General features: G+C 36.6%; 2 non-coding genes across 2 annotated transcripts; both read left to right on the top strand.

Moving 5' to 3' along the window:
* The first annotated feature begins 19,106 nt into the window (after window positions 1-19,106).
* Window positions 19,107-19,178, top strand: TRNAP-AGG (transfer RNA proline (anticodon AGG)). The gene has a single exon. It is a non-coding gene; the product is annotated as a tRNA-Pro (tRNA).
* Window positions 19,179-52,993: 33,815 nt separating this feature from the next.
* Window positions 52,994-53,065, top strand: TRNAP-AGG (transfer RNA proline (anticodon AGG)). The gene has a single exon. It is a non-coding gene; the product is annotated as a tRNA-Pro (tRNA).
* Window positions 53,066-72,089: the final 19,024 nt, after the last annotated feature.

Below are 72,089 nucleotides of genomic sequence, written 5' to 3'. Positions count from 1 at the left end.
TGCCCCAACACTTGATTACGCGGTTGTACATACAGCACGCCAAGCTAAACACTCTAAGCTCTTAATTACTTGTTATAGGGTTGAATTTGCAACAAAAATGTGTAGTCCCATGTGCTTCGAGCTCGTTTTAAGTGTACACTCATACACAGAAGTTGTTCCTCTGTAATTAGCTACAGTATTTCATGCCTCATGGCTATCCCATAATAGGTATGACATTCGCCGCGGTTACGTCCTTCCCATGAAGGAAAACAAGGTAATTTTGCTAACGGCAACCTCTCTTCGGGCTTTTACCTTAAAACAGCTCGCAATGCCAATTATATTGTGTGGTCTGTTTTATTAAACTGTTATGGTGTGAGATACACATTTTTATATACAATCATTATATTTTATGTTATCATCGTATTTCATAAGGTACGGCACAAAAATCTGTAGCTTTGGTCTCGCTATAGCAACGCACAACACTGCGATATTGCGGCCTGCGATGGCGGACACAATATAGGTAAACGTATGAAAATCGTCTAGAATCATAAATCTTCTCTTGTTCTGTCGTAGTAAGCAGCCGCACCACAACGTTAAAACGCGTAGGTATTGAATCTCTCCCGTGATTCGTCTTTTGAACCAGATAATTATGATTTTAAAGCAACTCTATTTCTAACTTTTAGATACCTCAATGAACCACAAACATTCTTATATTAAAATATTACTTTACAAGTACAATATTGCCTCATAAAAAGCCAAAGTAACTAGGTTTCTTACACTACGTGTTGATATTCAAGAACGTTACCAGGAATTTCCTGAAAGGGGAAAGTTCCCGGAATCAGCACATCTCTAAATATACGAGTAGGTACATAATATAAGGAAGCTGTATGCCAAAAACGTCCCCTACTCGACTATAATAGAGTTAGAGTGTGCCATGACGTTTTACATTGGTTTATTCCAACAAAGCCTATTGAATTCTGATCAATTAAAATTGTAACAAAAAATAATGCAGGTAAGAAACACATCAACGCTAGATACGAAACAAGTAGTTAAGACAATTATTTTTCTTTTTATTAACGTCATCATCGCCTATCGCCATTTAACCGCCTCTGTGGTCTAATGGACCACCTGCTTCAGACGCAGAGGTTCCGGGTTCGAGTCCCAGTGGGGGAAGATTTTTCTGTTCGGTTTGGTTGGCGGTAGGGCTAGTTCTAAGTCCGCCTGGCTAGCTACCACCATCTTACCTAAGTCTGTCGCCATAACAACAATGTTAACAGCGTTGTTGTGTTCCGGCAGTTAGAGGTAAGATAGTCAGTTCCTCCGTGGTTGAGGATTCCGGGTGAAGCTCGCTTCCACCTTCGGTCTGATCATCACTTACCATCGGGTGAGATACAGGCCAAGAGCTTCCTCGTTGTGGATAAAAAAAAACCATCATCATTCAGTCATTTAGTATCCATTTTAGAAAGACAAGCCTGAGTTTACGAGATGTAAATGGAAGGATTTGGCCAGACAGGTTGGTTAGGACTTATTCTCTTGCTTATTTTAGAGAAAGGAGAATATGACCACCCTCACTCTTCCCGTGTGTAAGAGGCGTCTTTATTTACGCGACAATCCGTATTACATCGCTTCTTTTCCACAAAATTGTTTGTTATATTTTACCTTTTACCTCCCCCGAGATTTTAAGTAATCGCTCTATACACAACTAAGATAAGTATCAAGGCATCGCCCCGTTTAATAGTATTTTCTTCATCCCGAAATAGAGCCCGCCTCGGTTTTCCTGGTAAAATCAGGGAGGTGAAGTTAATGAGGGAAAATCAACTTAATTTGAGAAAAGTAAAGACGTTTTTGCTCTCGTAAAAGGTTTAATATTTCGTTGTTTTTTCTACCAAAACGAGTTAAGTCGGACGTTTCGTGTTGGTTCTGGAACACGAAAATATGACGAATGGAAGTGGAAAAGGATGACTCGGAGTTTTTTGGAGATTTGCTGTTATATTTTTAAGCGGGAACAATCACATATCAAGTCGAGGAAATTAGTTAAAGGCTGGGATAAGCCAAGTGAATTAAACTCAATACAAAAACAAATACCTAGTTATAGTTACGGTTAAAGTGATGCATCTGCAAATGACGATTTGTAAGAACTATTTATTAGTCTAAACAAATAAAGAAATTTTGACTTTGACTTTGACTCTGAGGCTAAGTAAGTATTTCGGCATTGATAAAGTACCGCACACAGCCGAGTGACCTAGCCGAGCGACGTAGCTCATTAAAAAGCCAGCTGTGATTTGAATCGCACTTGGGGTACTTATATGTGATTGATGTGTGATGAGCCCTAAAATTAACTCATGAAGGTTAAAATGGAAAGTAATTAATGTCATTAGTCTATTGGTTAGTTGAAACAACTCATTCGCTCAAAAATAATGTTTAATGTTGATCAATTTCTGCTAGTATTCGCATCAATCGACCTAGTTGAGTGTCAATTAAACAGAATCCAGTGCATTTCGATAGCATCTCATTTCCGGTTACTTAAAAGTGAATAAAAAATACATTCCATTAGGTAATTCCGAGCGTTGAAAACGGGTTTTAAAGTGTAAAATGTCAAGTGCGAAAGCAATTTAACAATTTTTATTTGCGCTCTCTGCGATCTTTCTCTGTTTAATTTGCTATCGATACTTCGTTCGAACGCTTCAGAGCGTAGACGAAATATAAATGCAGACACAAAACGTGTTCTCTTTTCAAAATCTGGAATTCTGGAACCTAACCGTCTAATTTAGGAAAATAACGTGACGTCACGTCAATCCTTGTTTTAGAACTTCCATTGTAAGCCCACCTATTTTTGTCTTCAGTAATTTTCCTTTGATTTCACGAATATTGTGATACTGTTAAGTTTGTTTGATGTTATTAAGGATTTCTGAATTAGATTTAGTAGATTAAGGTTGGATATTGGAGATATTTCGTTAATATCGGCGGTGGGATCGAGAGGTTTATAATATTATTATCTTACTTTAGAGCTTTGACATAGTAAAATAATTATTAATATTGTCTCTGTAATACTGTAATAGACATACATTTATGGAACCATATAATTTTATGTTAGTATTTGTTTTTTGTTCCACTAATGATATTTTGACATTGACTTATTCATACTTTATTTTATCAATAGCAGTTTGTGGGTATATGAATTTTTTCGATATTATAGTTTTGGTAATGCCTATTGGCTATTCGTACTCTAATCGTACCTATATCTTTCAAAAAATCAAAATCAAAATCAAACTTAATGATAGTTATGGAACGAATAAACTACCTATAACACGTTTTTAAACTCAAACTACGTCGACCAACTACGGAACCCTAATGCGTAGCAACGCAACACGCACTCGCTCCATTTTTTGCTCTTCAGTGAACACTCACACACATTTTATTTATCCAAGTGAAGTGTCTGTGCCAGAGTTGCTCTATAAGTGATATTTCACTTGCCGCGTCGGCAGGTGGGCGGGGTTATAAATCGCCAACTTTCAGCTTTATTTAAAATCCTATTAAATACTGCCCCACGTTCCAGGTATAGCTGATTTTTATTTATTAACGTTCGGAAAATTTAATTGCTTATTGTTTATTGCTTAGAAACTCGTGATTAATCGCAGATCGTTGGAACTTTTAATTGGAATCAATGCAGTAGCTCCTCATTACGAAAGTGAAATGTTTTCAGTGAAAGATTTTATTTGTGATTTTTGTCATCATTATTTTGGTTCATTGAAAGTTAAAAATATTCGATAAGTTCGTGAGAATAATGATTCAGCGAATCATATTATCTTGATCCAATAGATTGGTTGAGTCTAATTAATAAGTTTTGATGTTTGTTTGTAGTTATTAATACCTTTTCCAGATTAGCAACATACCTACTTACCACAAAATTAGGTATGATATAGGTACCTTAGTGGCATTTAAATTGCTTTTGCTAAGCATAATGAGGTTCAAATAGTTAATAGTAAGCATTCGTGATTGTACCTTTGTGTAAATAATTATGGCACCTTAAGATTAAAGTTACCCTATAATTTTGATTTTAGATTTAGAATGTTAATAACCTGTCTCTAATTCACCTTCGTCTGTGCATTAAATATTAAATTCAATTTCGAAAACCAAGTACAGCCTACAACCACAAACCATGACAAACCCTTACTAAACTCTTGGAAACTGCCATAATACAACCCAAACTATCGCTCGGCGCCCTAAACTTGCCATAAGCGTTCCATTATAACTGCTCAATATTAAGGTGGCACGTGGTCCCGCAAATTGATTCAGGCCTTGGAACAAAGTTGACATGTTCCTTCATGTTTAACCTTTTAGACATCCCTAATTTTACTTAATTAGTGAGGGAAATTGAGCAAGATGGGATAGTGGTTAATTGTATGAAGTTCTGTTAATTCTCTTATTAGTAACTTTACTAACTTTGATGTATAATTAATTTAATTATAGTAAGTGCTATTTAGAGCGCGGTTTCACAACTTTCCATTGTATTATTCAAATAATTCAAACAAAATCATAAGCAACCCTGATAAGAAGACGGCCTAAAAAGTGTTTTCAAATTAAGGAAAAAATCGATTTATTAAAAAATGTGTGTAACAAAATAAATATTTGTTTTCTTCAAAACAGTTGTTACTCTTTGTCTGTACGTACACATTAATACTTACTTTATTACTCCACGTTAAGCTTCCTTAATCCGTTCTGTAGTCAACAGTAAAACATTTTCCAAGTCCTGACTTTCCATCCCGATCCTTTTCAAATACTAGCGATCCGCCCCTGGTACTTCACGCAGGTACAATGTATCTGGGGGCACGGCAGTGCCCCCGCCAAGTCGAGCGCGAAGCAAACACTGCCGTACCATCCTTTACTGGAACCATTTCGCCGCATTTTCAGGCCCCTATTTGAGAACCTCTGGATAAGACCAGAACGCAGAAATTTTCGTTATCTAGTAAGCTATAATCACATACTTTAAATCCAAAATTTCAAGTCTGTAGGTCATTTAGTTCCGAAGTTAAGCGAAAGCAAAGTTTCGCATTTACGACACTCACTCACTCACTCACTCACTGATGATCATCAAAATAGAACTAGTACTTCCCATTAACTCAGAGGGCTGAAATTTGGTACAGAGTTAGAGTTTAAAGGCCACATAAAGGGAAAACTATAAAAACTAGGAAAATCGAAGATCTGGAGTAACCACATTCATAATCAATACTACTCCGGCCCCGTGGTATTCGCCTGTATCGCTCACCGCTAGATGGCGCTAGCACTAGCAAGCGGTGTCCAGATTTTTTTTTCACAATCGTTTCACAATGTCTATGATGAGGCGACCGCAGGAACGTCACTATTCGTGCAATCCTATCAATGAAGTACGACATTTTCTGGTGCAGATTTTATCGCCATAAATTATGAAACTTGATAGTCATGGATTTGACTGACAGCTGTCCGTCAAATTCCCGCCCCGCACCCCGCACTGTACATATTTTGTTCGCGATGTCTGTTCTATACGTAGTAATATTACTTCAATGCCTGAATCATTGAGTTATAATGATTACTTCAATNAATGGTTGCTTCAATGATTGGTTTCGTGTATGGAAAAATGTGTCAAATTTCGCGGAGAATACTTTAAAAAGCAATAAATACATTTTTAAATAGTAATGTTGTTTCACTTCCTTGATTCCCGAAATTTTCAGTGCCGCCCTCGTAAATCACTGTATCTAATAAAAAAACTGCATCTAAATCCGTTGCGTAGTTTTAAACATAATCCCATCAAAACAATACTTGTCAAAAAAACCAAGTCTCGCAACTCAGTTGTTCTACGGTAAAAAGTTGTGAGATCCATGTAATACCAAGTCCAGGCCAGGAAATCTTTAACGTTTTACATAAATTATTGACTTGGCCATCGCACTAAATAATTTAATTTACACGTCCCAAGTAGCAATTGGTATTAATGGCAAAATCTTACATGTCTTAACTCTATCTAAATTTACACTTAAGCTAAAACCAAATTAACTTAGAATAGAGATTTTTTTCTTTAAGACTTTATATTCTTCATCGAGAGCTACTTAAGCAAATTAAGAATACCCAAAACCAAGTTAAGTAGCCTATTCTTTAGATAATTTGGTCTTAAGTTATTCTAAGCTTAAGTTAAAAAAATCTTATTTTACTAAATTAATTTTTTTTGTATGCTCACTTAATACTAAATAGTATAGATAAAGTATTATTTAAGTGTTGCAAAGTAAATAAAGTATTCGTAGATTTACTTAGGACTTTTTAAAGACCATTGTCTTAGAAATAGTTTTGTGAAGATTAAGTTAATTACTTTTTTACTATAATTAGTACATTTTGAGAAAAAATACACTTAACGGGACGATTTCGATAAAACAGGATCACGCCTATTAATTCAAGGTAATGCACGAGCACCTGCGTGCGTATTAATTATTGATACAAAATGCGTGCGGTCGCCCGCAAACTAAATTATGCTATTATAAATAAACTCAAAATATGATTTACTAATTAAGTATTGTCTAAATTATTTTCGAAATTGTATGGTAAAGTTGGGTACAACATGATATTATACAATTTAACTAACTAGGTGACAGTAGGCCTGTGACCTTTAAAAAATCTTAACATAATAACTACCGAAAAATGTTTCTAATAATTGTAATCCACACTTAGTCAGTGAGTGACAAAATTAAGTAACTTTGACCCGTTATAATTCTTAAACTACTGGTTCAAATTAAATGAAATTTTAAATATACCGTGTCTTTACAATGCCTGCATAGCTAATGAAAATTCAGCCTTCTAGTTTTATCCACAACGAAGTTACAGGCGGTCGAAAATGGCCTGAATTGCTTCGAGAAAAGGATGGTACGGCCGTGCCGCTTTTTTGCTCGACTTGGTGGGGGCACTGCCGTGCCCCCAGATAAGCATACATAGGGAAGGACAGACAGGGGAAAGCGACTTTGTTTTATACTATGTAATGAAGAGACATGCTCCTACCATGATTATATTCAAAACAGATTTTCATTTTTTTTCCAATCCTCTATTCACCCTGTGTAGAGTTTGCAAGAAATCTCATTAACGCGGGCTTACCGTGATTAACGCTCAGCGCAGTAGACAGGTATTCTTAGGGCTGCATACGAGAAGGCAAACAACGTTCCCACCTTACATAGGTAACTTATAGGTCGCGCAATGAAAGTTGAGGCAAACATACTCAGTGTGCTTACCATGAGTTTACGTTAGGTGTGCTCGCTAGCGACTGCGTAAAAAAATGACATTCATTGTATGACATATTGTGCAGCGCCCCTAGCGGCTACTTTCAAGAAACAAAATCTCCATAGAGATTTTTGACATACTCGCTAGCGAGCACATCTAACGTAAACTCATGGTAGGTACACAGATATAATATTTGAATACAGAACACACACAATATGTAGCACACTAGCGGCCGCCCGCGATTTCATACGCGTGGATCCCGTTTTACCCCCTTACGGGTAGAGTTTCGTAAAATCCTGTCTTATTGAGCACTTACGTTTTAAAAGGAGACTCCTAGCACTTGTAGTTTCCGAGATTTCGTGATGAGAGAGTCATGCCCGTTTTCGCCATCAATCCCTAATTTTTAAGTGACCCCTATGAAAACAAAATTCCTGTTATGTTAACACATACCCCATTTAAGGGTCATTTAAAAATTACGGATTGATGGTGAAAACGGGCGTCACCTTTCGCTTTTAAAGATATATGTAGATTCAAGTTCAAATATCTAATTCTTTCTTTTTTTTTCTTTCACACTTAGATCTAGCGCTTAACTTAGTGCTTGAGATAATTATGGGAGCGATCCGATACGGGAAGGTGTTTTTGTGACGTCAATAATGTCAGCGAGACTTCAGATTTCCTTCAGATTTATATGCTCTGTCACGTCATAATATGTCACCCCTCCTGTGCCGTTCCCATATCTCAAGCACTAGTTAACTGAGTTGAGCCAGAGTAAATACAAATGAGTAGGTCATCTTCATAGAAACGCACCGAGCGTGGTTTGTATGTGAGCGCGCCAATACGTATGTGGCGCGCATGCACACACTGACAAAATTTAGCGTGAATTAGCGGGGTGTTGTTTGTATTTACTCTGGTTGAGCGCTAGACCTAGAGACAAGCACTTGTCAGTCTGACTACGCATAAAAAAATAAAACCGACTTCAAATGCGTGAACACAAAAAAAAATAAAAATTAAAAATATTGAGTATAAAAAAGTTCATCCCCAATTTTCCGCCCTTGGGGGTGAAATATTTTCTTCAAATTCGCATGAAACCACCCTTTTGATAATACCTATTCAACAAAAAAATAATCGTTCAAATTGATTTATAATCGGCGGAAATATTGCGTATAAAAAAGTTCATCCCCAATTTTCCACCCTTGGGGGTTGTTTTTTCTATTATTAAATTTAAATGGGACCACCCTTGAGGTATTACCTATACGCCGAAAAAAGATTTGTTCAAATCGGTTCATAATTGGCGGAGTTATCGCCTAACAAACATAGAAAAAAAAAACATACGGGTCGAATTGAGAACCTCCTCCTTTTTTGAAGTCGGTTGAAAATGTCAGCGCGACAAGCGTATACAGATACAAATCTTCACTTGTGTTTATCGCCTCAACCATCACTGTACGACTTAAACTAGATTTTACGATTATTTAGTTACTTAAGTTGTGTAGCACTTTTGAAAAGGGGACTGGCCCGTGATAAAATCTTTCTGTAACTTCGAACAACAATACCAACTGTTGGTATCGTTGATCGAAGTTCTGTAACAAAAACTCACGCGGCGCGGGTGAAGCCGCGGGCAAAGGCTATCTATCAACAAATACTTAAATGGCTTACTATTTAGAAACGTTATTCAAGCCCAAACGTAACAGCTTCAATGCTTCGAGGTAGTTTGAGCAATTTCGCACTAAGCGGCTTAACGGATTTGAAGTGAGGTGTATCTACGAGTAAACCATATTCGTACGTATAGTCCGCGCCAGTAGAAGCCGGCATTTTGTAAACAAATAAAGCCATCAATGAACTGTCACTGTGACAGTGTGAAATTAAACAGTCATATGTCATCTTTTGCTGTATAGGCACTTACTTACAGAGCCAGTACTAATAATACTATCCTACCTAGACTGCATCTCACATTCCTCCCTTAGGCTGGGTTGCACCATCTTACTTTGACTGTAACGTACGTCAAAAATCTGTCAAATTCCATACAAAAATCACCGGCTATCGTTATAGTTACGGTCAAAGTTTGGTGGTGCAACTCAGCCTTAATCTGCATAAAATAAAAAAAAGTAAAGTTATGGGACACTGAAGTACATAACCTCTGTTTGAGTCTATTTTTGTCTTGTCATACTTACAACCTGCCAATATCTATTGGCGCGCATACTCACACGAAATCTAAAATAAAGTGAATTGGCCAAATACGGAACCCCAAAAATGGCATACACATAAATCAGTCCATTTCCCGCTTAAGTCGACGGCCGCCGTAATTCTGTTTTGGCATCGTTTCAAACTTTGTTGACAAAGTTCTTCGATTTATTTATCCAAGACTACGGAGACTGTCCGAAAAGTATCCGGCCGACGGTTTTTGATGCTCATTTGTCTTTTGTACCGACGACAACGCTGACAATACATTAAAATTTACAATTTCGTTGGACAATCACCTCTATTAGAAGTACCTAAGATCTCAAAGTATTTACTATTTAGCTTTACCTGTAGTCTGTACCTACATTCTCAAAATAGGTTTCACAGGCGTTTACTTCACCTGTTGGTGACATTGTTGGTGAAAAGTGGATAACTGATGATTTAACCCAGATACTCCTGAAACATTTTACTATCTCCAAACTTAATGATATTTGTGTATGAGGCTTAAAAACTGACAAATAACATGGGAAAAATAAGAAAAAAAATATTTCCCTCGTGGAAATTCGGAAAAGCCGTGTGTTTATAAACAACAGTAGTAAAATGCACTACTATGAGGTATACATTGCATAAAGAAACCCGTTCTATATTTTATTTGGCTTTTGTAACAAAACTGAGTAATTTTACTTTTGGTATAATCTTTTGTTTCTTTAATTGTAAAAATGCATATCGTAAGATAGGTAGGACCACCGTATTTCCCTGCATTGCGCTCCCTTTTGAGGGATAGCGAACTCGAGTCGATGTCTCTTCGAAAAGATGTGCGATGCCAAAAGTAAGAGCGTCCAAGGAAGACCAGCTTCTTGACATGCCCTTACGAGAATATCAGGATAAATGCTGAGTGGGGGGCTTATTGTAGGGGGGGGGGGGGCATCATTCTATTTCACCTGGGTGAAGAAAGTGAAATAGAAATAATTTATTTGTCCTTTTAGTGTCCTCACCTCATCCCGGAACCATTTCACCTAGTTTCATTTCTAGGTGGATTGCGTCGACTAAAATGTTCTAAAGGCGAACATTTCACCTATGACTTAATTCACCCTGGTAAACAAATGCGAAAACCTGGGTGAATTAATTCCTAGATGAACAAAAGCGTGGTCGCCACTCAAGAACTTTCCTGCCCCAGCGGCCATCAGCTGTTCGAGCTATGTGCCCCGCCCTCTGATTTTAGCGATTCTGCAGGCTATGTCAGTCACTCTGGTTCTCCTACGGATCTCCTCATTTCTGATTCGATCACCTTGAGTGGCGACCACGAGCTGGAAGACGTAGCGTGGGCAGGCCTCCCACTAGGTGGACCGACGATCTGGTGAAGGTCGCGGGAAGTACCTGGATGCAAGCGGCGCAGGACCGGTCTTTGTGGAAATCCTTGGGGGAGGCCTTTGTCCAGCAGTGGACGTCTTTCGGCTGAAACGAACGAACGAACGAACAAAAGCGACTGCTTTAGTCAAATCACATGGATTATCATCTGGGTGAAATGGTTCTGAGGTTCTGAGGTGATATGAGGACACGAAAAATAACACTTTCTTCATCCAGGTGATATCACCAAGGGGAACATAGTGGAGTAATTANGTTGAAAATGTCAGCGCGACAAGCGTATACAGATACAAATCTTCACTTGTGTTTATCGCCTCAACCATCACTGTACGACTTAAACTAGATTTTACGATTATTTAGTTACTTAAGTTGTGTAGCACTTTTGAAAAGGGGACTGGCCCGTGATAAAATCTTTCTGTAACTTCGAACAACAATACCAACTGTTGGTATCGTTGATCGAAGTTCTGTAACAAAAACTCACGCGGCGCGGGTGAAGCCGCGGGCAAAGGCTATCTATCAACAAATACTTAAATGGCTTACTATTTAGAAACGTTATTCAAGCCCAAACGTAACAGCTTCAATGCTTCGAGGTAGTTTGAGCAATTTCGCACTAAGCGGCTTAACGGATTTGAAGTGAGGTGTATCTACGAGTAAACCATATTCGTACGTATAGTCCGCGCCAGTAGAAGCCGGCATTTTGTAAACAAATAAAGCCATCAATGAACTGTCACTGTGACAGTGTGAAATTAAACAGTCATATGTCATCTTTTGCTGTATAGGCACTTACTTACAGAGCCAGTACTAATAATACTATCCTACCTAGACTGCATCTCACATTCCTCCCTTAGGCTGGGTTGCACCATCTTACTTTGACTGTAACGTACGTCAAAAATCTGTCAAATTCCATACAAAAATCACCGGCTATCGTTATAGTTACGGTCAAAGTTTGGTGGTGCAACTCAGCCTTAATCTGCATAAAATAAAAAAAAGTAAAGTTATGGGACACTGAAGTACATAACCTCTGTTTGAGTCTATTTTTGTCTTGTCATACTTACAACCTGCCAATATCTATTGGCGCGCATACTCACACGAAATCTAAAATAAAGTGAATTGGCCAAATACGGAACCCCAAAAATGGCATACACATAAATCAGTCCATTTCCCGCTTAAGTCGACGGCCGCCGTAATTCTGTTTTGGCATCGTTTCAAACTTTGTTGACAAAGTTCTTCGATTTATTTATCCAAGACTACGGAGACTGTCCGAAAAGTATCCGGCCGACGGTTTTTGATGCTCATTTGTCTTTTGTACCGACGACAACGCTGACAATACATTAAAATTTACAATTTCGTTGGACAATCACCTCTATTAGAAGTACCTAAGATCTCAAAGTATTTACTATTTAGCTTTACCTGTAGTCTGTACCTACATTCTCAAAATAGGTTTCACAGGCGTTTACTTCACCTGTTGGTGACATTGTTGGTGAAAAGTGGATAACTGATGATTTAACCCAGATACTCCTGAAACATTTTACTATCTCCAAACTTAATGATATTTGTGTATGAGGCTTAAAAACTGACAAATAACATGGGAAAAATAAGAAAAAAAATATTTCCCTCGTGGAAATTCGGAAAAGCCGTGTGTTTATAAACAACAGTAGTAAAATGCACTACTATGAGGTATACATTGCATAAAGAAACCCGTTCTATATTTTATTTGGCTTTTGTAACAAAACTGAGTAATTTTACTTTTGGTATAATCTTTTGTTTCTTTAATTGTAAAAATGCATATCGTAAGATAGGTAGGACCACCGTATTTCCCTGCATTGCGCTCCCTTTTGAGGGATAGCGAACTCGAGTCGATGTCTCTTCGAAAAGATGTGCGATGCCAAAAGTAAGAGCGTCCAAGGAAGACCAGCTTCTTGACATGCCCTTACGAGAATATCAGGATAAATGCTGAGTGGGGGGCCTATTGTGGGGGGGGGGGTCATCATTCTATTTCACCTGGGTGAAGAAAGTGAAATAGAAATAATTTATTTGTCCTTTTAGTGTCCTCACCTCATCTCGGAACCATTTCACCTAGTTTCATTTCTAGGTGGATTGCGTCGACTAAAATGTTCTAAAGGCGAACATTTCACCTATGACTTAATTCACCCTGGTAAACAAATGCGAAAACCTGGGTGAATTAATTCCTAGATGAACAAAAGCGACTGCTTTAGTCAAATCACATGGATTATCATCTGGGTGAAATGGTTCTGAGGTTCTGAGGTGATATGAGGACACGAAAAATAACACTTTCTTCATCCAGGTGATATCACCAAGGGGAACATAGTGGAGTAATTATATTCGAGCACTGGGCAGTGGCTCAGTAATTGTTTTTATTCTAGTTGTGTTGTTATTGTTTATATCTATGTTATAACTACTGTATCAATAATGATCAGACAATCTAGCACTGGAAAATTATCGTCATTTTCCAGCTCCTCGACCATTTCATGAAGCTTCAGAGCCCGATAATGTGTCCTACAATAAAAAATAAAATAATAATTGCTTGAAAGATAAAGTAGTACATTTTACTACTGGCGTTTATAAACAACACCAGTTATTTTTCGTTATAACTTCTTACCAAAGGTTCTGAATCAGTGTGATTTGATGTGTATTTGTAGTTTATGATACTAACATCACGATTTATATAAACTATCTCAATAAATTTTGCAACTTATTATTATTACTTATCTTGAAAAACTCATCGTTAAAAATGGCTAAATAAACTTGTAAAAATTAAAGAGAACCTAATGAATTATGAAGATTTGCCATAAAGACTAAGTAGACAAAGCCTTCACCTGTCAAGTAACATAAATAAATAAAAACAAAAGTACCTACATATTCTCCAATATTTTTTGTTTCTATGTGTTGTTTTAAAACGACGGTAGTATAAAGTGGGTTAAGATTCCTTTTCAATGTTCTACTAACTAAACTATGCGATATTGAGTTGTCATAGAACCTTTCCGATGACAACACCATAAAGTGTAATAGGTAGGGAAAAGCTTGATTTTATTGGGCTAAATATTGACCGTAAGCGGCCGGATACTTTCTGGACAGAGTTAATATTTATGTATATTTCATTGAATTAACTGCGACAACGCTAATCGTTATCGTTAACATGAGCATCGAGTCTCCTCTGTAATGCTGTTTCGTATCTTCCTATTCCTCGATATCCACCTATCCCTTTCTCTCTTACCGAGTTGCTTTCAGAGTGACAGTGATAGATACTGACTGAGTACTTCCATAGGCTTAGGCATGGCAAGATAACATTTTCTTTGTAAACTACAACTTAAGACAATAACCGGAAGTGAAATTACTTACAATCTGATTAAAAATACCTTACAATTTTAATTTTAATGATAATAAAAATATAGTCAAAGAACAACTACTACTTCGTCTAAGACTACTCTAAACATTTAGTAAAACTGCTAGGTAGTTTTACTTTAACAAAACTTTTATTACATTTTTAGATTCATTCTCTAGATTTCACTAGATTTCACTACAAAATTAACAAATAGTACACTTATGATAAATACAGTGTGAGTCACGTTAAAGTGTACATATGAAAATAGATGATACTAGACCCATTTTTATCGACAAAAAAGAGGTCAAAAAATTTTTAAGATTTTTTTTTAAATTTTTTACAGAATTTTTTTTCTTCCAATTACTTCTCGTTAAGAAAACGTAATAACTTTTAAACCAGGGGGTATATCCTGATAAAATAAATGGTATGGTGAAGTTAGAAAATTGATATCTTCATTTTAATTATTTTAATTTTCATACAAAACGGATTTTATAAAAAAATATTTTGTTAGAAAATTTAAAAAAATTAAATGATGATATCAAATTTCTGACTTCACCATACCATTTATATGCCCATGTTAACATGGGCTAGTGTCGGCTCATATACCCATTTACCTAACACCCTGTATAGCTATGCAAGCAATGCCAAGAACCAAGTTCAATCTAAGTTGCAAATCATAGCAATCAGTGTATTGCTTTGCAAATAGCAATATGTGGCGAGGGGATTAGGAAACGCTTTGGTTGGAAGCTATTTTAAAGCAACTAAATATGATTCCATTCCATGTGATAATTTATCAATTAAACAAATTTCAAAAACATTTTCAAGTCGACGGTGAAGAAGCACTTAGATTATCATTCTAGACAGAATCTCACTTAACATCAAGTGCGATTGGCAATAAAAAAAATAGCATAAAAAAAAGTTGTTGTCAATTGCTTAAACATGACCTTTTTATAGGTACAAATACTTAAATTGGAATCTTGACAAGAAAATTAGCTTTTGCCATGAGAAATGATTGGTTTTCATACTTTCATTATAAAATTGTCAACAAGACAAAGGGCAACCTTTATTATTTTTTTAAATCGGTCTATTTTTATATCAAAATTAATTGAAATTGTTTCGGTGGTTTAGGCGTAATAGACAGAAAAACAGAGTTAATTTCCCATTTATATTATAAGCTGTAGATTTTCCTGTAATAAAATTTTTATTCACCAAGTTTCCTCGTTGTGCCCTTGTCTTTACCCAAACGCAGTTCATGTCAACTAACTGGGTCAACTCGCATTGTAAACAAACCTAGTAGATACTCCCGGAATGTCCCGTGACTGGCGTAAGCATTTGTTTTGTTTGGTGCTCTGATGTTTCGCGAATGGTCAATGAACTAATTATGTTATGTTGTTGCTAGGTGAAGTAGAAACGTTTAGCGAGTCTTAATGCTCTGGTAATGTCCTCATTAGAGATGTGGTGCTGTAGCAAGATGCTCGGGATATCATGGACAGAATTCCGTACCAATGTGTCCATACTCCAGGAGCTCGGTGTCACTCAGCGTTTATCAACCGTAGTACAGTCGCGCATACTGCAATACTTCGGACATGTCTCGAGGCGGGATGACAACTCCATAGAACGACTGGTCGTCCAGGGAAAAGTCGAAGGAACCCGATCGCATGGCAGGTCAACAATGCGCTGGACCGACCAAGTGAAAGCAGCAGTGGGAGACGGCTTATGTGACTGCACCAGACAGTGTGCCAATAGAGAGAGATGGAGGGAGATCGTGCGGAGAGTTGTATCCGCCTCTATAACCGATGTGAACAACGCCTCAACGTGACCACGACTGCTCTGCCAAGAGCGTAACAAATAAGAAGAAGAATGTCCTCATAAATACTTTCCTCTCCTTAAATGTTACTCATCTTCAGAATCTTCTTTTAGTACTAGAATATTGCTTGTAAGGCCCGGCTTATACCAAGGCGGGGCAGAGCGGAGCGGAGCATATAAGTGTTTTGAATAATCAATCAGATTTCATTATCTCTACTTCTCCTCTCCGCTCTGCACCGCGCCGCGCCGCCGCCGCTGTCAAATTCTATAGAAAAAATTGACGGCCCAACTCTTCTCCGCTCCGCTTTGGTGAAAACCCAGCCTAAAACTTGTCTTAACTTTGTATTTTAATAATATTCTGATTCAAAGCAATTTATAATACGAGTATACATAGCTTTTCCAAGTCAACTGTCACAAACACACAACCGTTTACGGCAATTTTAAAGCGTCTGTCTCGAACCTTGACTCTTTACGCCCGTATTCACAAACATTACTATGAGGTTTCACAGTGCTCGTGGACGCACAGGGTGACACACGAACCAATCACAGAGCTCTAGTCAACGCTGTGCGTTCGATTTGCTGCTTCACTTGCAAGCATCGTATGAGAATATGGGTGTTAACCTATTATTGTTTCAAAGGAACATTCTGGAGCAGATACAAAGGCAATGGCAGAAACACGTTCGAGTGTGTGATGTATGGACCTAAGCCACTCCACTCGAGTATTATAGGGAAGCCCCGACCCACATCAGAGAACAACCATTTATAAAACAAATCTTGACGCAACTGTCGAGCTTATTTTCTTAGCAGTAAAGGCTAGAGTGATAAGTCAGAGGCCCGTGTAACGTTGACGTGGAGCTACGTGTCGCGATATGATTTGTGCCTGTCACGTCGTGACGTCAACGTCTTAATCCGACGGGCTAATATTATAATAGGGTCCAGGGGTTGGTGCACCCACTTGAATGTTTGAAAGTCTGAAAAATACGGTACAATTTGCTCTAAAGTCCCTTGAGTATGACGCTGTATGAGCTAAGCTGAATTATGATGTTTAGGAGTTGGCATGGCGTTTCTAATCTAACAAAAATCTATTAATCATGAAGATTTTATAAGAACCTGACAGTCTATCGTGAGGGTAGTTCGACTATCTTGATGAAGATGTCCTAGGTTTAATCCATTACCAAATTAGATACAAAAATCAAAGAATTTCTTAATTGTATAGGCCTGAGAACCAATTTGATGCCTTTCTTCGGAAGAAAGACTGTCGGAAGTAAAGTCAGTCTGAATCTTGTCAGCCATTTATGGCGGCTTATGAAGTTAAAACATAAACTGGTAGAGTACGAATCTAAGTTTTTCCGCAAATAAAAGACGAACGTTTAAAATTGGGTAAATATTGAAGTCCGGAAAAAAATATATTAAACTAAGATACCATTTCAACCAGTCCAATATACTGTATTACCAACATTCAGCTTGCAAAATATTTCAGGCTCCCTTTGCGTAGGGCCTATAATATTTCCATTATCCTCCCCAAACACTAAAATAGCGGGTTACCAAAGAACAACGAAACTTATTTGGTATTCTCGCGGCGGCCTAGGCTAGTAAATCTTGAAGGAAGCCAATCGCTTCGCATTCACAGTGAACTCTGTTCTGTAGAGCCTGTTTTCCACTGGAGAGACGCAATAAAAAGTGACAATAGCCCAATGTCGGTGTAAAACTGGCCGATTATTTGACACCCAAAGAACGCAGGTTCGCAATTTACTCGTAACACAAGCATTAAGCTTACCGAGGGGTTAACGGGACTAAAAAGTTGATCAGTGTGACTTTTGACAGATTCAAGAGCGTGCATCGCTACACGCTTATCTACAAAACGGTAGATATATCATACTAATTTCGTAGCAAATTAGCGCTTATCACTTCGTGGGTCGAATCACGACAAGGCGTAACTGATTTTTATCAATTTTACAGGAGCGACGTTTAAATAGATACATTTAATTTGAAGTATGGAAAAATGCATTTCGGGCCTTTTTTACCTGTCAATACTTACTGGCTTCCTGAAAAATAATTAAGTTACGATCTATGGTGAGGTTATACAATGCATGTTATTTGGTGTGTTTAACTCAATATCGCCATTTTGTACGCCTTTTCGTGATTCGACCGCCGACTTGTAAATAAGATGCTATAGTGTTCAAGGTTTGTAAGGTTGGTTTTACTTTTTTTTAATTTTGTGGTCAAGCGTATCTATATTACTATTCTACTCTACTATTCTAGACTCGGGAGAGTATTCAAAGCACGCGAAACAGTCGTCATATCACATGAGTACTTCCAAAACTAAGTTATAGCAAAGCATAGTTTTATCGCTTCACTTTTTGACCTTACTGGATACCGAACCCAACAATTACAATCATAATGTCGCTAGACTTTGAAGCTGGGAACTCTGGGGAAATCTACTCGTTCAACAACGTTCTCGAACAGATTTCACGTTGGGGCAGTGGGGGTCTGTAAATGAATAGTTTCGTCGAGGTAGAGCCAACAAAGCACACGATGCGTTGCGGCGGCGATGCGACGTCGGAGCGGTGTCGCTGCGTCGTCAATATCCGACACACGAGCGAGCGGTGCGATGCCGCGTCGCGCGATACAGCGAAATTTTTGCGGTGCCGCAACGCATCTTGTGCTTTCGCTCTTAATATGAATAGTTTGGTCAGGTTACTTCATATCTTCTTTCTTGAAACGGTGAGACTAGAAATGAGTTTTCACACCCCTGATGAGAATGGTGTAATCTGAATATACCTTATTAAAACAAACGACCGTCTAGTCTAGGTCCATAAAAGTAAAAATAAAACAGGTACTTATGTTTTGCATACAATTTTATGCCTAAATAAAAAATACAGAAAACTTAAACCGACACAACATTTCTTTTGTTTAAAATAACATTTATTTTGTTCTTATTCTGTGTGTGGTGTACAATAAAGTGTTCTATTGTTATAATTATTTTCATTAAGTTGTTTTTATTATGATTAGTTTATAAATAACCTACATTAACATTACATATTTTATATCCGTAAGCGCGATATTATTGCGGTCATTACGTTAATCTCTTGGGTGTAGCCGCAAATCTTGCTCACCATAAATTTTGATACACATACCGATAAAAGTGAAAGGCACGCGTATGCCAGTAGTGTCGTGATGCCGTATTTCGTCAGTCACACCAACCGGCTCGTTGGTCTAGGGGTATGATTTTCGCTTAGGGTGCGAGAGGTCCCGGGTTCAAATCCCGGACGAGCCCGATCTACTTTTTACTGTTTCATGAAAAGAAGTTAATAAAAAAAATATAAAAAAACTCGTGTATGTTTATCTTATCTTTAATGTAGCAAATATATTATTTCATTGCCTCTTCTTTTTTTAGAAAAAGTTAAGAGATTGTTTTATACAATAACAAAAAGCTAACAAAATTAATTCATTTTAACTGCAAATCACACGCCAGCTAATTTTCAAAATGGAGGTCATTTTTTACCTACAGCATCCTCTCATTGGTAGCGAACGAGATAACAAAATAGAATTAAACTGGAGGACTGTTTTTATATGGGCCATGTTGCGTGCGTGTATGTAGCTGGTACTTGTACCTTGTTATATTAACCTAATAAGCCTAACATAGTTCTGCTGCCCAATAAAATTACTGTTGCTGTGTTCAATCCGATTACTGTTGGAGAATGTAGGTACTCAGTTTCAAAATGTGGATATGTTGTGTAGAAAATTAAATAAATATCACATGGAACTTTCGAAAATGCTCCTAATCATTCTTTCATACACTATCATTAACAATAAACATCGTGGCAAGTTATCAAAATAATAAATATGTGAATGAAAAAATTACGATATTTTTTATTCACTAATTAATTTTGTCATAATATTGTGATATTAATATTCTGTGACGTGAACTTTGCGATCAGAATGCGCCAGATAAAAAGCAGCTGACGACTTAATTATCAGTACAAATAGTCGTTTTTTTTATTTTACGAATATAATTATTCCGGGTTATAGGTATACCGTCCCAGAATCATACAACACGGCAACCGAATTGTGTGCGAATTGAATTGTTTTGTGTAATGTTACCCTTCAGGCATGCTCACTAAGTGATCGTTATTTAGAACACATGCCTCCACTTAAAAAGGTAGGTGAGGTATTTGACATCCTTATGGATGACATCCTTAACAGTGAAATTGGTAACCAATAGTGGTTAATATCCGGTACTGGTAAGCCACTTCTTAAAATTAATTAAAAATCAAGCTTTAGTAAGTAGATCTAATTTTGACAAAACGTGCCCTCGACCTGCGTCTTCGCTAAATGGAAAGTGATGATCAGGCTGAAGGTGGAAGCGCGCTTCCCCGAAACCCTCAACCACAGAGGAAGTACCTAGTTCTATAAAGATCGTTTCATCCACGAAGACGCGCCCCACCATTTTTTTGGAAGCGCGGCGTGCGGGGAATTTAATCCGAGCAATCCGAGCGTCATTATTGTAGTGCGCGTGTGCACTCATGGATGATTTAGCGTGTGCCGATAACACTCAAACATTAGCGGAAGAATGGTGGGGCGCGTCTTCGTGGATGAAACGATCTATAAAAAAATCTATACCTCCAACTGTCGTGACACACAACGCTGTTTATATTGCTGTTATTATGGCAGCAGATTAGGTAAGAAGCTCTTTTTTGTGTAGTGATATCGTTCCTATAATCTTTTAAGATTACGTAAAACTAATATCTCTTTAGACCTTGCCGAAGGTCACTAACTAAGCACATTGACAAAGTCAAAACTAACGACTTGACTTCACGAAAACACGTTATTCTTGTGAATAATTGACAATTATTAAAGTTGACACAAACAAAAGTTTTATTGATTATGCAATAACCTCTGTTAGACGACTTTCTGTTTATGTTTTTATCTTGACGGCCCTGTTTTAACTGTGGACTTCAAAAAGTCTAAACTCTACACTTATTTGTGTTTAACAAATAACGAAAGTCGAAAGTCAAAGTGAACTGACGGTTTCGACTTCGTGTTCACCGTGAATTTGATTTTCCCATCAATAAACGCATTAATGGGATTTCAGTTAGTTGATATTTGATTTTGGTAAACGTCGGCACTTTGGCCCGTGGTGCTCTCATGGGGCTCCCGATATGGATTGCGCATTTGATACTTGCTGATGATAACGGAGTTGAGAAACCAATTACAGATGTATAATACGGAATAACTTTAACTGGGTGTGGACAGCTGAAAGTTATTTACAACTAGCTTTCCGCCTGCGGCTTCGCCCGCGTGGAATTTCGTTTGTTAAATTTTCCTGAATTTTCTTTGCTATAAACCTCACGGAGCCTGAGACCTTTCCAACGAATGCAAAACCGTGGAAATCGGTTCGTGCGTTCTGGAGTTATAGTTTGAGGAAGGAAAACCCGACTTATTTCTAAATAGTACTCGTAGATTACAAATCCGTTTATAAAGTTGCGATTTAATGTCCTCTAAATTAAAGGGACAACGTGACATATGCTGGTGTTCGCTAGGGTAATTATGCCTGAATTTTAAATTCATGAGCACTTTCCCACATAAACGTACTGCGATTGTGCGATTGTATCATCCGAAACGTCCGCATTCACACGGCTCACGTGGCTCAACTGTGGCTCAACTCACCACGCAATTCAGATGAGCGACGATTTTAAATTCCGTATACATAGTGTTCAATCCCGCGTCGTCAATACGAGTACTCCAATGTTTCCAATTTGCTAGATTGTTCCGAATTTGAACGTCGGCGGTACGAAGATAAATAGAACAAATTGTTTTGCAATTTCCATACGTATTCCTTGGTTAGGACGCCGAGTACGCGTTCGAATTTAAACCTTAAGTCGAGGCATTAAAGTCCAGGGGTTTTCGAGATTATTTCGTTAAGAGACAGAAAGGCGTCGCTTCAAGTTGACTGCCAAAGAATATTAATGTTAATATCAGCTATTTGTTTTAGCGATTATTTGTTTGCGAGACGTCTTCGGTTTAAAGGAGCCACTTTAATCCTTTGACAATTTTGAAAGTAATCTTTGTTTATTTGTTTTGTCTTGTTAAGCTGCTCTTTATACCGGCGAGAAATGGTTTTAAGTTGGAAAATTATTGAGATATATTTTATGTACCCATGCCTCTCATAAATGATTTGATTGCCAATTAGAGAAACAAAGAACAATAAGTATTACTTTTGGAGAGCTCTTACAAGATTTTGCTCAAAAAGCTTATTTATAAACCGTTACTAAGCGTTTCTAAGGGCGTTAAGTTATTCCTGTAGCGTTTGTTTATTGATTCATGTATCTACAAATTATTCTACTTTTAATTCTGACCTAGATACACCACAGCGTAATGCTGTCACACAAGAATAATGTAATTAAAATAAATAAGACTTTAAATTTATTTTCCTTGAATATTGATCATGTAATTCGAATCGCTCCATTTGGGTGTCACAGCTGCGTTCAAAAATATATTTACATTCGACGGATATTTATTGTGTTCGGCATTATTGGATAATTATTGTCAAATAAATAATTTGGTTTTAGCTTTCTACATCAACTTTATGTAGGTAACCCGAATGAAAAGTACGAAAAGTGAAGTTTCCACTCTACCTTTATCTACGTTAACTTTACGTTTTGTTTCCACCTTTCCCAAGAGAGTTCAGTTTTGAGAGATCCAGTATTGCAGTATTCCGTAAAACTGGACTATCGTGTGAACACAAAAGCACAGTCTTTGCTTGAAATTCGAACGGATCGGTTTTTTATGGGACATTGCAAACGGGATATTTGTGTAAAACACTTATGCGCGTTTTCACCTTCAATCCCTATTTTTAAGTGACCCCTATAAAAATAAAATTCCTGTTATGTGTTACTCAAAACTAGCGATTAACGGGATCCTGCAAAAAACAAAATATCTCCGTGGGTAGCCCTAAAATACAGTCGCGGGAGTTAAATTTAAATTCGTCTGGGCATGTATCTGAATTTACTCAGCCAGTCGATTGGGTATGTCTCAAGACTTAAATGGATATTACATTAGATCGATCGTGGATCCATTACCCACACTCCGGCCTTAGGGAGGGACGTGGGGACACACAGAGGAATATTGCGGACGGCCCCGCGCAGATTATTGTAAAGGTGACTTGAGAAAATATATGTACTCAGAGCTGAGATATGTGGCTTGTTTGGATTAGAATGTACTAAGCATGATTTTGACTTATGTGATATTGAAGTAAACGTCTTTCCTAAATGGATTTAACTCCTTATCAATGACACTCAGGTTTGGTGTAATTTTAGGAAGAATTCTAAGTCGTATGTTCCCACCAAAATCGGAATAAGAATTCATGTGCGCGTCCCTTCAAATGACAAATTTCAACTGAGAAGTATAGTTATACCGCACCGTCTATCGTTTTTCGATCCGAAAGCTTTCATGTCCTTACATTTGGAATTAAACGAATTGTAGCAATATTGGGGACATTTATTGCCTTATTCTGTCCTCGGGGAAGAGTAAAAGACGGAAAATTAATTGTTATTTTTCTTTGTGAATTTCACAAGCAATAAAGCAACGAATGAAGTGCTCGTTTGACGTTTATTGACTAAATGTACGAGGAAACTTATGAGGACTGAGTGAAGCTGTGATCGTCTAGTATCTTTTGAGATTTACTCTTTTTATTTCATAAAATATAGTTAGAAAATGATAATTTTGCATAGATTCATCCAAAATTAAAATGGTATTTTAATCGTACCTACAATCGAGTAAGTAAAATAATATTTTTTTAGTCGGCCGTTTGGTGTAGTGGTTCGAAACGGACTACTATTCCGGAGGTAGCGGGTTCGATTCCCGCACAGTACAAACATTTGTGTGCATGAACATATTTGTTTGTATTGGACTGGGTGTTATACAAGTCAACCCTAACTTGCCTCGCTGAGCTGGCCACTGTGAAACCGTGACTTATCTGAGCCTTACGAGTGTCTTTGGGCGACTTGGCAGCAGGCCAAGAATGCAGTTATAGCTTCATTGCTCGATTCAAATCTTTTTCTGAAATAGGCTCATTCGTTTTGATGTCCGATTGCTGTAATTATTATGGTTTTGAAATTCTTTTAAAGATTGTAGTTCGTTAAGTCTGACTCGGATCATTTGGATGAAGCCATCGGGTAACTAATTCTTTCTTACTTCAGTTGGTTGCTATCTTCAACTGTCTCACTTGTACCAGGTTAAAATGATGTTAAGCATCCAATTAATTTATGACGCGTACGCGTTTTAAGTTGGACTTCTGTAGAATTTTCCCGCATTTAATGAGGAGTAAAAATGTATAATATAAATAAAAAGAAAACTAAGGCTGGGTTGCACCATTTTACTTTGACTTTAACAAACGTCAAAAATTCGACAAATTCCATACAAAAACACACCAAAGTAAGGGTGAGTTGCACCACCTAACTTTGACCGTAGCTATAACGTTAACAGGTGTTTTTTGTATGGAGTTTGACAGATTTTCGACGTTTGTCAAAGTTAAAGTAAGATAACAACCTAACGATATCAAAATTCGAGAAAGTGACCAGAGTGCAATTTAAGGTTTTGCAAGCCTGTCCCTTTCACCTTTTAGGCTGTACTAATAGATGCAATATGCATCTTATGACCAAGGCATATGAGCTTTATTTGCTTGATACCTTGACTGGTCTCGGAGCTTACGCTCAGCTTGACAACCTTTGAGCTGAGCGAGCGAGCGTGTGGGTTGGCGGCAAGCCAACGGACTCGGCGAACGTAGCTTTAATGCTCGTTTAAGATAGTTTATGGTTGGTCAATCTTACCGGACATTTCACAGTAACCTAGGCCCCAATCTAGGAACTGTTAGTTTATCATTGTAAGATTTCTAACTTGTAACGTCAAGCTGTTAGTATTTATTGCACATTAAATGTCGCATTTAGGGCGCCTTCAAATTAGATGCGTTAGGAAGGCCTCACGCGCGCCACTAATAATTTTTATACAATTTTAGAAGCGCAACAGCCGCACAGTCTTTATACTGAAACAGCCGCCTTTAGACCTATGGCCGTTTTCACCATCAATCCCTAATTTTTAAGTAACCCCTATGAAAACAAAATTCCTGTTATGTGTTACCATAGGGGTCACTTAAAAATTAGGGATTGATGGTGAAAACGGGCATTAGTCTTTTGTACTAAATCATGGCAATATTATTATGAACTTCACACTAAAATATACTTAGCCCTCTTGTATTCAAACTCGCCATCCTTTACTGCCTATCAAATAAGAGAATATAAAACTGACTGAACGCTTCAGACTCATCTTTCGACAATCTTACAACAACAAGAAAGAAATACATACAACTGCTGTAGCTATAGTATAACACACATTTACTCCGGCAGATAACTGTATAAGAACCCGTACTACGAATCCTTCCTTTCCAGACAGAGAAGGTAATAAAAGACAATCAAATTGGGCTACGTTGTTTTATAGACTGTTATATCCTTGAACCAATTCCGAAGAAAAACAACTTTCTCAATAACATTAATTCAATGGAGTTTTTACTTTCAGTTATTTTGAAGTTGTAATGGTGTATGTGATAAGGATTTGACTTAATGTAGGCAATTTATTTGTTTAATGAAGGAAAATGGGAAACAGTAAGTCCTATCATATCAAAAAATATTTTTCATTTTTTTTTTCAGTTAGTTCGTTTCAGCCAAATGACGTCCACTGCTGGACAAAGGCCTCCCCAAATATTTCCACAACAACCGCCGGTCGTGCGCCGTCCGCATCTAGGCACCTTTTTTCAGTATTTCAAGCTTTTTTGATCTTATCTCAAACAACAAAATATTTTTTTTTTCCGAAATATGCTTTGGTACTCGTAGTCACTTACATTTTTATTTCGCATCAAACACGTTTAGTTTTGTGTCCAAATTGTAAAAAAAGAAAATTGAGAGAAACCGAACACATGTGCCTTTACGTGATAACCGTTACATTATACTTTTTATTGGAGTTGAGAACTCCTTGAATGGTATAATCGAGAGCACGTAAAGCTTAACACTGTGATATCTTATGCAGTTGGTATAGAGGCGAGTTTGCTGCAAATATGTATAGTCTGATGTGCTAAAAAAATATCGGGCATATCCCATAATATTTACATAGGTGGTTCCAAAGTTCCGAACGCCATTTATTTCTCTCACTCCACTTTATGTCGTGTGTGTGAGGGTATAAAGATAAAATTGGAATATACTTAGCTTTGAAAGGATTCTGCAGACGATTGCGGTAAGTCTGAATTTATTTCATCGGTTTGCTTTGAAGCGCTTGAAAAAGCGTATTAGCAATTTTTAAGCCAATTATAGTCGGTTAACCAATTTTTTATCAAGCACTGCAAGCTCTAGAGAACTCGATTGTACCACTCTTAAACTACTTTAGTTAAAATCCTTTTGGAAGAAGCCTTCTTTCAAGTAGAACACAGTTTCTAAAGGATGAGCAATAGTTTATCTGTGACGTTAACCTTTAACCGACGAGGTGCGGTCTCACAGACCGCTCCGGTTTTTGAAATTTCTGGATTGCAATGTTCTACTTACTCCCGTGTCCCGAGCGTCTCAGTACCTTCGAGTTTAGTTGCCCAAACGCCATTACAGGTAGTGGTTACATCGACGAGGGCAGTTTTAATAAGATAATTCGATTTAAAGACCAACAGCGGTCTGTGGGACCGCACGTCGCAGACTACGTGACATTTTTGTACCATACTGAAAATGGCGTTTTTGTTTTAGACGACTAATTTTTCGTAAAAATGATGGATCCTGGGCCACCACAACCTAGGAAAAGACATTTCCTAATGATATATTGATATTTGAACATAATATTATGTAAAAGATGGTAGTCTGTAAAAAAAATACCGCGAAACGGGTGGTAAAGCAAACAGTGACTGTATTCTAAGCTCTGACATGCCAAATCAGCCTGATGTCATTGCACCAGCTGCAAAAAAGACGTACATCTTAGTCCATCTAAATTGAAAACGAAATTATCTTACAGGTTACGGAATGCACAGGTTACCTATGCATTCCGAAAATGCTTGGCATGCAGTAAAAAAAATGACCTAATTTTGCCTGATGTTTACCCTACGTCAATTTTTTTTGTGCATGTACGTGTCATTTATTTTTATTTTATTCATTATGTTCACTTGTATTTAGGAAGGCGTATAGTTTTTCTTGCTTTGATTAAACAAGTTATATAGGTATTATTGAGCTCTAGTGTAATTTCAATGAAATTAAGGGTCAAAAAAGTTTTAGCCATATTTAAATAAAAAATATACATTGATTCCTCGCAAATTATACGTATGTTTATTTGTAATACTATAATGTTCTCAAAAAATATAAAACCAATATACTTTTATACAAAAAAATATTACTTTTTGAGTAAACAGTATAGCGGTCCCACAGACCGCACGTCGCAGACGGCGTGACAAAAAAATCACGTCGTCGGTTAAAGGTTAATAAATCAACATAAATGTGATCTAACTTAGTAATGCTACAGTCGACCGTACTTCTGACTTCAGGAACATATTTGTCGCTAAATGATTCGTATTACAGCTGAATAAGATGCCGCAGTACTTAGCTAGATGTGCCGTAGTTTGAACTAAAAGTAAATTGACTCAAAGGACCATTTCAATAAAAAAATATACGACTCCAAATAAAGAATCTAGAATAAAACTATTTTGCAATCATAAAAAATAAAATAAGTAAGTAGTGGTAAAACCCCGAGCTATAACTTTGATTATAAGCCAGCTATACGATCTTTTTATTCGTACAATAACCGAATAGTTTAGAAGTTTTCGAATAAACCCTACTATTTGTTTAATGCGACGAACTCGAACTATGCAGGGACACAAATAAGAAACTAAGTTTGGTGTTGTGAAACTCTAAGAATTTCTTATTAGGCGAATTTATATTGGGGCTGAGCTTAGAACCTGTTTCATACTTTTTCCTACAACTTAGTTAACTTTGCGATTTTCAGAATGTTATCCTTTAAACTATTTTACCTACTTATTTTCAAGTAATAGAACTTTTAAAGTTACATTTTAATAGCATCTATTGTAGATTTTTTAATATTATATTTTCATAGACCAGTTTCCTTTTAAGATTGTTTCTTTCTCACTGATGATAACTACGGCTGTCTTTGGGTGACGGTAATCATTTACCATCAGGTGATCCGTCTGCTTGTTTGCCTCCTGTCACAAAAAAAAAACTTTTCTGGTAATCTGTAGATAATGCTAATCAGAGTTTAGTCTCCTGATTCAACAAATAAATACCCAAAAATACTAATTCACTCACTCATTATTAGATAATCTCTCGTAAACCAGCGAAGTACACATAACCTGAATAAATGATGTGTGAAAATTCCACCCTATATTTTTGCGGCTGGAAACACCGCTTGTATATTTTTGTCACAGTATCACTAGATAATAACGGGCCCATTTTCCCTATCCATTTAACCCTTCCCGCCACAGGCGTGTTTATCTTAGATCAATGAGACCCAGCGACAAAACTAAAAGAAAACAGTAATGTCTGCATGCAACAGTAGCCTAGGGGTTAACATCATGCCTTGCAATTTTCTATGCGCATGACATCGTTACATTAGTTATATTCTCTCCTACAGATAATAATGTATGACATGATAACAATATTTTTTATGTAAAAGTATGAGCTTCACCAACTTGTGTTTGGTCTTGTCTTTGGTCCAACTAGTAGGAAGTCTGCCCATACTACGTCTTCCCAGTGGCGGCGTAGCATGGGTTGGCACCCGGGGCGATCACCCCCCCCCCCCCCGTCACAAGTCCTATGGCACCTCCTGGTACCCCCCCGAATTTTGGGGTTACCTACCGATTCCAAGATTGAAAGCCAATCGCACCCCCCACCCCCCGTATCATGACATAGACCGCAGATTTGCCATGCAGATGTGCCAGTGAGTACTAATCTGCGCGACCTGTGTCACCCCCTGATGCTTGGCACCCGGGGCGGACCACCCCCACCGCCCCCCCTTACGCCGCTACTGCGTCTTCCGTCTTCCTGGATACGAGTAGCGCAGGATCAGTCGTAGGGGGAGGGATTTGTCCAGCAGTGGACGTCATAATATTTTGGGTGAAACTAACAATTAGCAAAATAACAAAGATGACAAGGCTACATTGCATTGCTTACAGCATAACTCTACTACTATAACTTAAAAATGCGTAGATGGCAATTCTACACAGGCGAAGGTTTTAAGGTGATAATGGAAATTTGACAAACAGGCCTTTCTCTTTATACTATGAGCTCAGTGTTGTCGCATGCCTCTTTTTGTATGAACCACTCGTTATCAGTTCGCTGTCCAATGGTTTGTATTTCACTCGGACCAAAGAAACGACGAGTGCTGACAGGTTAAATGATTAATCGCGCGCTGGACAGTAAAGTCAACTGGATATTACAATAGGAAAATCATTTTATTTTACATAACTTTTGATATTTTGACATGCATACATCATCTGTGCTTTTTCGTGTAAATTGTTAATGTCAAACGATTGTGAAACGTCAAGTGGCAGAAATTGGGATTAATTAACCCAGTATTAATTTATAGTAGCGCCCTCCTATCGAGTGTCGCACAACTATAAATTATCCTCCATATAAAGCGGACTGACTGATTGAAAATGTGATGGTTGGAATTAAGGAATGACGTTTTACCTATTAGTGCGAAAAGGCTATTTGGTAAGTGGGGAGAAATAGAATGAAGGAAGGATTGCTGATATCTGGTTTTTGATCTGATTAATAATCTGGCTCTAATTATGTCTTTCTTGTTGCTTTAACTCGAATACCTGATTTCTTCTTCAAATAATTTATCCGTATGTGTGACCTTATTGTACAATACTTAACATCATTTTATCCATCTAGTGTTGGCCTTAACAAAATTATAGGTACCACTTTTAGTCATTAGTACGCCACAAACAAATTGTTTCCCATCACCGTGCTTGATTTAGCGGTACCAGAACACGCCGTAATTTTCCTACTTATGCCGAAATTTCGGCGAATTTGTAACTCTGTATTCATAATCATATTCTCAAAATATACCAAGCACCGTATCACGGTAATACTATCTATACAGTATTCCAACTCGGCCCTAATTTTGAAATAAATGTCAACAGTCGCGCGGTACGTCACAGTATGACAACATGCGATAGGGCTGCCCACCTACAGTACCTACCTAGTTTAATTACATCTGCCTACTTAGAATTTCTATCTAGTTTTGTCATTGTATTTTTTTATTTAGTTAGACAAACAAAATACTTTGTGAATGGAATAGGTTACAAATGTTTGTTTTGTGATTAGTAGATTTAGTAAAATTTGAATTTGAATAAAAACTACTTAAATAATTTTGACACTTTAATAATCATAATGATCTGTTACTTTAATTTCGGGCGGGCGAAGTCGTGGGCAAAAGCTGGATTAATACAATATTATTATAATTTTAATTTCAAATCAAACTGACTGAAAATCACAATAGGACCAGTTTTTGACCAATTTGACCGTAAAAATGACGGTCAGTCAAATTCAATCAGTTTTGTCATTTTTAACACTTGGCCACCGACGTTCATTCGGCACATTCGCGACACCCCCGACTTTTGCATACCGAGCGCATACCGAGATTTGAATTTCGAAAGAAAGTTCTCGTTTCGTCTGTTTATATGAAGTTACAATACTGTATGATATTATTACCGTGACCGTATTATTATGTGGGACGGCACACGTCACGCTTTACGGCTCCCCTGACAATCCTGGTAGTTTGCGTACGCCATTTCACACACTTAAGCCCGATTTCCACTGTTTTACTTTAAACAGTAAGTATAACATTAACCAGTGTTTTTTTGTATGGAATTTGACAGGTTTTTGACGTTTGTTAAAGTCAAAGTAAGATGGTGTAACTCAGCCTTAGGCCCGGTTTTCACCAGGGCGGAGCGGTGCGGAGACGAGAGGAGAATTGTGGCGAAGCTGGCAGGCTAGCGGAGCGGAGAAGAGCTGAGCGGTGCGGAGACGGGAGATGTGTGAGCTGTGCGAAACTGTCAGCTGTTAGTCTATTGCTATCTATGAAACACCGCACCGCTCCGCTCTTCGCCGCGCCGCGTCGCCGCCGCTGTCAAATTCTATAGAAAGACAAGTACACCCGATAATTCTTTGCTCTTCTTCTCTCGATCTATTTCTCTGATCTGTGTGCCTACCATGAGTTTACGTTAGGTGTGCTCGCTAGCGACTACGTAAAAAAATGACATTTAAATGTATGACATATTGTGCAGCGCCCCTAGCGGCTCCTTTCAAGAAATAAAATCTTCATAGAATTTTTTGACGTATTCGCTAGCGAGCTCACCTAACGTAAACTCATGGTAGGCACACTGATTCTGATTGGTTATTCAAAAAACTTCGCTGCTCCGCTCCACCTTGGTGGAAAACGGGCCTTACATAATAAAATGTCCTAACAATATTGCCGTACGAATACGAACGTTATTAGGCGCCACTTTGCGTCAAGTTACTTCTTTTCTTTCATCCAAAAATATGTTTTATTTCTTCTCGTTTGTGGATTTTAACGGGCTGTTAGAATGATTGTCGAATTGAGGCAAATGACAAAAAGAACGGATTTTTACCCGACTTGTTATTAGGGAAAAGCAAAAAGGAGGATGTGCGTTATTTCTTAAACATGATTTTTACTGGAGCCACTGACTATCTGAGGATTTTGTCTTAGTTCTTATGATTTTAGAGTTTTATTAGACGCAAGCTAGGTCCACTTGGGTAGAATATCACGTTCATGTTTCCAGTTTGGAAATAGTTAGAAGTTTGGACTCAGCTTCCTGATTAAAATTAAACTCTTCAGGGAGCTCCTGGAAGTTGGACATTAAAACCATCATTATGGTCGGTTAATGACTCAAGTTTCAAAAGTAATCATTTTGCATTCGGATTTCAAAGACGCTGCTGACTTTGAAACTTTCTTGGTGACCTCTTTACATTTTAGTTGAAATCAGATGCCATCTTTTTCTTTTATAGTTGTCAGGACATCAACCTCAAAATAAGAATTTCTACTTTTGAGCTTATTTTTACTTTATTCTATAGACCTTTAGTTTTACTGGGCTTTCTGACTGGGTCATTGTGCGATATTTGTGGCTATCTTCCTACTCCACCCAACCGTGGCCTGCAGCAACTTCAGGCCGCTGCAGGCTTGCAGTGATGCTTCAGGTAGAAGAATTTCAGCCCGTTGATTTACTACGCTCCTGCAATGAAAACAAACTTAATTTTAATTCCTTATAATGACATTAAGATTAAACTAACATTCTCGTGAAAAAGTATCTGCCTACTTTTAGAAACTCTTATGTAAGGAACGAATATAAACGAAAATGTTTTCGTAAGGAACGATTCTCTGGTAAGCAAAATGTACCAGTACTCGTAAACGTCTGTGTAACATTACGCCCAAAAGTAATGCAATTGTTGAATTTTTAAACGCCCAATCTTGCCATCGTTTCCCCTTTATCTGGTACTTTTAGGAAGTTACCCTTATTCAAGGGAATGAGTAAGCGGATTTCATTACCCTTCATAAGCGTTGTGGGACGCATTACGACTTTTAGTACTTACGATAAAGTAGGTAAAGATGGACCTAATTTTAGGCAAAATCGATGAAAAAAAGATAATAGCCATTTGTACCTTAGTAATATAGTATCATTTTACAAATTCGTATCAGTTAATTTAAAATGTACGCACATTGATTGAGGCAATATAACTGTGCATATCCCTGAGAATGATTTCAACACTATTCCATAGAAGATAGGCAATCAATATAATGACTTTCTCAATAGATTTAAAAAGTGCAGCTCAGTAACACCGCAATTTTATGTCATTATGGATCGCATGACAACTTTTTACTGAAAATTAATAATATTTAGCGAAAGTAAAACGTCTGCAGTCGACTGAAACTAGTCTTCATTGATTTAAGGCTATTATTAATAATGCATTCCTCACAAAACTCCTTCATTTGTTCAATGGTCTATTCTCAAACTATATTGGGCAAATGCAGTAAATTTAATAATTCATATCTGCATAACTAAGGTAACCAGGAGTTACGATATATGAGTTTGAACTTGGTTTAAACGGAACTTGGTGCCAAGTTTCAGAACTTATTTCAACTTGTATGGGATGCATTAATATTTTTGCTGGAGAAGGATTTATGTTTTTTTCCAGGTGTATTTGCTTTCACTTCTACTTAGCCGTCTTTTTTTTCTTTCTTTTTCACGCTGATCTGTTAAGTCGGGTCCAGACGGGTGTAACGCGTTATGGAATGTACCGTGTAATGTAATGGAAATAGTATGGGCAGCACTTTATATGTATGTAATGCTCGTGGTGGCGTCCACACACACAGAAACACATTACACCCGTCCGTTGACTGTAATATACTTGCCATTGCATGTAATTCCAAGGATTTCTAAAGCAAGGATTTCCAGTTTGGCCGCAAATTAATTCCAAGAAGTGAAGATTCTGAAGTTCAAGTGGATGATACCTTACTTCAATCTTGCAACTAAGTACGTATTTCTACAGCACTGCTATAATCAATACTAAACCGAATAACCAAATTGAAATTGCAATGGAATAGAGTCAAAGCAATTTAATGGCAAAACAAACAAATTGTTGCTTTGCCAATAACCTATTCAATTGACTCGGCATTAGTGCTATTAACAAACAATAAACGTTAACGACCGATTACGACTTCACTCCGATCGCGATAGGGTTAACAACTGTAGAATGGTAAATCAAATCAATAATATTTACTCAATTTTGACCAGTATTTTGACACTTAAGAAATGTAAATAATAAGGATGAGTTGCACCATCTTACTTCGACTTGAACAAACGTCAAAAATCTATTAAACTTTATGCAAAACACACCGGTTATCATCCCGGTTACTGAGCTACGATTTTTAGATAGCCTTTTGAAAATTATTTAATTTATTTCAGTTAAAAATTTACTCTGCAACACTTTTTACTTACGTTTGTGAATTTTACTAAAAGTTTATCCGCTTCAGCTACTGGTTTTTAAATCGGAATAGAAAATAAATCTAAATGTAGATATTCTTCGCTGTGCAACATTGTGTGATGTTTTGCAAATAGGCAACCCTATTTCGAAGGCTGTGTTCAATTTATTGAATCTATTTCCTGAGGTTTAAGTCTTTAAATGAGGATTGAACCTAATGTAATTTGACCTCTATCCCTAGGACATGACTAAGATATTGGACCAAATGGGACGAGTAAAAGGTCAGATAGTTGGGTCACGCCGAATTTATTACGTTAATATTCACGTACCTACTTATGTAGACACTAATCTAAATTGTAATCTATTTTATGAGCGTCACCATAACTGCCTAATATTTTATTTCCAATTTTTATATCAAAGATGTAGGTATTTATTTATTTATTTATTATATTTTATTTTTATTTTACAAGGAAAACAATACAGTGTTGAAACTATGTAGACTAACATTTTAGAAAACTTATAACCATTAACATGTTTTCACATTTAGAGCACTTTAGAGCCTGAGTAATGCTTGTTTATCAATAGGTAAACAAAAATAGAAAAGAAGTTACCTACTACTAATTAAATTAAAGCTTAATACAAAAAAAAAGCACCTTTCAAGAATGCACATCAAACCAGTCTTTGAAGAGATTTCATTTAACACTATTTATGCTGGAATTGAATAAATTAATATTATTATCTGTAAATATTTTAAGGCTGTAATAATTTACTAAGGTACTAAGTTTTAATAAGTAGATAAAATCTATCAGATGAACTATACTATGCTATGACCTTAAAATAATTTTCTGCAGCTTCAGATTACAAATTAACGTAATTAATAGTAAACGCGTTATAATAATAACAAAGCATTTTAATTTCCAAATCAATTTATACATGCGATCGTATTATGAAACTGTCATTGCCTAATTAATGTGATTATTTACATTAATTAAGGTTAAATTATGCTGAAATTATACTCGCGGTCGTACATTGTATGCCACTAATTTGTATTCCAAATCTGGGTGTTTGGTGTCAAATTGTTCGAAAATAATTGCGTTGCAGATCGACTGAACTCGCACAATTAATTTACGTAAAAGCTGTCATTTAGATTTTTTTAAATAGTTTTTTTTTATCCACAACGAGGAAGCTCTTGGCCTGTATCTCACCTGATGGTAAGTGATGATCAGGCCGAAGGTAGAAGCGAGCTTCACCCGGAATCCTCAACCACAGAGGAACTGGCTATCTTACCTCTAACTGCCGGAACACAACAATGCTGTTAACATTATTGTTATGGCGACAGACTTAGGTAAGATGGTGGTAGCTAGCCAGGCGGACTTAGAACAAGTCCTACCACCAACCAAACCGAACAGAAAAATCTACCCCACTGGGAATCGAACCCGGGACCTCTGCGTCTGAAGCAAATGGTCTAACCACTAGACCACAGAGGCGGTTAAAGCTATTACCAACCCATAGTAACTAGCGGCCGCTCGCGACTTCGTACGCGTGGTATCTCGTCGTATCTTGTCTAAGTGAGGAGCACCATTCTAAAAGGAACCCCCATGCGAAATTTGAGAGTCCTAACACTTGTAGTTTCTGAGATTTCATGATGAGTGAGTGAGACACTCAGTGACCTTTCGCTTTTGTAGATATAAATGTAGTGTTTTAGCCTTTTTTTACGAATTATCATTCATGATATTAAATAATTAAAAGTGTCGACATCATTGGTCTATGATCCTACTCAAGTTTTCTGAATTCTTCTTTTTCCACGGTCCCTCACTGATGAGGATCGCGACCTGTGTTCCTCCATATACGTTTACACATTCTTAAGTTTTCGGAATAATAAGAACTAAAAGACGCGTCAGAGAGAAGTTATGTAAAGAGTCGTTCTTTCAGTAGAGGAGAGGAAATTAAACACAGCGCACTATAAATTAAAGAATAATACTTCTGGTGATGGAAATTAAAACCGGTTTATTACAGTCCGGCTTTAGCGGCCACACTATAATTGTAAATTAAGTCTTGAGTAAAAAGTAAAGAATTGAGTGAAATTGTCGAGCGTTGAGTTTAGGTACTGTGGTTGAGTTGGCATTCGCCGAACTTTTCTCGCCTATGCGCGCCGTTATTCGTGACGAATCAACTATTCGTTCGAACTGTGCATCTGAAATTCTAAAACATGCTTTTAGGTTGTTTTTGATATTTTTTTATTATTCCTTTATTAGCACTAAGCTATCTAAATAATCTGCATTTTCTTAAGTTATTTTAATTTTATCCTAATCGTCCCTCCACTATACATAAATTGAAATGAAAAATGAAAATGAAAAATTTTATTCAGTGACACAAAACAATTATTGTAGTCTTTTTTATCCAGTATGAAAGACACTGGTTTACATACGGTTGAGATACATAACTCACTGGCCCGGGTATGGTATTGGAAAATCATTGATTCCAGCGCCATGCTATTTTAAAATGACATAATAATAAAATATTCTATAAATTGTTGATTACCATTACCAATGAGAATATCGATACGGTTACGAACATCATTAGAAGCTTACAGATAACCTTTAATTAAAAATAAACCAAACCTCAATCGGGTCCCACTGAGGCCCTACCAAGTCTCTAAAGAGGTTTATTGAAAATGAAAATAAAAATACTTTTATTAAATATACATTAAACACTTTACAATTACAAGATATGTGCCGCTCTCGTATAAGGTTAACTTGTGTAACGAGAGTCAGGCTCCTCCTCAAAAAAAATACAAGACTAAAATTAGTGTTTATTTATTTGATAAGCACCTTTTATATCATAGTCTTAATTTAAGTGGTTTCTTATAATTTGTGGTATTCATCGATTTTTCTTTCTTTTCAGGTAAGCGAATTGAGACTTCCATTGATGCAACTTTGTTCGAAACTTGTAAGTACTTATAAATAATCACTGTTTGTTTTCCGAATACAAGGTATCCATTCCATCCATTTGCAAGGTATCATTATGAATTGATCCTGTATTATTTATTGATGTTCAAGTTCATAATATTACTATACTGTTCTAGTGCAATACAGGCGTTATCTCATCCCGCTCCTAATAATAAATACTAACAGGAATGGATTTATTAGCCATCCAAATACCAAAGTTAGGATATAACAAGACGTTCGTGACGCAGTTATCGTTGCAATAATTCATTTGAATATTCGTATTGTTGTTGCAGTTACCATTATTTATAAATTATTTGATGATAAAATAGTAGGAATGGCAAAATAAACATTTCTAGTTTGTATAGGTGTAACTTGTATTCTATGGAAGTGAAGGAATTTGAATGCAAATTTTACTTTAATAGAGTTACCACTAAATTCTTGCCATCTGTGCAACTATATCTAACCTTAATTGATAATAACAGTTAGGCTGTGTTGCACCACCTAACTTTGACCGTAACTTTGACGATAACCGGTGTTTTTTGTATGGAGTTTGACAGATTTTTGACGTTTGTCAAAGTTAAAGTAGGATGGTGCAACCCAGCCTAAATCTTTTCCTAGTTTTGAATCGATGGCAGCCAGCTGCCAAGAAACACCGTACACTATTTCCAGTTAATCAAAATATCCTATTTCATTAACTCCTTATAACAGGATTTCTAAGCTCTTAATAGGGATAAATTTAATTTTGCCTAAGAAACGCTTTCACAGACCAACAGGGCGCTACTTTCAAAACTAATCAAATTAAAACTCCGCTACACGAGTGGCGTTATCAGTAGCATTCATTAAATCGTCCAGCGTGCGTTGTCTCGGCGTTCATTGACTTATAAAATAATCCCAAAACACGTGACGAAAATCAAAAGGGAAAAACGTCTAAAAAGGTCTACAACATCAGTAAATCTCATCACGCTGCATATCAGGACTCAAGTTTCTGTCTTGAACATGATCCGAAAAGCGAGCGCTCACTTAATTCAATATAAAATAGGCTATTGAATTCCCTCCCATCCTAGAGAAATGCGACCTTCGCAAATCCGATAACGTATGTGTTACGTACAATTATTGTGTTATAGCGACAACTTGAGACCCGATAGAGTTTCAACTGTGAACTGTTTAGTGCGGAGCTGGCAAGAATATTCCCAGACTATAGGCAGACACACAATACATAAATATAGATGTATATGTATGTATGTATTGTGCTATAGGCATCCCCAATAGAGAAATGAATACAGATAACTTGAAGATAATACTTATCTTGAAACATTTAAAACTTGATACAAACTCAAGCATATACCTAAAACTACCTAACTGGCTGAATAGGTATTCTTGAATTAATTATATCGTCTCTTTAACAGCAGTTAATGGCGCAAAAGGCTTTTCTTTCTCTTCCTATTTTTTAATCCATGCAAATTGCAATGTGCACTGAGTTCTAGTTCCAATTAGTAAGAATATTTTGAAATCACATTTCTTATCGCTCTCGCTCGTTAGGTAAGAAATACTATAAGTACGATGATTTGTTATGTAATTGCCTTCAACCTTGACCCAAAGCAAGAGTGTAAAAGCCAATCCGACGATAGGTACATTCTCTGTCCAAATGGAAATATAATAACATCCTGTCCTTTCTTAGAAAGGTCACCCAGACTCGGAATTAGACCCAATTCTGTTCATATTTTCACTTTTCTAGGAATAGGCAATTATCGGAGAATGTCTATTTCTATACTATTATGGAACCTTGAACGTTTTAATAAAATAGCGGTGCCTGCGACTTCGGACTCGTGAAAATAGTTTGAATAATAAATAAATAAAAATAAAAATAATTTATTTTCAGACAAAACAGTCCATATTATTATTTTGGTTAGTAGCAATTTGATCTTAGAGACTATGTTAGTAGAGTTAGTAACAATGTTCTTAGAAGTATGTTAGTAGTACAGCATGGGTTTGACAAACTATAAAGACTCTTTTATTTTTGACGCTTTATTGCTTTACATACCTAATGTGTAAGTCAACAAAGCTACCATAGACGGCTGAGTCCAGCCTCTCAGCAATCATTTGTAGGATTTCATTCCCACTTCTTGTTCTCAGTCTTTGTAACACATCAGTGAAAATCGTCAGTGTGTGCAAACATGCCCGAAAAACTACAGTACCGAGTAGAATATTTTCCGTTTTTGCAATATTTTTCTTAACTACGCCGCCTCTATTGGTGGTAGTGGTAGGGAGATGTCAAATAGCCTAAAGCCTTCCTCAATAAATGGGCTATCCAACACAGAAATATGTTTTCAAATCGGATCAGTAATTCCTGAGATTAGTGTGTTCAAGTAAACAAACAAACTCTTGAGCTTTATAATATTACTATAGATTTTCCGCCACCTATGTCAAAATGAACGAACCCTTATTGACGTGAGGTGAAAATCGTAAAGCAATTGGATTAACTCCACAGTATGGTTGTTAGTTTCGATATAGACTAAGAGCTAGTAAACGCCAGACCTATGTCATTTTATAAAAGCCGAAAGTTTGTCAGTGTATGCTCCCAATATATGTACACTAGCTTTCCGCCCGCGGCTTCGCCCGCGTGGAATTTTGTCTGTCACAGAAAAACTTTATTGCGCGCGTCCCTGTTTCAAAAACCGGGATAAAAACTATCCTATGTTCTTTCCCGGGACTCAAACTATCTCTATGCCAAATTTCATCAAAATCGGTTGCGAGGTTTAAGCGGGAAAGCGTAACAGACAGACAGACAGACAGACAGACAGACAGACAGACAGACAGACAGACAGACAGAGTTACTTTCGCATTTATAATATTAGTTGGGATAGGATAGAATGTTGTCGTAGCTTTGGCAGCGATCCTAAAAAACTGCCTGGCAAAGAGTTGGAACTGTCAAAACTGTCTGGCTGATGAGGAAACTACTTCTAATTATTGCCCTAATCTATATATATGTCACCGTAAGATTACAAACATCGTTCGATTACAATCTATCTCGTGAGATTGTAAACTGTCGAAATATTGTGAACCGTAACATATGATTGCAATTTAACGCATTATTTTTCGCTATATTGTAATCTATCGAAGTGAAACTGTAAAATTACAATCTGTCCCGCGTCAAATTGTCAACTGTCCGAAAGCTCTTCCTGATTGGTCGGTCTTATTGTAAGAGCGACTAATCACGACCAGCCGTTCTTTGTCCCCACAGAGTTAGAAATGAAATAGAGGTGTTAGTTAAATAAAATAAATACACTTCAAAAATTCTTCAAGTATTTATTTATTATTTAGTAGGTGACAATTATTTTGTCTTTAAACATAAAATAAAATTGGAAATATTAAAAAAACACTTTTATAAAAAATATTTTGTCGTGTAACAAAAAATAAAATTAAACACAAAAATCAATCATTTTGTCCTCTAACACAAATTAAAATACCTTGAGATTTAATTATGCTGTACTCATCTAACAATTTTATTATACTTTGTATTCTTTGATTTGTCCATTCTAATTTTTTACTATTTTCATTATGCCCACTGTAATATTTTTGTAACTCTATGGTAAATTCGTTCGGATTAACAATACTTGTTTTTTCAGAGGTATTTTGTTGACCAGGCTCAATATCCGACATGGCAAATAGTATTCAATGAGATCACTTAAGTTCACACGCATGCAAATATTAAAACACGAAAAATTTATGTAATTTACGTTATGTTCGGAAACTAGCACTAATTCGTTGGTTTATCACAGATTTTTTACGTCCACAATAATTTTACATAACTAATTCTATAGATTTGTTATTTTTAACACGAAATTAATTTAGAATCACAAAAACAATAGTTTACATTTAACAACAAACCAAATAACAAACAAATATGGCGAGTGCCGGGACAGCGGGGGGCACATAACGTTCAACCAATCAGCGCCTGAGATCACAATTTGACCGCTTCCCATCGATAGATTACAATAAAGCGAAAAATAATGCGCTAAATTGCAATCATATGTTACGGTTCACAATTATTATTCGACAGTTTACAATCTCACGAGACAGATTGTAATCAAACGATGTTTATAATCTTACGGTGACATATATAAAAGAAAGTCGTGTTAGTTACACCACTTATAACTCAAGAACGGCTGAACCGATTTAGCTGAAAATTGTCAGGGAGGTAGTTTAGAGCCAGGAGAAGGACATAGGATACTTTTTATCCCGTTCGAAAATTAAAAAAAAGTCTGCTTATTTATTGCCATTAAGGCGGAACAAAGTTCGCCGGGTCAGCTAGTATTTAATATAAAAATAGCTTTTATGGTATAACGTAAGCCTAACTTTTACGGTGGCTTTTTCTGTGTATTCAACAGACTGTAATTCTACTTACGTTATTATCAAAATCTGATTTCCATGTATAATATTTGGGCAATGATTAGAAGTTGTTTCCACATCAGCCGTACAGTTTTGACAGTTCCAATTCTTGCCAGACAGTTTTTTTAGGATAGCTGCCAAAGCCACGATGGCCCAAACTTCATGATTCACCAACATTCTATCCTATACCTATTGGGAACATACGCTGACAAACTTTAAGCTTTTATAAAATGACGTAGGTCTGGTGTTCACCAGCTCTTAGTCTAATAGGGTTGATAAAGCGAATCCGTGTAAGCCTAAGTGTTGATGTAACGCTGTGGTTTCAGTAGATTAGATAAGTGTAGTAGTTTGATAGATGACGATTAAATGTACCGAGAATTTCCATTATTTTATTGAGGAGCTTAGCGCAATAAATCGCCGTTATCAAGTCTCGAAGATAACGTATAAGTATTTGTATTATCCAAATAATAATAATGTATCTGTCAACGTGAAATTGTGAACTCTGTCAGTTTATAATATAACGCGTTAGATAGTAAACTAACAGTGGGTTAGGTTAGGTTAGATTGTAATTTAACTACGTCAGATTACAATCTGACGGAATTCACAATTTTACGGTGACATATCGATATAAGAAAATAAGTCATGTTCAATATATAAAATTTTAGCATAAGTATTGTTTAGTATGTAAGTATATTGGCAGCATATCAGACTGCTTTTTATTGCGAAATCGTGCCTGTTTCAAGCTTAAAGTTGCCTTATTATTCAGCTCTTTTCTTTCCAAATAAGCCAGTTATTTTAATACGGTCCTACTTGCGAATTGAATTTACTTCCCTACTAGTTTACCACGATCCAGTTACACTGGAAATTCTAGTGTTCATAAGGCGTAGACCACATGTTCAATTGGGTATACAAAATTAGTCAATCACCAAAGCACTGAAGCGATGCTTCATTAGCCAATCTGACGTAATGACACAGTACGCTAATGTCATGAAGGTGATTGGCACTAATTGATTGTCATTTGTTGCTAAACTTTATGTAAAATAGCTACAAATTGACAAGTAGTTTTGTGGTTATTTAACCGTATAAATTACATTCAACCAATCGACGCAAACCAGAAATCATGCGGAATAACAACAGTAATTTCTGTTAAATCTACATTTCGACGGTAATTTGGACTTCAATTGTTTTAATCCTACAATTTGACAGTTAACTAACCATGATTTTATTCCATGTGTTTCAGGCATGTTTATTCTATTCCTATCTGATAATATGATCAAAGCAAATGTTAACTTACGATTAAGTATTACGCTTTGTTCAATTTCAATTCATCATAGATACATTGTCATCATCATTATTGTCATCTTTTTAGTCAATAGTAGACCACTGTTAGATGTAAAGCCTCCAAACAAGCGCCACAAAACAAGATCTTCTATTTTCTCTATCCAGTCACTAGCTACTTAGTAGCTTTTTAAGTTCAAAACCACAGTAGGTATGTACCACTCAAGTTTTGAGCTTAAAACGTTACTTCATAGTCTCGCTAATTGTATATTGGGCAGATATGTATCACCCTAGACTGCATCTCACTAAACACCAGTTGCAATTGCGGTCAAATACCTGCATTGTCTTGCATAAAAAAAATTCATCATAAATCATAACCAATTACTGAAATGCGCAAATATTAACTGTATACCTGTCCAACCGGTTAGTGTTTAACATCATTATTTCCGCACGCCCCAAAACATTCCCATGCCCACTTGCTGGGGTAATCCGGCGTGACTTTCAGCCCCCTTTGACACACAGATACACTCGACTCGTATCGCGCTTGACACGAATGCAGGGTTGGTAGTTTAATTTGCTGGACAATATTTAGCATTTTCTTCACATACAGAACTGGCGTTTTTGTAGAAAAAACATATTTTATCTCCGTGGGCAGATTCTGTAACAAATGATTTGCCAACACGAGTATCCTTACTCATTTATTTATAGAAACCAACAGCGATAGGTACATTGAAAATATTAGTTACTAATATTATAAATGCAATAGTAACTCTGTCTGTCTGTCTGTATGTCTGTCTTGCTTTCACGCCTAAGCCACTGAACCGGTTTTGATTAAATTTGGCATAGAAATAGTTTGAGTCCCGGGAAAGAACATAGGATAGTTTTTATCCCGGATTCTGAAACAGGAACGCGCGTGATAAAGTTTTTCTGTGACAGACAAAATTCCACGCGGGCGAAGCCGCGGGCGGAAAGCTAGTTCATCATTAATCATAACCAATTACTGAAATGCGAAAGTATTAACTGGATACCTGGTTAGTGTTTAACATCATTATTTCCGCACGCCCCAAAACATTCCCATGCCCACTTGCTGGGGTAATCCGGCGTGACTTTCAGCCCCCTTTGACACACAGATACACTCGACTCGTATCGCGCTTGACACGAATGCAGGGTTGGCAAGATTTAATTTACAGTGGATCTAGACAAAGTGCACATTATAATCGCAAACCAGTCGATAAGTGGTCGAAGTCTTTTTTTGTATGGCGTTTTGACGGATTCGTTTTTCGATTTGATCAAAAAAAATTGGCTGGACAATATTTAGCATTTTCTGCACATACAGAACTGACGTTTTTGCTGAAAAAAGTCTATTTCCGAAAGCATTTCTGTAACAAATGAGTTGGTAACATACGAGTATCCTTACACGTGCCAATTTTAAACCTAAAAACTATTTAAATCCATTTCTTACCTTATAGGTAATATTGATTGCAAGAGAATCCTCAATGATTTTCGTCTTTTGGGCGATCAATTTTGGCCTGTTTGTCATAGAGTTTTGCGTGGACAGGCCTTCTACTAGGTGGACCGACGATCTAGTAAAGGTCGCGGGAAGAGCCTGGATGCGGGCAGCGCAAGACCGTTTACTGTGGAAAACCTTGGGGGAGGCCTTTGTCCAGCAGTGGACGTCATTTAGCTGAAAATAAAGTTTTTTTTATGCATAACAAGGCAGGTATTAATTGACCTTTAAGTTTTAAATAATTTAAATGATTGTACGAAACATTGTCAATATTATATTCCTCCATTTCATATAACGGAGCAGAATACGGAAATACCATTGGCTGTTGAATTGCCACCCCTACAATACAGGATAAAGTATCTCGAATGGGCTCGAAATGAAATATATGAGGACATCCCATTTATCGTTTAATCGCTATGATTTTAGAACGGATTCCGAAGTCGTAAAATGAATCTCGCTTATACTCGTTTCGTGAATACTAAGAATTTAACGCCTGCTATATTATGCTAAGCTTACTCTCTGATACGAGAACAAATATATTTTATGATCGATGGGTATTTCACGTTTTGAAATTCAGGATTACGACCAATGTTTCAGTTTGAACTTTTACATGCGCTTTGAAGCTTTTGTACCTACATTTGGACTCTCCATTGATATTTCAATAGATGGCAAGATCAATTTAGGCATTAGGATCCATCTTATTGATTGATGAGTCAGATATAGATCGTTTCATCCACGAAGACGCGCCCCACCATTCTTCCGCTAATGTTTGAGTGTTTTTTTTTTTTGAAGGGACGCGCGCTGGTAGCTTGAGGAGCTTTTCCAGCTTCACCGGGCAGAGTGGCGAGTACAGAAGGTACTCTAGCCGTTTGGCGATCGTCGGTGCGCGTGCCGACGAGGCCGAGCCCAGGCTCGTCCGCATCGGTCGCAGACCGACGTTCGCGATCGGGCCGAGTGTTTGAGTGTTATCGGTACTCGCTAAATTTATTATCCATGAGTGCACACGCACACTACAATAATGACGCTCGGATTGCTCAAATTGGTGGGGCGCATCTTCGTGGATGAAACGATCTATACCTGCACTGAAAAGCACAAAAACTATTAGGTCCAGTTTCTATCAAAACAAAGACGAAAGGAGAACAAGGGGAGATTGGTATTTAATATCGGGAGATGAGGAAATTACGAAATCTGATTATTTATTACAACAACATCTCTCGTCTTCTATTTTCTCCGCTTCGATGGAAACCGGACCTTATTTAGTCGCAATTCTTTAAACTATTCGTATAGGTATTACATAGCGACGCGGGACTATTCCCACCTCTCGTTCCGACCGCTGCAACCACAGGAGTTTTTGCATGCGAGAGCCGTATATCACATATTTCTGTACCCCCAGTGAAAAGGGATCTAACTCGACTTAGATCAAAATTGACTTTATAACATAACGTGAATCTCTGAAAAATTAGCTATTTTTGTATCTAATCGGTATGTTTCTACGACGTATAGAAAAGAAAATAATGTTGTGCCAAATGATACAAGTAAGGCTTTGTGAACCAATTTTGAGTTTTCTTTCGTGTATATTGATACATGTCTACTTTTAACAAAGTGTACCGGAGGTTTCTTTCAATTTTTTAATGTGTCAAGAGGTATGACTCGTGTTACTACTTTTTACACGATTGAAGTTGTTCAGATTGAATTTGTGATTAACAATATAAGATGACTCATATTAATATACACAAAAAAACTATGTATTGTTGGTTGGTGAAAAAGAATGTAACTTAATTTATATCACAAAAAGTAAAAAACATAAGGTAATTTTTTGTGTATAATGATTCAATTAGACTAATACCATTAACCACAAAAGTTTCGTACATGTGTAAAATGTTATAAGTTACTTAGATCAGAAACATTTTAAATCGCAACTAATAATTTGGTTAATTATTTGGTGTAAAATGATATAACTTAGCCCAAACGTCAGATTAAAGGAAAAAATAATGTCGTAGTTTATAAATCAAATAACTTTAGTTAATAGTTTTAATAAATAATGGTGAACATCTACTAGTAAAACATATAATTGAATTCAAAGTGCCTAACGTTGTCAATAAAAGTACTTAATAAGTGCATTATAGAATTTACAAGACCAACTCCAACTACCAGAACTCTTTATAAACAAAACTCATCACCTTTGACAACAAATTGAACTGGGCGAGTCATGTCGAGAACAAAATAAAAATGGCCTGTATAGCATTCCATCAGTGCAAGAGACTCATTGGTAGTAGATGAGGTCTCAACCCAAAGATAACACTTTGGCTCTACACGTCGGTTATATAGCCCTCTTATACATATTATTATGGATCACTTGTATAGTGGCATAGAACACAACTATCCACAGCAAGATCAAAACTCCAAAGCCTGCAACGCATAGTAAGCATAGCGGCCACTAGTTGTATGAGAACCACTCCATCGACATCACTTGAATACCTTCTGAATCTTAGATCTTTAGACCTCTTCATTCAGGAGGAAGCGCAAGCAGCCGCTCTAAGACTTAAAGGTAAGAATGGCATATAGAAGCAAAACAAGGAAACAGGATATCCCACGATCCTGCACAAAACCCTAATAAAAGAAATACCTCTCACCGAGGCACCCATCGACAGAATTCTCTGTGAATCTTCGACTGGAGATATAATATCCAGCTTACGGCGGAAACGCAAGATTGCTCTGGAATCAATGAAGTTAGGATATACACTGACGGCTCCAAAACCCAAAAAGGTACGTGAGCTGGTGTCTTCTCGAATTACCTAAATATACCTACTAAGAATATCTACAACACTAGATAAACACAATACAATTTTCCAAGCAAAATGCAATCAGAGCAGCACAGGCGATTGCAACCATAAACATCCGAGGTCTGAATATAAAAATAATCTCAGATAGTGCAAGCAATACAAAGCAACTTAATATACTACATTATAATACTTATATTGGAATGCCAAGACGCGCTCCTAAGTCATTGCAGACGCAAATGGCGTTACCCTGCACTCCTGAAGTAGATCAAAGGGCACAGTAACTCCTTGGGCAACGACGCAGCAGATGGACTGGCCAGAAAGGGATCGTACACTACGGTATTTGGTCCGGAACAATTACCTATAATGCCGATACCATAAGCACAGATCAAGACCTGGCTGCGCTCCAAAATAGAAAAATAACACCACACAGAATGGAAAGATTGTAAAAGATGCAGGCAAACAAAAGATGCAGTTGCGGATATATCGAAAAACTTCTCCCGCAGCCTCATAAGACTAAACAGGGACAACATCCACAAGGTCCTAAGTGTAATAACAGGTATGTTAAACAAACACCTACACAATATAGCTGTTACAGACAGCCTACTGTGTAGAATATGCATGGAGGCAGAAGAAAAACCGCAGCACGTGCACAAGTAGTGCACAAGCGTAGCAGATCAACAGGCTCAAATTCTCCAATCACCAGGGTCGCTGCAGAAGGCCTGTAGCGACCTAGATAGGCTGCTGCTACTTGGGGGGATCTGAAGCGATTGGAATAGGAAGATAAATTACAAATAGATGGTCATACAATGGTCTAATCAAGAGGCTAAGTGCAATATTCGATTGCCCTGAGAAACTATCTACGAAAGTCCTTATGAATGGATACTATGTATAAAGTAAATAATTATGTAAATGGCATGTGTTGCTGTACTTTATCTGCTTAGCTCGCAAGTATAACATGTCTTGTTAATTCATGTCTCTATTGATTTAAGAAGATTCCCGCCCTAGGCAGTTCGATTTTTTCAAGTTATTTATGATTTAAGAAGTCTGACAAGGGTGGCTAAATTTCTTGCGCTGCGTCTTCTCAGCACTGGTCCATTTATGTCCCAAAATTATTGTAGGGTTCAAGTAATACTACGTGTTAAAGGGCTGTTTAAAAGCCTCTTTGTTGAAAAAAAAGCATTTTATGAATTTACTTTTATATTATCCTTCTGAGGCCAAAAGGCAATCAATATACCTTGACATCACCATCTCTGGTCCAGGGTTTGATTCCTAAAAGGGTAATTGTAGAAAACAAACTTTTCTCTGTCTCCTGTCTAATTAGTTCATGTGAAACCATTGTTATTTCTGGTCTTTACTACACAATTGCTTCAGCTATACTTACTTTATAATAGGAGATAATGTATGTGATTTAGGCCGATATCATTCATGGTATATGGTGTAATAATGAATAAAATAGTAGTTTCAGATCAGAATAAACATTTAAGGAGTAAATAATTGGAATTCAGTCTCAAATTCTAGCCTTATTCCTTTACAGTCGCCACTTATATCACTTTACACATAATTATTAGGATACTTAGATCGCTATTATGTTAGTTAGATCAGTTTACACATTTTTTTTCTCTCCACAAAATTGGTGTATATTAATATAAGTAACAATTTTTGGAAGATTTACCCTAAATAACCTGAAATAATGATTCCTCATAGTGTAATTACTTATGTTTGTTTTACAACTTTTTCTAAAATTGAAGAAACAAAAAATTATCAACAGAAATGGTGGAAAATGTATCACTTTACACTTGTTAGCGTGTGGTTAATTCAGTGTGGTGTAAAATGATTTATATCTCATTACATCACTTTACACGAATGTAAAGTTGTCGTGCATGGTGATATAACTAGGTTTTTATTTAATTACGAAAAAACCACATGCTATATTTCCCAAACTGGCACACTGCCTAATTATATCTAACATTACCTTTCACCTAAAAAATATTTCACCAAGTTATCTCTAACAGCGACGAAGCAGGATTTTTTTTAACTTCAAATGCGATTTCCCAAAAATCACCATTTTCGACTTAACTCCCTTTTCACTGGGGGTACAGATTTTTTGCGACGTCACCTTTTGTGACGTCAGCGTACCACCGCTCGGCTAGTGGAAACTGTCCATTGTTTCATAGGCAGAGCGGTGTACTGTGAATTCCTGAACCACACGATCCATGTTTGCGCGATTGGGTATGCCGGCGACGAGCGACATTTTTCATTCGGTGCGACAGTGCGCGAAGCATTTCAGGCACAGCTCAAATTGATAAGCCATGACATGGTGAGCATTCTGATGCTGGTGTCTAATATTGAAATGAAATGTAATAAAGTCTTATATTGTGGATGCCATAAATGTAGTAGTGCTTATTTACTACTTAATGTTATTTGAGATATAACAGAACTTTGTAGGCTTTCGGATTTATAGATTACAGACGTGATGATAATATTTTTTTTTGTTATAATTACAAAATGTTATTCGAACTGCCTACCATTTGGTATCTACTCAGTAAAGTTACAGTCACCCTACTTCATTAAAGTTACTGTTTTATTTGGACTATATCTTGCAAATGCTTCATCTTAGATCTAGGGATAGAAAGCGGACAGTCTTTCACATTAGAATTATTTTTTACGTTTATGTAATTAAGTATTTTTAGTAATGACTTCATCAGGATAAAAATACGGTAAAATTTTCGAAGAAAGTTCTTGATTATTGGAATTATTTTAAAAATATATACTTATTTTTTTTTATCCACAACGAGGAAGCTCTTGGCCAATTTTCAATTATCAAGCGTATTTGCTATCTGGTTTCCACAATGACAAAAATATATGACCATTTTGACAAAGAAAGCTTTTAATTGTTGAAATGCCAATATTCTAAAAATATCAAATTGCTACGCGTATTATAAGGTAAATTCACCGTTCATCGTCCAATCAAACCTCGCTCACATTACTAAACAATGGAGGCATAACACGATCGGCTCCAGTTTCCATTTTGCTTAAGCTTACACCTCGGGCACGTTCACACGTGTGTAATACATTCCTGGCTCACTGGAGACTTGCCTGGATTAACAGGTGTACTGGTTGGATTGGAAATTACTATGAGATGTTATCATAATGACTGTTGGGAACCCAACAACGCGCGGGAGGAGACGTGCGGGCGGCGTACAATGACTAACGTCACCTCGGGCCGACAGCGTCATCATCGGCTGCGCTCGGCTCACACACTCGCCTTTGGACACCACCGTCGTCGCACGAATACCGCGTACTCTCATAATTTATTGTAATAAGGCTGGCGAGAATTACAGCAACCTATTTTAATACAGTCCGCTATTTCAATTCATACTAATATTTCGTTAGGACCCTAACAATGACCATGATGTACTTTTAAAGGATTATCAGATAGACCATGACCATGACCACTTTATTTTTCGTTATTAGCTTGTTTTACAAAAAAATACTTGATCGTATTAAACTTTTTCCAGTTTTTGCAACATTTTTCATTGCTCCTATTCTTTGTAACGTGATGGTAGCCGTAGTAGACGTCTATAGCCTTCCTCGATAAATGGGCTATCTAGGATATTTTTTTTAAATTGAACCAGTGGTTCCTGAGATTAGGGCGTTCACCCAAACAAACTCTTCAGCTTTATAATACTCGTGTAGTATAGCTGTAGTAGATTTTCTGCTCTATTATGAAACTATAGCAACATGCTAAACAAAACAATTCAAACTTTGATCTTTAGGCTGCTATTATTCCACTTATCAAACGATTTAGATCCCGTCAGGCCCTGTTCAGCGACAAACAATCACCTACGGATCCAATTTGCGTAAGCTTACAACTTAGGCACATTCACACATGTGCTATTACGGTACGGCACACTAATAGCTGAATTAACAAGTATATCATCTGGATTTGAAATTGTGATGGTACGAGTATATTATTTAAACGTGGAAACGTGTTGCGAATATAGGGCGGCTATATTGAATATGATGTGTGTACCTAGTAGTGTGTGAAGTATTGTAAAATTTAATTGCATCACAATATTCTCTTCAACCTTACATAGACTTCTGTCAATATCCACTTGTTCATCCAGTTCATAATATATTGGAGTCGCACATTTAGCTATAATGTGTGTACATTGTATAACTTTTACATTGCTAATAATAATGTGCAAATAACTAAATTGTTGAAACAAAATAATAAATAAGCCCAATACTAATGTATCTGAAAACTGATAGGAATAATTTATATGGTGTTAATTTTATCATTAATTAATTGAGGATTTGAGAGCCTGTGTTCTGTTATCATTGGCTAGATTAATTTAAGCTTTATTGAATTATGAGAATGGCATTTATTATCGTGCTGATATTTGCACAACAAATTAATATCAATACTAATTTTATAGTTAAATGAAACTCATTTAGGGCAATGATACAAAAATTTATAATACAAAATTATGGATAAATTAAACACATTGCATTAACACAAATTCCAAGCGTTTGCGTAAATAAGGAAATTAAAATAGCATTATTTTAAGCAGCACTATATTAGGTCACATTAAAGCAAACGATTCTTGTAGGTAACATAAAAGTGAGAGAGTATACAGTCTGCGTAAGATTAGGATTTTAATTAAATATATTTTTTTCTGTTAAAATTATGAGTTTATGAATAGTATAATGTAGCATCCAGTCTCTTAGACTAAGCCAGTGTTGCACGTGCGGCATCCGAGATCCTATATCGTGTGGCGATTTAGTACTTCTGGGTAAGCTTGTTTACGAGCCGGGAAAAGATGCTCTCATCCTTTACATGCTTATCAATAACGCTTAGAAACATCGGATAAAACACGAAGAATACATAGACAGACAGACATGTAGTAGATAAATCTTTCAGCTGTGTTGATTGCGTAAAACTTTTGTTTTTTCATTTTAATAGAAAGAATCTATCTCAGCCCTCTTCACTGGTCACTAGGTGGTGATTGAGTATGTTCCGGCGTTTCTTCTCAGCACTTGCCATATGTTTTTCGCGAAGCTGGTAGAGCCCAAAAGTTATAGAGACAAATGTAAATGTATTTTTGACTTTTATTGGTGCCAAAAAAACTGGTCAAAATTGAATTACATCCTTTTGATTTGATTCAAATGATTGCTGAACGTTAAATAAAGTTTTCCATCTGAATTTGAGATAGGTACACAAGGAACCCAAAACAAGCCATCAGCGCCGTAATGGGTGCCTCACGATCTACGTCTTCACAGGAAATAATTTGAAAATCCCTCGCCCTATTGCTCATAAATCTCGCCTCTCAACATGGCACTTACCATTCGTCATCAAATTTAAATTTGATTGGGCATCTTTGCCCGTGAATTTATGGGCTACCCCCGTACTAAAATCAGCTATAGATGTTTACGACGGCCGCTAAACGGTCGCAATCAATGCTATTTAGTGCCAAATAGCGATTGGTGGTGTGTTTTATTATTACCTGCCTTTTATTGCGGACATAACGGTAAACGTTGGCTTTGGACGCAATGACAGCTATACGGGAAAAGTTAACCCTCCATTAGTCGCGGAAAAAGTATGACAAGAACGACTTGTATTTTGTGTCACATTTCCCCTCTTTTTTCCCGTACAGCTGTCATTCATTCAATAGAAAACGTTTACCGTTATTTTCGCAGTAATATTAGCTCAGAAAATTAATAAATAAGTAAAGTTTATGTTCACTAACTTAAGGCTGAATTTAATTTCTGCTAGTAACATCATTATTATTGTTTATGTAAGGTAGTATCATAGAGTCTAATGATTGATTTGAGAACGCTCCTTGTGTGGCTCTCATGAATTTTGATTTTATTTTATAACTACGAGTATTTTTCTAATCCTTCCCTTCCATCACCTCAGTAACCTTTTAGTCCTGTCACACATAAATACGTCACACTTTATAAACTGCTTTAGTCGCCTGACATGGCTAATCAGCCGACGGCTTAACATGCCACTGCAAAAATGTTTTCAAACATTAATCAAGTGTAATCATAATATTATATTATACCATTTTATTGCCTACGATAAGCTATACTGTTATATCAATGTTCCGATCTTGTAATTCTGAAATGAACAGCAATTACCAACCGGCTCGTTGGTCTAGGGGTATGATTTTCGCTTAGGGTGCGAGAGGTCCCGGGTTCAAATCCCGGACGAGCCCATTGTTTTTTGCCCAAATGTTTACATGGATATAATAATTGTGATTACATATTTGAAGACAAACAATACAGTTAATTATTGTTAAACATTCCTAACCGAGTGTAACTGAAGGGTCAAATATTTCCCCGAAGACAACCTTCGAGGTCTATTCGGCCCTCTAGAGACAGAAAGGGTTGGTAGATGTTAATTTACCGATTGCTTGTTTGGTCAAATGAATTAATAATACTGTGGACTATTGACCCTTTAATCTAAGGCCCTCAAGGTACAGACGGTGGCGCGTCAGATTAAGTACTGTGGTCTTCTGTAGTTGTAACAGGGTTGAGTTTTCATCAAAATGTAGATTATAGTCTTTGTTGTAGCCTGTACAAAGCCAGGTACCGAAACTCAGGACTGTACCTTTGGGATTGATCAGCCAAATGCCATCTTGCAAGACTTGATTTCTTGGTTGAGTTCCTTTGAAAACAAGTTACAATTTGTCCCGTCATTCATATCGAATAATAAATATTTTTTCCAGATCACAGACAAATAAGTTACTTACAATAACGAAATAATGGTTACTTATTCGTTTGATTGCTTATTGTAAGTATGTTTTAACCTTATCACGGGCTTATGAAGTGATTTTTTAATTGTTTTTTTTCCTTATGACAAGAGGTCAAATAAAATATACGGTGGATTAATTTGTGCCTATGAAAGAAGGGTTAATATTATGACATGCTTAAAATTTCTAAGAAATGAATCGGGAAGCTGTACAAATACCAGTAAATTCTCTATTCTACTTGGAATTTATCCGTTAAGACATAAATTCTCAACTGTCACGCGTTATAAATATTTGTCAACACGCAACCTTATTTTCCTTCCCTTTCTAAAATATTCCTTTGTGGTGACGTTTATTTTCGTACAAGACTACCCACAAAATATGTATGAGGAAAACCTGTAAGGTTTCCGGATTGATTTACAAGACTTGATCATTTTGCCGATGATATTTTGTGGCGTGTGTAATAATATATAACTCATATTATCATGTATTTTGTTCCGTAAAATACATTTAAGTGCAATGAGGTGTAAAAAGTTCCATTGATTTAAAATGACAAAACAATTTCAAGCTTCTTCAAACATTTTTTTAAATTATTTATTAAGAAAGTTCGCTAATGAGCAAAATATCCCAATACCTTACCAATCAAAATTAAACGCATGTTGAACAGGTTTAAAATGACATTTCCAGACTAAACGTCACTTAAGCGTTTTAAGTCAATGACGGGACAGCACGGGAGGGTGTTTTTCCTTACGTCAAACGTCAGCGAGACTTCAGTGTGCCTACCATGAGTTTACGTTAGGTGTGCTCGCTAGCGACTGCGTAAGAAATTGACATTTAAATGTATGACATGTTGTGCAGCGCCTCTAGCGGCTACTTTCAAGAAATAAAATCTTCATAGAATTTTTTGACGTATTCGCTAGCGAGCTCACCTAACGTAAACTCATGGTAGGCACACAGATTTGTACGCTCTATCACGTCAAAATCACACCCGTGCCGCTCCCATACTTCAGGACCTAAGTTTAAACGCTAGACCTGTTCTCGAGTTCATGATGACGTACCTACACATATTATCTAATTAAACTCCACGTCCACATTAACACGATTGTTCTGTGGTATCACCAAATCTATCGAGGACTATATCCAGGGCCTCTTAACCTAAGCCCCTAATAGCCTCAAATTGCGATGCCGATCGCGTCTAAATCAGCCGCAGTACTTCGTCTTTGCGTAATTGAGTTAGAGAGCACGAAGGTTCACACTGTAGTGAAAATAGAACAGCAAAACCATTAAGGCACGATTCGATCAAACTTATCCGAGAATAACTTCTGGTATAACTGGCACATTGCCAGTTTCAGTATGGGAAATATATGATAATGAAAAAAAAATGAACAAAATGTCGATTAACTGACTTATTCTGAGATTAATATTTACTCTTGTTTGGTCAAATCCACCATTAGAAATAGTGATTTTTAGTTTCTAGAATAACTTACCAGACTTGGTTAAATCTATCATTCGAAAGAGTCGAGAAACGAAGACAAAGTCAGAAAGGCCTGATATAATGAAAACAAAGCCCCGCTGCAGAAGAAATTGATGGCAATATTTTCGATTTCCCGCGTATTTTTATTTGAAATTATACAAAAAGCGTAAAAACAAGTATAGTCATATGTATTCCTATTAGTACTTTATAATTTTAAGTGACACATATGAATGTTTTAAACTTTACAAAATTTAAATGTTCATTACATAACTTTTTGCTTTTGTGACATTTCTTGTTTTGCCCCTGTACTCTTCAAGTTATGTCACAAATGATATTGAAATACAGCCTGCAGCATAATTTCAAATAGTTATAAGCAGTGGGGTCACTCTGAAAAACGTTATGCGAAGTTTCGAATGTTGTCATCTCTCTCTCGCAAAACGAGATGCTAGTACGAGGAACGGTGACAGATAGACCCGAAACTACGTAAACAACGTTTTGTAATAGCCCTGCAGGGTACTTTCAACAAGACTGTCTGTTCTCATTTTACACGGTTTGGATGGCATAGCAACGGCCCTTGGATATCAATGCGACCGGTACAATCCCAAATTGTAATTTCGTTAATTGTCTTGTGATGTTTCCCTGTTATGCATTGTTTTGGTAATCATGGCCTCATTTGGGGTCCATTTGATTTTATGCGTGAAGTACCTTTAGATTATAGGTCCATTATTATTAGCGATTTCAATAACCATTGTCGTTGGGCTATCGCTTTCAATCTACTAATGAATTTTTCGACAGTAATTGGTTTTATTAAAACACGGTAGCCGAAACAATAATGGTACATATTTAAATATTCTTTATGAAGAAAAATGAAAGTTTTGGCCAATAAATTATGTTTCGGCCGCGATAGAACATAATATTTATTACTCAACGTCTCTTTGTGTAACACAATGATTTATGGGAACCCTTGTATAGTATGGAATTGGGTAATGGGTTCTAGGGTAAAGGTAGAAAAGGATTTTTCCCTCAAGACATTTTTATTAATTCTTTGTCGGTAAAAATATGAATAAATTATATGACAATGTAATATTTTGGTTCAATTCAGTTTCTGTAGTATTATGTTACAACAGGAATTGAGCTGATAGAACATAGTTTTCCTATTTTATAAAAAATTCCTTAGTAGCTTAAGTGGAGTCATTTTTGAAACATTTGGGCTATCTAGACACGCGGCAGCGTGTCAAGCCAAGTTCGAGCAAAGGAATTGGCTTGCCAGCGCCGAGTGTAATATTACACGAACCACTTGGTGCCACTATTGATTGTTTTCTGTAGAAGCTAGATCAGCCTAAATAATAACAAACCATTTCTGCATTTTTAGCTTTTTAATAATTTACACATCTCTAACAATGGAAGGCTTAGCCATATTGTAACACGCCATCAAGTTTATGGTGTTTTTATGTAGTGTTACATAATAATGTGGTTTGGATTTGAACTCTCGCAGCTGTTTAGTATTCCGCTCCCGAACAGGCTTGCCCGGAATTGTCACTTTCGTACGAAAGTCTTATATTATTTCTGAGACGGAGAAATTTATTTGTACGTAACTTCTAGTTTTGGGCAGACTTCTGTTTGATTTTATTACTATTTGTAGGTTCTTGACGTGGATAGAATTTATAAATTCATTTTAAACTAAACAACTGTAATAACGAAAGAAATAATAGTTAGACAGCTTTGAGAATCCAAACGATCCTTCGGCCTGATCGTCACTTATCATCAGGTGAGATATAGGCCAAGAGCTTCCTCGTTGTGGATAAAAAAAAAGAAAAAAATCAACTTGTACAGACGTCAACCTAAGCACAGTGCGTCCTATCCCGTTGTTATAAAGGTTATTTTGCAACAAAATTGTGTAGTCTAATGTGCTGTCGACTGTATAAACATACCAGAATAAACGCCCCTGTTAACCCTCGTCCACAAAAGCTGACGAAACAAAGTGAATACCAGTTTACTTTAATTGGACACAGGGCACACCCTGGAGACTCCGGGGCCCTTAAAATAACAGGGATTTCTTCCGCAAAACTATTTGAATTTTTCCGTAAAACCATAATATGAATTAGAGTAGAGCTGATTGTAGGTATATCAGTAGTGATAGCCGAAATTTTATTGAGTCACTTTTTTATGTTGCCATATTTTTCTTCACTTAATAGGTGTAGGTATCGATTTTTCCGAAGAAAGCTTAAGGTGAGAATCATTATCCATTACTGTAGTTTCGAGTCTAATTATTTTACCCTTTTGTCGCTCATGCTCGCATCCCGCTATGAGTGAAAGAGGTTAAGAGATCTGAAATCATAAAAAAATATTTTGAATTTGGCTGCTGTTTTGTTATGTGGAAATTCCTTGGCTGCGTCTAATTGGAAACTTACTTAACCTAGAATGTAAGTAAATAAGTATTCACAGTGTTCATTTTACTTGAGGCCCTTTAGTTCGAGCCCGTACATCCCTGGCAAAGCCGTATGAAATTGACACGAAAATTTAAAATAATTCACAGAGCTTGCAACGTCTGGTTAATTATGAGAACAAAAATAAATTACACAGTGTGCTGGTTTAAAGTGAATAATTGTATGCTGTTTCATTGTGAGTTGATTGCGTGAAAACAGCAAATGAAATTATTATTTATCCACGTTAAAAATACTAGATTTTACCCTTTTGATGAAGAATTTCCTTTTAGTTTTGTGTGTTACGAAATTTGGTACGAATTTTTGGTTAATGATTTCAGCGGTATTCGGTAGAGTTTGGTGAAACAAAGTGTTACATCGCACTCACAAAATATCGATGGAATAAAACATCGTACTCGTACAGAGTTATCGACACATCGTGTTTGATATAATGAAAATTCAAAGTCAAAGTCAAAATTTCTTTATTTGTGTCGGTATTTGTGAATACTAATTTATGAAAGACTTCAGATGCTGAAGTGATACCATAAGGTAATTTGTTTAGACTAATAAATAGTTCTTACAAATCGTCATATGCTCTTAAGGAGCCTCTACATGTCTCATAATCTTTTTACCCTACCAGCGCTTCGAGACCAACATTTGGCAAGTGCTGAGAAGAAGCGCCGCAACAAGCTCAGTCACCACTGTCTGCCGGTTAATATAAATAAATAGAAATAGTAGTAGTAGGTACATTCGATTCAGGAGCAGTTCACTGAATTTACCATGCATTCTTGTATGGTGTATCATAAGAATGGGTATACAAGATTGCGTGGTATATTAGACAAGGTAGTGACGTGCTAATATCTAGACTTACATATTAAGGTACTAGTAGAATTGATCTAACAACTTTCGAACTCTAGGAACCCTAAATAAAACCTAAGTCAAATTCAAGCAGGCCTAAAGGTGGCTTGTAGAGCTTTCATTGCAAAATAACATTTATTACAAGGAGAAGAGATGCCACAGTGTTGATCTTGATATGCTGTCGTCTGTACAAGTTTTTTTTATCTTATTTTATTAGTCTCATGTTTGGGGAAAGTACTTCACCCTGTATATTTGATTCCACCGTAGATCGCGTTGTTCAAACGATCACATTACTTTAGCATCTCATATTCTCAATACGACAGGATTAGCTCACGGGTTGAATTTGATATTAGTTCTTTATTATTCTACAGACGAAGCCATACGAACCGAAACATGCCTATCATTTTTTGGCTTCAAGGGCTGAATAAAATTATCAGAAAGGAAGAAAATGGCACAAACGTGCAAAATTGGGGAACCACGAGTAGTTCGGAAAATGAATGCTGAATGGACAAAAATAAATAGATATGTAAGCTATGTTTTGAATAGTAAATAATTTTATTCGATTTCTATTTTTTCTGACTCGTATTCGAACCAGTTTGACTATGAAATGCCTTGTTATTGTCATGGACAAATCTATAATGTTATGGTCAAACTTATGCTAATATCAGTTCTTGTATACCTACTGTTGTTAATATACCTACTGAAAAGTTAAATAATATCCTTTCTTGTTAAAAAAAAATACACTTTATCGACTGGTTATACTAAGGAAAACAAAAAGTTCCTGCAAAACCTCCCGACTTGCACGAACGAATTTCTTCCTGAAATATGAACTGCAGGATATTAACATTAAAGAATGCTTAATCTTAGCTGCACCTTGCTCGATAACAATATGAGATTCTTTCAGATTTATTAATGTTAGTATTACTTACATTAGCCAACTAGTGAACCGGCATAACTTGATCTCCACTTCCCTTCATGAGTTGCATAACTCGATGTCTACTCAATATGGCCGGTGCATAGTGCTGAGTAATCTTTGCCGTCGTTTGTCAAAAGCTTAATAATGGATTCTCTCACTTCTTATTTTGTGTATCATTAGTCATAACGCCATCTGGACCAGCTGAGAATGTTTGTGAAGATAGATGAAAAACTTAATTGTAAGGATGGATGAGGTACACTAGAGATATTGTTTATAGCTTTAAGATAATTGTTCTTATTGCTTTTAACTTACTGCTATTTTAGACAACATTAAATAATAAAGTCAAAAATTGCTTTAGGAATATTACCTCTTAGATTGTATTAACTATTAATATTCTTTCATCATCATCATTTCAGCCACAGGACATCCACTGCTGAAAATAACCCTTTTTTTCGACTGGAAAACGCACAAAACTGCATAGTCACTAGCCCAGGTGGGGCTCTCCTTGCCAGAAGGGCAGGGCAAGATAACCTACCCACTAAAAACCAGTCGGGTAACTCTGGTCTAGACGACCTCATAAGGTAGCAAGAAGGCGTTAGATATAGACAGCTACCAACCGATCATAATGGAAATCATTGGGGGATGGTTATGTTCAACATAACCCTTCACCCTGTAGGTGAATAGTTTTTAGCTATTAAATTATCGAATGCTTTGCTAAGAAACAGCAAAATAAAAGGTAAACTGGAAGTGAGAGTCCGCGTTGTGCCTCGACACTTGAATGAAAAAGGTTTTTATTAAATATTGTAATGCAACTACAGAAAAATGCAACGACAATTTTTGATATTGCACCTGCAGCGCCAGAGATGGAGTGCTTTTACTTAAAGAGCGGAGGAAATTGTGACGTCATTAAAAGCAGACGAGGTCTGATGACGGGGTTTTAACTTTTAAGTTTAACAGATTCTGTAATATTCCTCAATAGAAACTGTGAATTTGTAAATTAATAATATCTATTCCTATTGTAACATTAAGGTATTTATTTTTATTAAGGAAACAATTTTATTATCATTTTGAGTTTAAATAGTAGGTAGGTAAATGATAAAAATCAACTTAGGCTGAGTGGCACCATTTAACTTAAACTTTGAGAAACGTCAAAAATCTGTGAAACTCCATACAAAAAGCACCGGTTACCGTTATAGTTATGGTCAAAGTTAGGTGGTGCAACTCAGCCTTATTCAGATATTTTACTGTGTCAGTATCAGTGTCATAGTTATCCTTAACGACTTCACTTTACAACCAAAGACAAGCTAAACACAAATCACTAGAAACAAAGTAGTATACTCACAGTTTGTTATCAGGAGTACCTATTCAACTTTGTTTGGTATAAAAAATGCCAGTTTCTATTGGCACCAACTATACTTAGATTCGCAAATAAAATATTAATAACATATGGAACTACTGAGCGTTCTGTATGAGACCCAGGGGCGTTACAGGTGTGTTGCCGGCCTTTAAGGTGAAGATACGCTCTCTTCTTGAAAGCTTGCAGGTCGTATCCGTCCGGAAACACCGCAGACGACAGTCTATTCCACAGTTTGGTTGTACGGGGCAGGAAGTTTCTAGAGAAACGTTCTGTTGTGAACTGCCAACCATCTAAGTGGTGGGAATGGAAATGCTGTCGGGTAGATCGACCTTCAAACAAAGCTGATCAACGATTAGTGAAAACACATTTGCTAGAAACATTACCTAACGTATCAAATCACATAAGCTGGCTCCAAATGGTGCCCCGAAACTAGTAAACAGAGCCCAGAGAACCCAAATTTGCTTGTATTGAATTACTGATTCGACAATTACACGGTGCTGATTAACCATTTAATTGAACATTCATGTATGCGACACTGATGCTATGCGCGTCTGTTATGACATTACCAGACATTGTCCACAGTGAAAGAGGATAGAGTAGTTTAGTTTAGTTCTGTTTTACTAAAATGAATTAGTTTATTCAGTACATAGGCCCTTTCTAGGACACTTATACACGTCCCAAATATAACTTGCCCTACCACAGGCAGGCATTTGACCGCAATTGCACCTGATGTTAAGTGAGATGCAGTCTAGGGTGGTACTTACCTGCCCTGTAAGTGCCTATTCACTCTAGCCTTGAAAAGGTCCGGACTGTAGTGTTCGGAAACGACAGCAGCTGGCAGCGAATTCCAGTCCCTGGCTGCTAGCTTTATAGAAGAGTTATCGAAACGCTTAATGCTAGCTGGTGGAATATCGACAATGTAGGATTGGTATGCTAACCTGCGTCTGGTTCCCCGGTGATGGAAGGGGGCTAGAGGGACTAGGTAGGAAAAAGTACAAGAATCTTTTTACTTGGGTATACTCCCAGTTACCAAATGTTGATCTTTTCTATTATAAATCAAAGGTCTGGTAGAAGCACCTGCGGGCATTGCAGGACCGGTCAAGTTATTACAGTAAGAATTATATCAGCAAAAAATATTGTACCTATCATAGTAATACTGCTAGACCTATCTCTACTGTATAATCTGTTAGGCAGGCAATACACTAAGCTTATGTTTAACCTTTGTAGTACAAAGTGCTTGTACTTAAGTAAATTGTTACTGAAACAGACCCGCAGGCACTGAACGCGAAAAAACATTTAATTTTTAGACAAAATACTCGTAGTTTGATCTTGTTCGACATTTTTTTTTAGATTAGGTATTAGCAATTTGTATTGCTTAAATTACTAATAGTCCCTTTAGTTACTTCCCCTCGTGTTAAGTTAAATAAGCTTGTGTTACAAGTGGGCTCACTACAATAGTCGAGCGGCGGCGGTAGGATTCGAACCCGCGTTCCTCGGATCTCGAGTCGGCCAGTCCGACCCATTCACCGTTCGGCTGTCGTATCACATTCAATACCTATCAACATTTGACGATAACTCACGATTATGTAAGGAAAAACTCTAATAATTATAAATATTTCCAAATTTCAAAATATCTAGACTTCTTCCAAACAACTAGAACGTAATTTACTTCACATCTTTTCAAATATTGTGGTTATCAGTACACAATTACCTACCAGTGTGTCAGGTAAATTCCAAACCCCTATACCAGTTACACGTGAACTTTATTATTGCACACATATGCAAATTTAATTTTACACTCGAGAGCGAACCGGCCTCAATCAAATGAAGATCGATGACGTTTCCCCAATGTCAGTTTGACAGTGCTGCCATGATATGGGTCCGAGCGCCATAACTCGATAACATGGACACTTGTGACTGTATTCGATATTAGATTGCGAGAGATTTTGTTTGTAACTGGTACTGTCTGTGTAGAAACTCAACGGAGGTGAAGCTAACTTCAGACTACTACAGTTTTCTGTATTTCAGTACCTACTCGTACATACTTGCTGATCACACTAATATTATAAAGGCGAAAGTTTGAGAGTGTCTATGTTTATTACTTTTTCACGTCTAAACGGCTGGAGCGATTTTAATAAAATTTATGAGGTATGAAGTTAGCTGAAAAAAATACTTTGTTACGAGCAAAGAAAATAATTATTTTTTATAAACATAAATTATAATACCAATTGGTTAATAAGTTAAACACTATTATGGAGCCTTTGTTATGTATTACCAATTCTGTCTCCGTTTACTCGTCTGACAGATTTCCCACTTATTTTCCACTTAAACGTAACTTGAAAGCGCGCGAAACACGGCCGTCGTAGATTCTAATTAACCTTGCAAAATTGTAGTGTCAACCAACGGAATGAAATATGGTGCAATTAGTGACCTTTTGCTTTCGGCCGTCTATTGGAAGCGGGTCCTCTTTTATGGAAATCCCCGGAAAGCCTTCCCAAATAAAGTAGAAGCCAGCTTCTCGTTTAGGAGAGATGGTTTTTATATTTTGTATGAAATATTACGCTTCGGGTGGACGTGGTAGTTTTTACACAGCAAGCAATTTTGAATGAAAATGTGATGAAACAGCATGTCGTACGTTTCTGTGATGAAATGTAACATGTTGTGCGGAAACAGCATCATAAACACTTTAGAAGCACCCGTGCAAATCAGAAGTAAAACAAAATAAATTCTTTTTTTGCCAAAATAACCCCTGACTGGGTTAAAAAATTCAACACGCGACCCGCGAAAAAATGAAAATCTATATCCTCCGGTACGCAACAGGTATTAAAACTTTTAAAGTAGCTAATGAAAGTTATAACAAAATCTTAAACTCGTTTCGTGCGTACCTCAGGTGATCCGGCAGACGGGGCTTACATCCAAATGGAGAAGTTTAATTAAAATAAGCTTTGCCAGTCCCTGGCATAATGCCAAAATAGGCCTCCTAGCCTCTTTCGTGTATTTTTTGCCATCAGCCAATTCTAGACATGAATATAAAGGGAACAAAGCTAAATAAAAAAGGTTGCTTCAATACGCTCGTCTAGGAAAACAAAAAAGTTAGACAAGACACATAAAAGTGTTCAAAAAACATGTATCAAGTTATAGGAGAAATAGTAATACTTACTAGAAATGACCTCGATATAAAGAAAGATATCCTGTTACTAATAGTAAACAAGTTTTCTGCGCAAGCGCTGTAAATAAGAAAATCTTAACTTGACTTAGTGGTGGATTCAAATTTCACATAAGCTTGTACAATTTAATTTTTCGCTGTAATCGCCGTGCACTTAATTTAGATACGAAATAGGAAAAGGATAGTGCCAGGGTCTGGACCAAGTGCTGCCTACGTGGAACTTCCATAGGTACATGGATTAGCACTATCCTTTTAATATTCATGCATAATATATTTTTAAAATATATTATACTAGGGCAGTAAAAAGAGAACCACTTTACACAAACCTCAGACAGAAGTCAAGTAATAAGCCAAATATAAATCCATTAAAATTCATGATACCCTATATCTATTCTTAGCGAGTCCAGGCAGTAACTCTCTTTATTAATTCAGAAGCAAATCTGTGCGGAATTTCCATTTTCACTCAGACTCTGTAAAAATGGCATTAATTAGAAAAACCCGGGGGATCTAATTTTTCTCTGAAAGAATATACTTACTATAATTTGTGGGTCGTCGCGGCCGTTACGGCGCCATTTCTCTTTTGCATCCAAACGTTTAACTAAACTCGCGGCATTGTGTTTCTCATTTTCTACAATAATCGTTTCAGCTTGTTGTCATTTGTTAACTGTTTGTGAGGATTTGATGTTATGAATTTTAAATTGTGCAGCAAAAACAAATGCTGCACATTTGGACTACGTATTTTCCTACACTCAAAGGGCCACGATTATTTTGTTTTTCATAAATGGTTGACTATTTTCGAAATTATTAGATACATTACTCTGTAAAGAATCAATTGTAAGTAATCATATTTTATGACCTCTTATTACAAGACTAGCGGCCGCCCGCGACTTCGTACGCGTGAATCCCGTTTTTCCCGCTAAATCCCGTTCCCGTGGGAATTCCGGAAATTCCTTTCTTAGTGCACCTCTACGGTACCTAAGCTACGTCCCTTCCAAATTTCAAGTGCCTACGTTTAGCCGTTTAGGCTGTGCGTTGATCTGTCAGTCAGTCAGTCAGTTTCTCCTTTATATATTTAGATAATATATCATTCAACAATTTTCCGATAAAAGGATGATGAAATACTCGTATGCGGCTTTAGTTTATAACAAAAAACTTTAACTACTTGTCTCTGCTTTCCAATGTTTTGGCATATAAGTTGATATTGTTACATCGTTATACCTATAGTAAGATAGAAAATTAACAACTCACCATAGGAAATGACCCTGCTGCGAATGTATCAGAATTTTCCCACGCGGTTTTAAATTCACTCTCACCTTTTCCATTCGGTTCAATTAAAGCAACCGAACGACAACAGGTGTGACAATTTGCACCTTGTTCTTTGTGGATTCCGTTTGTTAATTGAGAGCCGAATTGCTATTGACTTTAGTCCATTCCGTGTCTTTGAGCTTTGAAGTAGATAGGCAAAGTCTAGTGAACCGTGCGAGCACTCGGGCATACATTAATCGAGTCTATCTTTTGTTTTATTCTCGTTGTAGCTTTGACTCCATGCAAATTGGCGCGCAACAGTTCTTAAAGAAATATTTTACGTTTCGTCAACACGTTCACATTTCGTTTGTTTTAAATAAAAACTGCTGGACAAAGGATTTTCACAAAGACTTACAGCTCTGCGCTGCTAGGCACTTCCGGCTACCTTCACTAGACAGTTCGTTAACGAGTGAAAGCCTGTTTACTTTAAGTACATCTTCCGGTTATCGAAATTTGACCGCAATCACACCTAAACTTCTATCATTATGACCCAAAACAAACGGGCAATAAATTCGGAAGGACTTAACCCCTTCATTGCCAATTGAAATAGCGAAACTTACAAAGTCTTGTATTTTTATTAACGTGGCTATTTACTTGACAAGTTGCTAAGGCGTGTTCCAACTAACTTCGAAGCTAGGCTAACTTTAATTAGTAACGTTTCTAAGCTTGAACTTCTCTCGTTAATCGTTTTACCGATAAATCTTCGGGAAAATTTTACTCACTTTAAAGCCAAAATAAATTGTTATTTTGGTCGCACTATTTTTAACGAAGGATTAAATTTAGAAGTTCACTTAATGGCCTCCTAGAAGGAGGTTTGCAAAAGGAACGGTTTAAGTAAAATATACGATGTACTCATTTATCATTCAAATACATTTGGAAATGCCACGAGAAGATAATATTAGTGTATGTTCTTACCCTTTATACAATATTGTTTGATCATAATTTCATACTCAAATCTAACATCTTTAGCAAGATAAACAAAACTCCTTTATATCAAGAAAGTACAAACAGTTCTTTACGTAATTGTGTGTCTATATTAGGCTCTAGAAAATAGACCTGTTTATCTCAGTATACAGACATTTAGATACACAATTATCCACATCCAATGTTCTAAAAATATCCGAATTTATACAATACAAGTTACAAAATAATCAAGCTACTAAAAATTTACTGGCTTTTTACACAACTTTTGCGAGCTAATTACGTTTTTCATCCACCGAAAAAACGTCAAGTAACACACAAACCCGCATTCGGCGAATGGGTTTATTACCGTCAAATAAAAATGTTTTCACAGGCTCAAAATGATTCCCGCGTTCAAAGCGGTGACGTTGACGTTGACAAAGGTCCGCCAATTATTACATTTGACGTCAAATTAACACGTCTCCGCCCGACGGCGGTATATTGAAGAGCGATAATTGTCGGAGCGCACTATCGACCGACTTTAATAATAATGCGTTATTAATGATGCAATATTTTTCATTAATTAACGAAAAGAGTAATTATGGAGGTCCGTCCTTCATACCTACTCTTTTCGCCTGCCTCATAATGTTGTGGCACGTGCATCAATTAATATCTGTTTTCAGAAAAATATTTATATTCCGGTTATCATTAAAAATAATATTGTTTTTAATTTACAACATTAATAATTGTGAATATACTACTTAGGATGCCATGAACTTTAGCTTGATACGCCACAATTTTCACTACATTTTTTTTTAAATCATAAAAACAATGTATTCATTTCACCTGTATGATGCAATAATGCATCATAAATCATTCAGGTAGCCGTCAAACCCAGATTAATTTGACGTTTATGATGTAGCCGTTCAAATTTGACGTGAAATTAACCCTCCCAACGCTTCATACCTGTAATTATACGCAATTGACAGTAGGAACTGGAATCACCTGTTGATTTAATATGCATTGTCTCATTGAACGTCATGGAATTTAATCAGGCCCGTGACGTGTAGTATCCTACGTTTGGGATCCATTTTGTACGCATGACCCAAATAAAGTTTGTGATTCGATTTACAACTTTTGTTTTTGGCGTTTTGTTATTTAAATGGGTAAGTACGGTTTTATAAGTCTTTATTTTTTTATTTTTTTAAAGTATCAGTTTGATCTAATAATTATGAAAAGTGATTTTATTTATGTACAGTCACGGAATGAAAAGGTTCGTCAGTTTTTAAATTGATTCCTTCAACGAATCGCGAGCACATATTACCTTTTGAAACTATGTTACAGAATAATCTCGAGTTAGAGAAAATAATCTTTAACTGTTCGTCAGTAAAGTTCAAAATTATTCAGATCAAAGTTGTTTGACGATTTGACTTGTCAAGAAGATTATTATGATTGATAAACTAAAACCTTCTTGTTGGTTCAACCTGCCATTATCTATTAAATAAAAAAAACTACATTTTGTAACATTGCACTGATGGGATAGAAAAATAAACAAGCAAAACCTTATTCGTTAGCAAACGTCATATTTATTTAAATGTTAGCAGCAATGTTTCTTGCACGGTTATGTTGGCAGGCTTGACTCTTACAGTACCTAGTGCAAGCGAAAACCGACACTAAGGTGACAAACCTTTTCATTCCGCGACTGTACCTACTTGAAGAATTGCATAGCCACTAATTATGTACCCTGGTAATATTGATCTGGCTCTAATTTAATATTATGTATTTGATATCTTACTCACATACTTTTACTTATTAACGGGTTGAACTCTCTTCATTTCACTTGTCCCTACTTAAGTGTCATTAACTATATTATAACAATTTATTCCACTTAATTAGGGCAATATCACACGTGAGTTCATACCTTATTCATGCAATATAATTTAACATTTCCATTTCACGCCATCTGAAAAGCTATTCGTTTGTTAGAACATACTACAGTATTCTCATTCACATAATATTCTTAGGTACCTACCTAAGTCAAATTTAATGGCAAATATACTTAATAATTATTCTCATATCTCTAAAATTGGCAAGTTTAAATTTCAAACGATGAGTAATGAGGTGAGTTATTTGGAAAACTGAACCTAATTTCGTCCTTTTATGTTCTTTACACTATAACAAATATACACCTAAGTGACCGAGAGTCAAAAGATAATCAAGAGAACACAGATGAGGAGGAGCGAAACTAAATCTACGTCTATTGTTTACCCAAAAATCAATCTTGCGATTTAGTCTCAACATATACGCCGGGCCTAATTCCGTAATTAATTCGATTACGCGTCTGGCCCAGCACGTATTATGTATGTGACAGCGCGTGGCATGAGAAGGGTTAAGTTTTTAGGCCGTATTTGTCACTGGTATTGTCGGCCGTAGCTTTGTTTGCGCCTTAATTATTGCAAATTTAATTAGCGTGTTTTGTTGTATACAAATGTGTTATGTGTGAACAAACAATGTGCATTAATATACATATTTGAACCGTGAAATAAATCCATATTTAATTCCAGAATTAAAATTTATTTTTACCTGCGAACCATTTACGTCAGGCGACATTTAAGAAATCTACTTTTTCATGGGCATTTACAATGAAATTCTTCAAAATATAGTACTATCAGCTTTTTATTAGCTATAATAATGAATTCGTTTAGAGCAGATTGTTCATAGAATCAAATTCTCCATTAACTGATTTGAATACCGTTCAAACGTCTCAAAGAAATCCAGAATTTTTCCAGTTGAGAGACAAACTTAAAACTAGAAACTTTTAACTTAGGTGCAAGTTCCAAAGCGTTTTAAAAGTTGCTCCGAGCTTTCTTAGAAACTTGGTGAAAATAATAAGGTGTGGTATATTAAGCGTGGAAATAAATCAAACGATCAAAAGCCTGGATATTGATAAGCTGTTAGTGTTCAGTGAGACAGTTTTGAACCACAATAGAGACATGTTACTGGAAAAATTAAAATTTGTTGAAAAAATGCTTTAGAGTAGGCGCACACCGTTGATTTTTAGTTGGCCGATAGTTGTGCCCGCTTTTAAATTGTATGAAGAATCGGCCAAATCGAATCGGCGCAGTGTGCGCACTCCCAAACATGCCCATTGCCCATACTGATCAACTGCCCGACTAAACTATCGGCCGACGAAAAATCAACGGTGTGCGCCTACTCTTACTGCTTGATAGGTTAAGAACAATAAAATTTAGATATCTTTCGAATAAAATAAAGATCTGCATGATTTCAGAAAGAGGTTTGCTGCGTGTATGTCAAAGAAATAAAATGACCCACTTAACAGAGTAGGTATTTCGAGTCAAGATCCGCCTTCATAGGACTTAAACTATAAGGCTGCGTTGCACCACTTAAGGCCATGATTTCCCAAATTGTCGATTTTTGACCGATTTTGTTTGCAAATAGCTACTAAATGAAAAGATATTTTAGCAAATAAAATAACACTTAAAATAGGACGCGTGTCAGTTTTTTTCCTGTGACAGCTCGCGATTTGTCAATATTTTTGACAAAATCGCCTCTGCTTGGCGGGTGGCGAGTCATAGTATAATAATATCAGTATTACTGGAGAAAGCTAAGAATTTTCAATCATGATACATAGTACATTTTCTAAATATCAGATAAAACCAATGAGTTAAAAAGTTAAAATTTATTTATTTATGGGAAATTATGAGTCAAGCCGCAGATATATTTTAGGCTGTTTTTATACAGAAATAAATTTGTTTATTATTATTATTTTTCCACGGTATTAACCTTTGATTTTAAAACTAAGCCACGGGAATATTAAAAGGCTTCTTAAGTTCTTATATACTAATTCGCCTTCTTTTAAATGCCACCTAACTATTCCAAAGAAAGCGTCATATAAAGAACAATATTTAATATGACTTGTCCTCCTGATTTATAATGTTAAGGTAAATGTGATAAAAATTATGACTATATACCGGTTATTATGAAATAATTATGACTGATATGAGGTCATCTTTTTTTTTAAACGCCTTCCTTCCTGGCCTGGAAATTTGTACCATTAGCCGAATACTTGTAAGTTGTCAATATTCTTTCATGACGTTTATTTATAAAATGTTTGCTTCCAGTTTGCTTCTTACACAGTTTAAACTTTGTATGTATAGAGTTGCCAGGTGTCCGTTTTTAGCCGGACATGTTTGGCTTTTTACGGTCTTGTCTGGCCAAATATTGTCTTGTCCGGCATGTCCGGATTTTGTTAGGCTTTTTATGCGAAAGAAAGCCGAGCTACGGAATAATATCAAGCGCACGCATCAGGATGTTGGGCAACCGATGATGATAGTAGGACTTCGTGAGCTATGACACTAATTTTAATCTAAAATGTCCGGCCAAAAGAAGCACAGAGTTGTGTTTTTGGACCTTTGCCAGGTCCAAAAACACAACTCTGTGCTTCTTTTGGCTATATTCCCTATGTATGTACATAGTCTGTTCAAAAATAACGGGAATTTTCGTTTTCTCAGAAAAGTATTTATTTATTGATCTACATTAGTATTTAAACTTTTAAAATAGTCCCTATTATACACGTGTGTTAGCGCTTCTTCCAATTCTCAAAATACTTCTCAAAGTTGATTTTTGAGATAGCCTTTACATCGATCGGCGACGCGTGTTTAATGTCACCTATGTCTGTAAAACGATGACCCTTTAAAGTTATTTTTATTCACGGAAATAGAAACTAGTCATGCACAGCCATTTCCGGTAATTTTTTTTATTTATTTTTTTTGTTTGTTTGTTTAACAAATTTTGTTGCCATGTGTTTCATACCGACAAAAATCCAAAAAATATTCATAGCATGAGTCAAACGATATTATGCTAACATCATCAGCATCTTCCCTAATTGTGATTCGACGGTGTTTCATAACCACTTCTTTCTGTTTTTCACATTTTCATCGGTTGTTGATATGCTGGTGCGTCCAGAGCGCTCGTCATCTTCTATGCACTTAATATTATTATTATCATCTTTCATTTGACATTATTGATTGACAAACATTTGTGTGCATGAACATTATAATAATGTTTGTTTCGGGCTGGGTGTTTTCTAACCATAATATGTATTTATTTACAAAAAAAGTATTTAAGTATTTTTATATCCCATAGTACAAGCTTTGCTTAGTTTGAGACTAGAGGCGCAGTGTTAAAATATTATGTCGAAGGATATTTATTATTTATTTATTCACTATTATATTTATTTATTATTGAAGATTACGGTTTAATCCAACTTAATTACGGCTTGTTTTTACACTGTGGCGTCAACGCGTCGCGCAAGTGTCAGCGCGAGTGTCATCGTGAGGTGTGCGGGGGCTGAGGAAAACGATTGCATGGCATCGAGGCGGTAAATCCTAGCCTTAACTTTGACCGTAACTATAACGATAACCGGCGTATTTTGTATGGGGTGGGGTTTGACAGATTTTTGACGTTTGCTAAAGTTAAAGTAAGGTGGTGCAACCCAGCATAAAAATTAATTTGTTTGACTGAAAAAATCACTTTCTTTAGAACTCAATTAAATTAGCCCAAAGAAGATGTACCTACAATATTCAAATACTAATCAAATAATATCAACTTACTACATAGACTAGACCTGTAGACTCGAACTAACTTAACCTCAAATTGTCTAAGCAAGACCAATCAACAACCCGCATTTCATAACCAGAGCTTATGCTAGGATTTAGGTATTAATACCTAAGCCCGCAGCTATTAGTGCTAAACCAACAGATCTCTCATGAGTGACTAATCACCTCCAACAGAACTGAGCGTCAATATTTATGGAACGTGTTTAGCAGTTAATATTGTGACTGTTGACAGTGTGAAAGCTATTGTTTTAGGTTTAAGTTGGGAGATACTAAAGCGATTGAGAAGTCAAAATTATAAGGAACTAGCTTAATTCCGCGGCTTCGTGGCCCGCCTGATTTTCGATCTGTCAGCGCTCCTGCACACGACGCCGCCACCGCGCCGCCGCCGCGCCGCCGCCGCGCCGCCACCGCGCCTTTGCACTGTTTATACACGCCGCGTGAAGCTGCCGCGC

The sequence above is a fragment of the Ostrinia furnacalis genome, unplaced genomic scaffold (assembly GCF_004193835.3).
Source record: "Ostrinia furnacalis isolate ACB-3 unplaced genomic scaffold, ASM419383v2 OfSCF6681, whole genome shotgun sequence".
In the NCBI taxonomy this organism is placed as follows: domain Eukaryota; kingdom Metazoa; phylum Arthropoda; class Insecta; order Lepidoptera; family Crambidae; genus Ostrinia; species Ostrinia furnacalis.
This window is presented reverse-complemented; position numbering and strand designations above follow the sequence as displayed.